The sequence below is a fragment of the Zea mays genome, chromosome 5 (assembly GCF_902167145.1).
Source record: "Zea mays cultivar B73 chromosome 5, Zm-B73-REFERENCE-NAM-5.0, whole genome shotgun sequence".
Lineage (NCBI taxonomy): Eukaryota > Viridiplantae > Streptophyta > Magnoliopsida > Poales > Poaceae > Zea > Zea mays.
This window is the reverse complement of record NC_050100.1, coordinates 108523039-108595127: the sequence shown is the minus strand read 5'-3', so window position 1 is coordinate 108595127 and position 72089 is coordinate 108523039. Positions and strand designations below refer to the sequence as shown.

Sequence of the window (72089 nt, the reverse complement as noted above, 5' to 3'; positions counted from 1 at the left end):
GGGCGCGGGACGAACACGAAGGCTGCGGGATTTCCACCTCTCTCACACCCGTCTCCGGCCACCTCGCTTCCCCCCTTCGCGCTCGCCCACGCGCTCGACCCATCTGGGCTGGGGCACGCGGCACACTCACTCGTCGGCTTAGGGACCCCCCGGTCTCGAAACGCCGACAGGATTGTAATCTTTGTTTTCTAAATAGCTACCCTTGATGCAGTTTAAAATTCCCTTATCGTTAAATCTAAAAGTGCATAAGAATCTTTTTGTTGATATTCATGACATACATATGCACTAACATGGATATGATTTTTAAACTGTAAAAGGTACAATTAGTGATCCATACTCTCTAAAATTTGGAAACCCATATTTTCATATCTTAGAAATCTACTTAAATCGGTATCCATATGCTTCACATTGAATTGGATCACTAAGTTGTAAATTCCATGCATAACTTGTCTTCATGTTATGAATGCTTGTGTGACTAACCTTGATAAGCTAGGTGCACCCAAGGTCAAGCTAGGTTCATCATCGAGAAGGCAACACAACGATGTATCAAGAAAAGGAGAAAAAGGCTCCTATTCTTAACTGTTGCTTTTATCTGTGTGATTAAATATTGACTTGAAACCATGTAAGATGGTTGTCAAGTATATGTGGGTGCCTACACAAAGAGAAAGGCCACAATAAGCATTGTGTGGGTACTCAAGGCTCTTACTACTAATCTCAAAGGACCCAATTCAAATTGGGTACCAAGATATGAAGCTTAAACTTGTTTTGCAGGATCACTCCTTCAATGGATCAAGTTGGGTGTTCGATAATGAATGTATAAATCATATTTGGAGATAGTAGCAACGGTGGTAACAACTGAATCTTAAGTGCATATTTTTTTAAAATCTTATCTCCTTTGTGACTTGTGTAGCCACTAAGGAAGAAGAAGCACCTGAGGACATACATCAGTTGTTGATTATGAAATAAAGGTCCAATTGGAAGAAAAATGAATCTTATCATATGATCAATAATTCAAAACTATGTGATGTATTATCTCTCTCTAATTAATTTGGATTTGATTCTTCCATATTAGACACTCACCATAATATGTCTTAAATTAGACCTTTGGACTTCATTGAAAAACCATGCATATCTAAATCTATGTCATTCAATAATATATTGTGTATAAGGGATTAAGGGAAATTTAGTCCATATTATGAGGTTTCTTTATTTTTAGCAACTCACCTGCCTTCCACATAAAAAAAGGGTTGCTAAATAAGAAACTAGTGCTTGTGCTACTAATGCCATCTCTTGTGTTGAGTTTATCCATAGAAAATCTATGTTAAGAGATGGTGCTTGTTTTAAATTGGATAAATCACAAGCTTAAAGGATACTATTCAACTAAAGTAAGATGAAGTTGACAAGAGACCAAGGTATGAAAACTTCCTATCCTTCAGTTGTTTTAGTATTCTATCCTTAGTGGGATGTACCATAGTATAGGTTAAATTCATTGCATTATAAAATGTTCAATAGTGCATATAACTTTGACATCAACTATATGTGTGCACTAATTTAAAGGAATTTAGTCTATCCTTTTGGGTTTCAAGAATGATGGTTCATTTTCATCCACATATAAGGATCATCATTTGTGAAACCTTCCCATGTGTTTTTAATGCTCTCTTTTCTAAGTGTTTGAATAAGGTCCTTCCAAGTGCTTTCAAGATGGATTCAAAATCTACGGATATAAGAGTCTTGGTTATTTCAATCATTGAGTTTCAATGGGTCTCATATCATGTATGATTGAACCATGCTAAGATGAATGAAGTTCAAGATTGCCTGGTTGGATGAAATCATAAAAGAAAAGAAAGCACAATCATTCAAGAAGGGAGTTACACTTTTTGTCAACCAAATAATGAAGATGTAGTGACATATTTATATGATATCCTTCATTATGAGGTTTGAGGTTCATATTAGCATGCTTTACCCTTTAGGATTTCAATTGATATACTTTCAGTTCTTAAACTTTCAATTGGTTTGATTTTCATCGTCTATGTAAAGCATGTTATGTTAAACCAAGATATAGTGCAAACATCTCCTTTAACCTCATATTGTTGATGTGCATAAGTGTACTTTGTGTACTCTTGCATGCACAAATTGAGGAAGAGTTTAGCCTATATCTTGTGAGGCTAATGATTTCTTCAAGTTCATGTTTTGTAGTCTCACACCTTGGAGAACATCAAATGAGGATGAGTGGTTCCAAGGAAATGATCAAATATTTACCACATGTCACCCCATGGATTAGTTCTATTGGGGAACGATATGTGTTCTCTAGCATAAATTCAATTGTTTCAAATATATTATGCCTTGACCAAGATATATGATGAACTCCTCTAAGAATCTTAATTGAATCAAGTGCATGTTACAAGTAATTCGAGTACTTGATGCATACATTTAGGGGGAGCTCATTCTATATCTTGTGTCCTTAAAGACTAACATTTTCTTTTAGTGAATTTGTGTAGTTCTTTGAAGAGAATGAGTTTCTCTTGATCGTTTAAAGAGGATAAGTTTCTCTTTGAAATGTCAAGCCTATCAAAAGCTAATATAGAAATTCATGATTATAATGAAAACCATATGGCATGGAACAAAGGTGTGTCACTCCATGAACTATTGTATTACATTTGTGTATCTAGGCTCTTACAAGTCAGTGTATGCATGTATATGCAATATCTTAAGTCACATCATAAGGTTGCACTTGAATCTTAGCTTAAAATATTGCATATCATGTCTATTAGTATACCTTTTGATTATGAGTAATTCCTTAAATTGGTGCAATTTCATATTTTTATACTTTATTTTTACCAAGGTTCAAATTGTAGAACTTAATCCCCTGACCTCACAAGTCCAAGTGCATAAGCTAAACAAGTATTCATCACTTGTATGCACACATTTAGGGGGGAGAATGGTCTATAATTTGAATCTTTGAGACTAACTTCATTTTCAAGTCTATTATGTGTGTAGTCTCAAATTAGAAAGGAATCTTCAAGCAAAGACAATCGCTTCCACTGCAAATTTTGATGGGTATCAAAGATTCTTTGCTCCAATAAATGTATCTTCTATACATTTCATAAGAGAATGGGTTTCTCTTGTATATGCTACTCCAACGTCATCTAAAATTGGTAAATATGTATCACATCCTTTTGGATTGCAAATGTCTGAAGTAGCATAGCTTATAATTTCTCTTGTCTAGAACTTAATCGATTAAATAGTGCACATGTTCCTTATGTTGCATGATTTTGTTCAATTGATACTCCTTGTATGCCAATGGTACTTTAAGTTGCAAATAAGTACTCTCAACAGGTATCAATTGAATTCATATATATGTGTGCACTAAAACTTGAGGAGAACTTAGTGTAATATGCAATTAGTGATCTGATTATCTATCAAATTGTATCAATTGGTGGTTTTCAATTGATATTTTTCGTACATGACCACTAGTTGTATAATTCATACTTGTGCAATTTTCATGCTGCCTCTTGTTATGATAAGAAAATGCTAGGTGACATCTAGACTCCAGGTATCAAGATTTATCTTTCAATTAGTATGACAATATTCATTTGATATTTTGGACCTATGTCAAAATTATACCAACAAGAGCTTGCAAATGAATTGTAAATCCAACACAAGTTTGGAACTCCCCTTGAAAAGGTAAAATGCAAAGGTACATCACTTCATGTCACTTATCCATTACCTTTGTGCCATCTAAGGATCCTTTTCATGATAGTGTGTTCAAATCTCGCTTAATCATAATTTCTACCCTTTATATTCTTTGTATCCTTTTTGGAGATTTATGACAAAGGGGGAGAAATTTTGCATTAAAGCTTACCTTCAGTCTTATGTAACTAAGTGTTAGAAGACTTTTAAGAAGGGGAGATATACTTAACAAAACAAAAGGGGGAATCATAAGAAAAACATAAGATATAGAAAGTTGATAAGTGCATCCTATGTCTTGAGCATCACGTTTATTTTATGACACACTGCACTTCATGAATAGTATGATATAAGTTATCTCCATACTTTGACCCAAATATGTGCTTTTGGTATTTGAGTACAAAATTGGTATTTTCTGAAATACACATATTTAGGGGGAGGAAACTATATCATAGGATTCAAAATCTTATTTATCAAATCTTATGTAAGCTTTAAATGTGTTGTCATCAATCACCAAAAAGGGGGAGATTGAAAGTGCATTCATCCCTTATGTGAGTTTTGGTGATTTGGATAACAACACATTTAAAGGTCTAACAAGTTTGCTAGGTGTTGAACAGGAAATTCAGTATGATGAACATACTTGAATAGTGTATAATGATCAGTGAACAAGGTTCAACACAAGGTCAAATAACCAGTGAGACAATGCAAATGGATATAATATGGTCTCTATATTGGTTTGAATATATGGACAAGTCCTGAGAAATCACTATGCATAAATATGATCATAATAGAGGTTGAAGTGATTAAGAGGATTGGTCAAGCCAGAGTGAATGAGATATGAGGAATCATGAATTGGCTTAACCATATTACTATCAGTCCATATATGCTTCTATGAGAATCAAACTAGAGCTTGATTAATCTTAACAGTTATATCTAGATGACATTCAAGCAAGATTCACAATATTGAAGAAATGATTCTCTCAATGGATGCTCAATATGATGTGACTCAAGAATGGCTTGATATGGTGAAGATAGCAAGGAAAGGGCTTCGAGGAACTAAGCGAAGGTGAAGGCCAAGCGACGGCTTGTGGACCGAGGTACCATGGCTAAGGTGAAGAAGAGAGTACTTGCACTAAGTCGATGAACTAATCAGCTATGAAGAGTTATAATATGTTGATGCATCAGTAAAGTGACTTGAAGCCATGATTTGAACTCATATATGGTGAAATGGTACAAGTCACAGGGTTTGCTTTGTGTTTGCTTCAAAAGGTGAGACAAGGATGTTTGTGATCCTTATGAAGCAACACCATGGAGAAATCACACATGAGACACCAATGACTCAAGGAGTTTACTTAATTATATTTTATTTAACTTGAGTATAGGAATCGTCGTACTATCAAGGGGGATCCATAAAGAAGGTTGGTGTTGGTACTAAAGCTCAAAATCCTTGAAAACTTCCATTTTACCCTGGTTTCACTTCGATTTTCTCAAAATCTGTGCAACAGTTCAAAAACCGGTTCAACCGGACCTAAAACCGGTTCAACCGGTTTCTGCACTGTTCCCCTCTGTCACTGCCAGTCTGCCAGTCAGTCCTGTGAGAAAAAGTCGTGTGTAGTTTTTTTGGAAAACCGGTTTAACCGAATTTTGAATCCGGTTCAACCGAATTTGAAACCAGTTGAACCGAATTTGAAACCGGTTCAACCGAATTTGAGTCCGGTTCAGTCTCCGGCTGAGTCCGCCAGTGAACCAAAAACCGACTGGTGGAATCCGGTTCAACCGGTTTTAGAACCGGTTCAACCGAATTTCAGTCAGATTTCCCTAACGGCCACCAGCTTTTGGGGCACCTTTATATACACCTCCCACACTCTTCCCCACAGCAGAGCACGCACAAAACTCCATTTCTAACCTGAGAAACACCTCTCACTCTCTCTCACACACCTCTTGCCTCTCCCATTTCAAATCTTTAGAGAGAAATCTTTGAGTGAGTTTGAGAGCTGCGGTTTTTGTGCTTCATCTCCAAATCTCTCTTGCTCTTCTTGATTCGAGCTTTAGTACTACATCGAGTTCTTTGTTGATTCATTACTCTTGGAGCTTCTAGCTCCTAGACGACTAGGTGTCTCTTGTGAGTCTCCAAATCTTGTGGAAGACCACAAGAAAGTTTGTATTACCCGCTCGTTTGAGCAAAGATTATTGTGTGGGCTTGACCTTTGTGGTCGGCAAAGGGAGGATTAGGGTTGAAAGAGACCCGGCTCTTTGTGGGTGCCTCAACGAGGAAGTAGGGCACCTTGGTGGTGTGACCGAACCTCGGGATAAATCTTGTGTCTCTTGTGTTCTTGCTTATTGTGTGTTTGTGTTCTTCGCTCCCTCACCATTCCGTGGAAGATTTGTTCATATCTTTTTGGTGTGTGGATTTTGAGAAGTGCCCTTCTCAGATCTACTACTTTGAACCCTGTGGATCATTTAGAACATCTCATTTCCAAAGTTAACTGGGTGAATTTCGAGATCAATTCAGTTTTACCCAGTTTGCTTCTAGTTTTTGTTGAAAAAGTTTTAACTTGCCTATTCACCCCCCCCCCCCTCTAGGCAACTTTCAAAAGGTGGGTGCATACCTTGCCAATGACCATTTGAAGCTCCTGGAGCTCGGCGCTGCGCTTCAAGAGTGAGGTCTCCGCCTGAACCTTCGCAGCAATGGCGCTGCCACGGGCGAGCGAGAGCTCGCGGGCCTTACCCTCTATCGCCGCCTTCACCTCTTCTATCGCCTTCTTGGCATTCTAGGCTTGAGAGAACATCTTTTGGAGCTCTATGAAAGAAATGGTCTAAAGCAACTCGGAGCACTAGATAACAAAAACACAAGGCCAAGAGAAGGGTTGACCTTCGGCTGCATTGCGCTCTCTTAAGAAATTTGAGTTCACCTGCCCTAGACGAGTGTTAGCCTCTCTGAGGGTCGACTCGGCCTCATTAGCATGTAGTCTCGTCTCAAGGAGCACACATTAGACTTGGGACCTCTCCCCAAAAGATGATCCAGGTCGCCCCACGTGTCATTGCAATCCGTGTGCAAGTGTGTCGCCTCGCTTTGAAGCTGGCTAGCCTCAGAACGGAGCGCAACAAGCTCGCGCTCCCTATTCTCAATAATGGCGGCCCCCACACACAACAGCTCTACCTCCCGCTGGCTAGCCAATAGTGCTTCCACACAAGGCACCAACCGCATGAAAAGGTGCTACAAGGAGTGATCGGGAAATCAGCTAAACGTTGGTCAAAAATTAACAAGCAAAGATAGACAACTAGTAAGGAGCACTCACCTGACCATAGGGTATAAAATCTTGCATCATCGACACACGGGCAATTGAAACTGCCTCCCCGAAGCTATCGAGCATGCGCTCGATAGTCTCCAAGCTTATGTCGGCTAGGGACGAGGCCGACTTGATGCACTGCCACTCCTCCACCTCTATCCCCTATCGTTCCAAGCCTTTGAAGGTGAAGGGGGGAATCTCCCCATGACCTTCTTCAGGCAGCGCAGGCAGCACGTCCCCCGCAGAGGTAGAAGCAACTATGGTCGATGGTAGCTGTACATGGTACCTAGTGACCGCCATAGGCAACAATGCAGCCCCGGATGATCGCTCGCCGCTGCAATGCCTAGGGGAAGGGGGCCAGGGGCGGCACCGGTGAAGTGACAAACGCCACCTCTTCCAAAACCACCCCAGCCTTCGAGACCTCCTCCGAGGCGAACATAGGTACCGACAGCTCGAGGAGGGCCACGTCAGGGACAGTCGCTCCCATCATCTCTTGAGCGACTAGTGAGGTCAGCGTTCCTGTCATTGGAGGAGCGATCGCCGCATCGACGGGCGGGACATCCACAACGGCCAAGGGAGCCATTCTCGCCAACGCTGGCAGTGCGAGGGTCTGAGAAGCCAAGGCACCCCCTTTGCCGCAAGAGTCGCATCCTTCACCGTCATACGTGACACATACACACTAATGGAGGAAGTCAGAGAAAACATAGAACATAGATGGAAACCAAAAAAAGAAGAAGCAACAAAGCCCAACATGCCGGGAGGAGCACTTCCGGGTGACCACAAAGCCCCTCTTTGGTCGGCCAGACCGACCAAAGGACCAATACGTGATCGAATATGGAAGGACTCAATGAGATGCCCCGACGGGTTGAGCCCCCAATGGGACCACTCGCCTAGACCTAACCTTACTGGAGGATGGTTGGATCTCACTAGGATAACTTGTTTGCAGCTCGACGGCCTCCTTCCCCCCGCCGACTAGGTCGGTTGAAGGCAGCCATCCTCTCAAAAAGGACCTTGAAAGGCCTTCAGAGGGGGGACACATGCATATCATGGATAACTTGGAAGATAGCCAATTTGAAAGACCACCACCCAAGACTGCGCCTGGCTCCAGCACTCAATGGACTCACGCTCAGCGTGTGGCGACCATCGCAGGAAGGGTCCGTCCCTAAATTATACGAATACTAAATAAACCCCCAAGCAATCCACATGGATTGCTTGGGGGGGCTCAAGGGCTATATTGTCACACCTGGGTTTCGGGGGCACTAAGACCTGGTCGCGAACGTAATCACCAAGTGTGCTGGGACCAAGTCTCACACATATGATGACCCATGATACAGAAACGAATGTCACATCTTTACTATATAATAGGAGTTATGTACAAAATAAATAAATAATTACATCATATGAAGACAATGATCCAGCAACCCAAAGTTGTCTGGGAGACGACGGCCTAGACCTCTCACGAACTCATCACAACATTCACCATGCGCCTCATCATGCGGTACTTGTTCTTGACCTATGGGGGTGTGAGACAACAAGGGTGAGCTCACATACGTTCATCGCTCAACAAGTTGTGGGGAATAATGTGCATGAACCCGCCAAAGGTGGGAGCTCATGTGAAGTGTAAGGCTTACCAAAGAGGATGATTGAAGCTAAGCATTGCTTTTAAAGTTGGTCAAAATTTTATTTGCAGTTACTAAGTGTATATAGATACCAAAAAAGTAATAATAGATCAAAATTAATAATAAACCACAATGTGATGCAAATGACAAATTGAATTTAATTCTATAAATTAATCATGTGAGAGTCCTGAGTTGCTCATGACCGCGAGCACGTCTAGTATACCAGTTTTACACTTCGCAGAGGTGGTACCCTTTACCAACAAGTCATGTTACCCATCTGCCACGGGGTTGTATGGGCCCCATACACCTCTACCAAGGAAGTGAGGCAAGGTAACACTACGAGTCCTTTACAAAGTTCCACTAGCTTCAGAAAACATGCTACAGTTTCTAAGAAGAGCAATGCAGGAATCCCCGTTTGAGCGTCATCGCAGCAAAATCAACCCGAGAACCTCCCTGCACGCCTACTCCCCTACTTCCCTTGCCCCTTTCAGGTAAAGTAGTCCTCCACTAGCTTTCCTAATTAGTCAGCCAAGGGCGTCCCATTCCACCCTTGTGGCGGCACGTGCTTCTCAAGTTAAGCTCGATGTTCCAATTAACATAATGCTCTTATCATGAACAGAAATAGAACAATAATAATAAAGAATGAGCATGTGTAGTAGTTATCTCAACACCCAAAACCATATATAGCAATAGCAAAGACTACCCAAAAGTTCAGGGGTAAACAAGGTGTAAAGATGACCAAACTAGGGTGACTATTGGGTCCCATCAAAATTAAGCCTATGCATGATAAAATGATTATATAGAACATTATTGGATAAATAAAAGTGATCAAGGGCACAACTTGCCTGGGACTCGAGATTACAGGTACCAGGATGATCTTCAGATTCTCGAAACCTCACTACTATTTGTAGTAATCCAAACAAACATGGTATAGGCAAAATTAACATCACACCAAACAGAAGCACAAACTAAATAATAATGATCTACGCATCATAACGAGATCGCGGGTTCAGGAATCGCTAAAATCGGAATACGGTTAAGGAGTTGTGTTTTAAGGATGATCCATGTGATTTAAATATTAAACTGTATTATAAATTGATTGGTATACACCATATGAGAGAATATTTTATAAATAATTAACTCAACTTTAATCTCAATTATAACTTGAATAGTAATCATATTATAGTCAAATTATAATTTATAGACCTGTCAATCTTGATTAGTAAAATAAACCTACTACTTAAAGGGTAAACGGATATCTAATTATAATAGCATGTGATATATCGAAATAAGGTTCGCTACTATGTTGAAAATATTATTACAAAGCCAACGCAACTAGAACGGACTAAAACAGAGTTAGATCGCAAAAGTTATGGATTTTCTAAGTTTATTGAATCTCTTTATACCCTAAATCCATTTCTGATTTTTATTTTTGTAATACCCAAAGAGTTTGGACGGCGAAAACAAAATCCAGAGAGCACATGGGCTGTTCTGAAAACGCTAGGACTTAAGTTTAATACCTTAACACTACCCTGCGGGTTCATTTGTATGATCCACAGGGGCTCTTTAGCAAAAAGGCAACGACGAAGAGGTATTGGGGACCTAGAGCTGCCCGATCAAATATGGATGGTCCTGATTAAATGACCCACATACCCGAACCAGTACATGATCACGATCCTTGCTCCCGAGATCAACGGCCCGGATCGCACGTACGAAGGGATATGCCAAGCTCTAATCCCTATCGTCCATTGGGAATCGACGGTCAAGGTTCTCTCCCTCCTCCGGCCAGAGCCTCAGAGACGCACCGGCACCCCATGGCAGCACTGCTCGCCGGCGAGGCCATGGCCGATGCCCCGCTGCCCGATCCGCAAACCAACGAATTCAATCGCCACAAGAAGGACCAAGCGGAGGATGCAGAGAGGGTCTTACCGGTCCTCGGAGTTGCGAAACCTTTCGCCGCGTAGTGCAGCGGCATGGCGACAACGATCAAATTCTGACAAGAAATTGCCCAACCGTGAGTCCATCTCGACGCTCGCAACCCATGCATGGACGTCACGCACACCATGGAGATCCCAGTGGCCAAACAACATGCCCCAAATCCTAAGCGAATCCAGAACGCAGTTTAGGCGGAGGTTTTTTTTCTCTCTGCACCGGTCCGTGGTGGAGGGGCATCCGACCCAGAGCTCTCCGGTTGATGGCTAGGGGGTGGCCTCGTATATGTATTCAAGGAGGGTCAGGGAGGCCGAATTTTTTGTATTTTAGCCCTTAAATAGAAATAAATTCACGTTTAGACCTAAAAAAATTTTAAATGCAGTTTTGGACCCTTAGCTCGGCGCCATAGGCTGTGGCGCCGAGCTAACACAGCTCGGCGCCACAGCCTATGGCGCCGAGCTGTGACGTGGCCGCAACGGCTAGCTGCGTCCAGGGCTGACCTGGCGCTGACGTGGCGGCGGCGCGGCCTCGTAGCTCGGCGCCACAGATCTTGGCGCCGAGCTACGAATTCCTATAAAAACGCCCGCGCGGCTGGCCGAGAGCAGCTCATTTCATCCCATTTCCAAACTTCGTAAAAATTTCCTGGATTCAAAGATTTGAGTTGGTTCACTTCATAGACCAAGGTATGATTTCGAACTGATTCGTTTTGTATATTAGGTTTTTAGTTTAATAATTTGTATACACCTATTATATTATCATTTCGATTATTAGTTTGTGTAAACTTATTATAAAGCATATTAGGTATAAGTGATAATTATAATCGTTTATTAGATGAAAGACATGTACCGAGAGGCGTTGTGGCAGAAGAGAGGTCATCCTCGGGAGTTATATCCGGACGTATCTAGTAAGGATGCTCCTGTTCCTCCTGAACTCCCCGTGCCTAACTGTGACTGTGGCAGACTGGCTTGGGTACATCAATCACAACATCCAGACACGGCTGCTCGCTGCTACTACCTTTGTGGCACTTTGGACGTACGTAGCTTATGACTTATCACTTAATTTTGTTCGCATTCATTTTTTTGTAGATATGTAATAGTGCATCTTTCCATTATTTTAGGGACATCAGAAGTGTTTCTTTTTCCAGTGGATCGATGGTCCTGATAAATTTGACCCTCGATATCTTCTTTTCGTTAATTGGTTGAGTGGAAAGACCAGTCATGAGCGTTTTAAGCGTTGGGTACCTCCTCCCCCGAATCCTCCACCAATGACGGATGAGGAGAAGGAGGTAGCAACAGAAAGACGGATGGACTCACCACCTCGATGCGATTGTGGAGACCGTGCTGTCATCGACGAAGACTATGACAAGCAGTTCTGTTGTCCGAACATTGATTATGTGAGCCCATTGATACGCTAAATGTATAAACTAGTTTTTATTTACAATAAATTACTAATTTTTTCTCTTGCAGCCATACGGGTGGCGTAAGTGTCGTTTCAGAGAGTGGTTGTATGGTCCTTTGTCCCATTGGCCAGAGCCAGAGGTAAAGGAAAAGAGATACATGGGGTGGGCGGCAGAAGAGGTCAAATTTGATCCAGTACTCTGCAAATGTGGTATTGAAGCTAAGTATGGATTAGTTCCTTCGGAGCTTGGTGTTGGATATTTTTGTGGACATATGGTCGATTACGATGAGGTTGGTATTTTTTTTGCACCAGATGTAATGTTATAGCGGTACTTACTATTTTTTTGTAGGAGACGAGGAAATGCAGTTGGGAGAGTTACGACGACAAAGGAGAGGTGATGCGCACAATAGAGTCCAAGAGAATAATGGGACAGAAGATGCGTTGTGGATCTCGACTCGTTGATTCGTACATTAACGATCGCATACGCGACATGCGTAGGGAAGCAAAATATGCCTTTTATGATAGCCCGAAGCGTGCAGAGTATAGGAGGTTGAAGGCGGCAGATGAGAAGAGAGCACAGGATGCAAGGGAATGGGAAGCGGCTCAAGCCGAGAAACAGATGTTGGATAATCTTGCTGATCGCCTCAAGGGAAGTAAGTGAGATAAATGATATTATAATTATGTTAGTACAATTTATTTATCCTGACTTTGCTAACTTAATTTTCTCATTATATTTGCAGAGATTGGAAGCGGTGTAAACTATTTGGCCGATGAGGCGCATGCGAGATATGTTCAGGATAAAATGGCAACGGTTGAGCTGATGGAGGAGGAGGACGACGACACATCTAGATTGAGTGAGCTTATCGCCCTCGCAGAGGCAGGATTACATGAAGAAGAGGAGGATGACACGTCAAGGTTGAGTGAGCTCATCGCACTAGCTGAGGCAGGATTACGTGCTCAAGAGGAAGAGGATGAGTTTATGTCACAGGCCGCCGCAGAGGTAGAGGCAGCTTATTACAAGAAGAAGGCTGATGAGGCTGAGGCTGAGGATGAGCTATTCTCCCAAGCTGCAGATGAAGCAGAAGCCAATTATTACAAAAAAACTGGTGAGAAGTGTGATGCAGGACAATGCAGCAAGTGGAATGAGGTTGTTGTTGAGGATTGCGCGACGGATGACTCCGAAGATGAGTTACTCATAGATTGTGATTCAGACTGAAGAATTGTAGCCTATTATGTAGTATTTACGTATCAAAAATAATTTAGAACTCTAAAGATGCGTTACTTATTGCTTATTATGTTTTTTAAAGTTCACAAAAATTTTTTGCAAGAGTTCCCCTTGTTTTATTAACAACCACAGTTCAAATAATCACATATTATAAGACATATAAGCATTTCAACATATAATACATCACAAAATAACATCGAATATAAAAACATCCACAGAACATAGTTCTTCATACAATGTCCACAAACAAAGTCCAAAATACAAGTTCCACAACACATAGTCCAAAACACATAACATAGTTCATATTACAACGTCTCCAGCATAAGTCCAAATCACACAGTCCATATCACAAAAGTATTCATTTCCTCCTAGTCTTACCCTTGCCCTTGGCCCCAAGAGCGTCGGTGCCTGGAGTGTAAGGGTCTCGTGGACGCCTTCTACGTGGTGTCAGCTGTGATGGCTGAGTTGTAGGAGCATCCTGCAACTGAGACGGTCCAATCTCCACCTGACCTGCGGCGCCAGCGCCAGCGCCAGCGTCGTCGTCGTCGTCGTCGTCATCGTCGTCCTGGGCCACGTTCTCAAACGTGTCCCGCGTCGATCGCGACGAGCTGAGTCCTGCTGTAGATGGTCCAACTGCACAAATGGGAGGCTGAACCTCCTGCTGCATACGAGGCACAGGCAGCTGCACGTCAACGCCCGCTAGAGAACGGTATCCACACCGAGCCGCTGCTCGACGAAGACGACGTGATACCCTCTGTAATCGAAATGTTAGTTAAAGACATATGTTACAACATACAAATAAACAAGTTTTCTGTTAGACATTGATACTCACTGATAGTAACGATAGCGTAGTAGTATCTGAAGTTCTCTGTGAGATACGCTCGAGTTCAACAACAGATACGAGCATAGAGTTTCCCTATCACAAGTTAAGACATTAGGATGCTCAAAACTAGACATATCCCATTGAATTGAAATCTCTAATTTTAGTAAAGAAATAGTTACCACTCTATCAAGGATTGGAGCAGCCTCAATTTGGGACCCGTGCCGAGCAGCTATGTCGAAAGCTGTGTCTTCGTCGTCTGACGATTCTTGCTCGGCGTAGTCTGCAGCTGTCCACTGTCCCTTCAGCTTGCACCTAGTCACACCAGAATACCAAATCAAATACCTCCGGAAGTTGTAGTTTGTGTGCGCCTGGTCATTCTCATAGTTAAGATCCCCCTGCTGTTCCCATTCATCAATGTAATCACGATGGTGCGTCTCGAAGTCTGTGACCTTCTTCTGTCTCTGTCTGTCGAACCTGCAAAAGGTAGAACCATATATTAGCGACTAACTGATATTTCAATTATTAGTTAGAATAAAAAGTGCATGTAGTAACTCACTTATGAAGTTCTATTGAAGTCGAGAATGGCTCCACCGGAAACTCCTGGCGCAATCCGAACTGTCGAGCAACTCTGTGGGGCAAGTGGTACTCAACAGCATAAAAACAGATGAGGGGACACCTCATGAGGTAGATGTCCTCGTCTATTGAGCACATGCTGCTCAACTGTATGCTGGCGAAATATGGATCAAGATACGGTTGCCAAGTCACCTGCAAAAGTTTTAGAAAGCCCATGTAAGCACGCTGGTGTCGTGTGATAAAAGTAGAAAGGACATGTAAAAAGAAAAAAGGAGACAACTCACCATCGAAGGAGTAAGTGCGTCGAGCTCGTTTGAGTACTCCACGTAAGCACGCTGGTGTCGTGCGAATGGCTCCTCGACCTGGTCCCAGCGGTAAGCAGCCATGGGCTTAAGCCGATGTCCGGCTACCACGAACCACTCACGAGGAGGAAACTCTCTGGGTCGCCCGACGGGTATGTGTGCCCACATCCACAGCTGTAGTAGGTAGACACATCCACCTAAGCTGGCGGTCCTCGACGAACGACGACAAGCCTCGCAAAGTTGCCTGTACAGGAAGGCCAACACTGCTGAAGCCCAGCTGTAACCTCCGGTCGTATCCCAGTCAGTCAGGCAGGGCAGAAACATCCATGACGCGCTGTCGCCTGTCGCGTCTGGAAAAAGAACTGAACCAAAGAGATGGAGAATCCAAGCTCGACAATGGTATCCAACCGTCTGCTCATCTGCACCAGGTAGACACTGCCCAAAGCTCTGCCTAAGCCAGGTCAGTGGGACTCCGGTGTTGTGGCTACCTCGTAGCTCATCCGGAAGCAGTCTCCCAAGAAAGGCCTCCACCCTCTGCCTCCAACCGCCTGGTGATGCCTGACCGGTCACTGGACGACCCATAATGCTGAGACCAAGAATCTTCTGGCAATCTTCAAGCGTCACGGTCATCTCACCGCAGGGAAGGTGGAAAGTGTGAGTCTCTGGCCGCCACCTATTGGAAGACAAAAGAATACAAAATCATTAGTATGCAAAGTAGATTTGATAATTGTAAATATTAAACAACTAGAGAAGTCTTTACCTGTCGACCAGAGCCGTCAACGCCGCTGGGTTGAAAGTGGGCAGCCCACGGCGGACCTGGTATGATAAGACGTCCAAGCCAGCCCTCTGTAGGAGAGGAGTGTACCTCTCATCGTACCTCATCTCCTCCAGAAACCGGTCGTGGGTCCGGACCCGCAGAACGGGCAACACCTAGCAATCAAAAGAATTTTCATTAGTCAAATATAGGCCGCATATATTAATTCGAAAATTTAATTTATGTACAAAATATTACCTCTCCCTCTGCGGTGAGACGGCCCCTGTGGTGCTCGTCGTAGTGAGGGTCCAGCAAGTGGAACTGCGCCATCCTGCAAATTAAGATATCAACATATTAGAATATAAGTTGTGTACAAAGTGTAACAAAAATATCGACATATTAGAATAAAATTAGGGTATACAAAAATATATCACACCTGACTAAGTGTCCAAATGCATGTACGTGAGTTGTGGCCAAGTCTACCGCATTTTCCGCATTCATTCTGCTCTGGGTCCACGAGAAAGGGGGACGCTCGTCCTCTCCTACTGCGACCGGAAACCTGATCCATAACCATGTTGCACCGGCTCCTTTTCCTACTACCACGTTTGTCCCATCGATGCGCTGGATCAGCAACGTATACCGGACCGGTGTACGTTGGCCATTGTGACTCATCAAGAAATGGCTCAAAACGAGGGCTCCAGGTACGTACTAAGCTCTCTACACTGAACTCAGAAGGTATTCTGCTCTCAAATGCAAAGTTACGATGACGTGCGGCCGCAACATAATGAGAACATGGAAAATGGTATTGTCTAGGTTTACCACATCCGCACCAGAATGCATCAAGTAACACGACATGTGTCCTCGAAGGTCGCACCTCACCGTCGGAAGTTATGCCGCCTAGTGTTGTTACCTCGTATTTACCCAGCTCCTCATCAAAGCATTGTACCTCATGTCTATGGGCACGTTCCTTTGCATTATTAAGGTGTGATGTTGGTTTAGGTGCCCATCTCTGCCCTCGGGTCTGCATTGCCTTGGCCTGCGCGTGTCTATCATTAAACCAAGCCACAAGCCTATAAAAAGTGAATGTTACTATAGCATTGACTGGCATGCCCCGTATACCCTTGAGCACACTGTTAAATGACTCGGCCATGTTGCTAGTCTAAAACTCGAACCGCCAGCCACCTTCGTCGTAGGCCCTTGTCCATTTCTGCGGTTCCCTCAGCAATCCAGCAATCCAGTTCTTACCTTCAGCATTTGTTGCATCTTTTAGTTCCTTCAACTTATCCTCGAAAAACGAAACCTCCAACTGACGACATACCTCCTCAAAAAGGGGGAAGTTAGCCTTGCTATGATCCTTTCGAAGAAGATTTTCTGCTAGATGTCGAGTGCACCATCTGTGGTGCATGGGTGCGTAGCCAGGAATCTGCTCTTGCACTGCATTAAGAATACCTTGGTGTCTGTCAGATATGACACCAACCTCGCGTCCAGGGCCTACGACATGGATGCGTACAAGCCGCAAGAACCAAGACCAACTATCTCTGTTCTCCCTCTCCACCAAAGCAAATGCCAAAGGAACCAGTGAGTTGTCTGCGTCGCATGATATGGCAACCAACAATGTGCCCTTATACTTCCCAAGCAGAAAAGTACCATCAATAGAGAGCACGGGACGACAATGCCTGAAGGCCTCTACGCACTGCGAGAAACACCAGAAAGCACGAAAAAATATCTCTTTGTCGTTCCTCCATTCATTAGGTTTGGGGATGTACTCGTAATGCATGCCTGGGTTTTTTGCTTTCATTGCATTGAACAATGCTGGTAACTTCTCATAACCCTCCTCCCAATCCCCGTATATCATCTTCCATGCTCGCTGCTTTGCCCTCCATGCTTTCCCATATTTGATCCTGTAACCAAACAGCTCCGAAGTCATGGTCATAATTGACTTCACCTTCAAGTTTGGCTGACCCTTCAATATCCCCAATATCCTTTTCGCAATCAGGGTAGATGTCAACTGACGATGCTTAGAGCTCAGCTCTGTCTGGGCACAAGTGTGTGGACCTACAATTTTGGTGATCTTAAACTTTCCGGTGTCCTTCTGCCTTCGGGCACATACCCTCCAATTACATTCTGGCACCTCGCACACAACAGTGTAACGACGCTGTGCATACGAATGTCTCACCTTGAACGGCCTCTTCCGGTTCACAGAATATTCCTGTAGCCATCGTCTCAGTGTAGGCAGATCCTTGAAAAGTAAGCCAACCTTAATCTCAATGATGTCGGCGTTATCCGGAGCCTCTAGCAGTTCATCGTCACGTCCTTCAGCATACACACGGGTGGAATGACTTAAACTGCTAAATTCATGTACTGCAGGGTCTCGCTCCGGACACAAACGTCTTATGAGTTCAATTTCTTGCTCGGTCATTTCTTGAACCGGACGGTCATCATCAGAATCTAAGGCCCGTGCAGCTTCATATGGCTCCTCCTCATCCTCAATCTGAACATCAACACTATTGGATGCCCTGCATATGTTGTCCATATTATATGACACAGGCACATCAATCTGAACATCAGCATTATCGATATGTGGAGATCCTGCATCGGGTCGTAGCAAGAAAAACCACATTAAAAAGTCTAATCAAACGAAATAACGATGGATACGAACAATGTGTCGAAGACACTTACTAGGATGATCGTGAACTGGATCATACTCTTGGGGGGGTACCACCGCATTAGAAGCCCCACAAACGCCAGGAATAGGACGAGAAATCCCATACTCGTGCGGACCCGATTGAGCATCGGGCACAACAACGACTTCTTCATGAAGCTCTACCAAAGGAGCTTCAATACGAGATGCATTTGGCAATTGTGGAGATAACCCGACTGGACCTTCGCAATGACTAACAGGTAACTTTTGAATAACCACATCCAAACATGGTGGAACCATCGTCTTCACAATTCTTAAATATATCTCCCAATCATCTTCTGAAGTAATGGAGATCAACCGTCGGACAACTGTTCCATGTGTAATATGGGACAACAAACTCTGCATTGATATTCTAGGGTCGTTTATGTCCCACCTAATCTCCTCACAAGCTCGAGCCAAAAGCTTGTCAAAAGATGGTCTTTCAACGAACAACATGGTCACGATCTTCATACCATCAAAAGTAACACTCCCATAAGCATCTATCTCCACCCTTCCTCCATGGTATAGTGTTACTAGGCTGTCCATCTATTGCAAAAATGGATTACTAACTCAATAATGGCTATATACTTAAGCCTACTAACGTACTAAGTAATAAATATATATTAACTAATAACTATACAGTAAATATTAAATGAACACATCAAACGAAATTACATAATCTATAAATAATGTACGAAAACAATGTATACCTGAACGCGTACGAGTCCAGCTAACGGTGGAGAAGGTTAAGTCGGACAAACACCTACGTACAAAAAAACCAATTGTCAGTAAAAAATTTGGCAGCACCTCCCCTGTAAAGTGATGTTTATAGAACCTGCGAATAAACGACAACACGATGGTTGCCAACACAGAAAACATGTAATATCAATGCGCTAACTATTTTAATAAAATCACTACGAATTTACTAAACACTAACAATATGCTAAGCACTAACAAGAAACTAGCTAACTATTTTAATAAACACTAACAACAAAATTACTAACTATTTACTAAACAATAAACAGTTTACTAACTATTTACTAACTTTTTACTAACTATTTACTAACAATTAACATTAACAACAAAATTACTAACTATTTACTAACTATTTACTAAACAATAAACAGTTTACTAACTAAGAAATTAAAAAAAAATTACCGGCGGCAAGGGGCGGGCTGGGGCGGTGGCGAGCAGGGCGGGCGGCGGCGAGCAGGGCGGTGGCGAGCAGGGGCGCGGCGGCCGCCGGTGGCGAGCAGGGCGGGCGGGCAGGCCGGGCGGGCGGCGGGCAGGCCGGGCTGCCGGCGGCGGAGCTCGGAGCTGGGCCCCCTCGCCGGAGCTGGGCGGGCGGGCAGGCCGGGCGGGCGGCGGCGGCGGCGATTTCAGGCGGGGGCGGGCGCGATTTCAGTGAAAAGAAACAGAGAGCGCGAGGAAGGAGAAAGGTGGCCTGCGGCGGTTATTTCCTAGCTCGGCGCCAAGATCTGTGGCGCCGAGCTAGGTGCCACGCAGGCTTCCAGGTCACACAGCTCGGCGCCATAGGCTGTGGCGCCGAGCTGAACAGCCTATGGCGCCGAGCTAAGGGTCCAAAACTGCATTTAAAATTTTTTTAGGTCTAAACGTGAATTTATTTCTGTTTAAGGGCTAAAATATAAAAAATTCGGTCAGGGAGGTATGGCTGCCACGAATCCTGGGCAGATGCGGAAGATCCCAATGAAATCGAGAGGAGTTTGTTCGCATCCCGACTACGACGAAGGAGACGCGGCTGGAATGTGGGTCCCACGCGGCTGGTGATAGGAGTGAAAGGTATGGGTGGGTGAGATCCTGACGGTGGGGTCCCACCAAACAGCGCCAAGCACATCCAGGCGTGAGCTGGGCTGAGGTTCATGCAAAGTGGGCTCGCGCGGGTAATTGCTATGGGCTGGTTAGAGCGTGGGGATAAGGAGCTGGCCCAGGTTCCGTTTTCTTCCCTTTATCTATTTTTTATTTCTATTCCATTTTAGTTTCTAAATTCAAATTTCAAGTTGAATTTAAATTTGTTTTTTATTCATACTCCATTTAAATACACCAACAAAACTCCGGCACGAATAAAAAATTATTTATATTATTTCATTCCTTTTTGCGTTGCTAGTATATGATCCATGAGAAAAAAATAATTCATCCATATGAATGACTACAGATTTTGTAGATTCTAGTTAATTTCAAATTCAACTTCCAATTTTCAATACCTAAGTTTAACTTTGAATAACTGAATTTTAATAATCCATTTAGTTATTTTAAGGAAGTAATTACAAGGTTAATAAAATCCTTATTAAAAGCATTTTAGAAAAAATCTTTTGAAGCACTTTCCGAATCTCCAAGACCATATTTAGGGTGTTACATATATCTAGCAGATGCGCTTGCGTGCACCCGAGATTTTGATGGTCAACAAGAATGGGCTCACGCTCAGTGTGCCGCGACCATCGCAGGGAGGGTCTACCCCTAAACTGCGCGAATACCAAATAAACCGCCAAGCAATCCACATGTATTGCTCGAGGGCTACATCTGGAAGATACGCTTGCACGCTCCTGAGATTTCAGTCCACAACAAAGTCTCCGTGCAACTCCAAAGAGTTGCACAAAGGCTCATGGGCTACTGTCGGATACTCAGGAACTGGGTACCCGAAATACACCCATGGCCTCTTTAAAAACAGCCCACCTGCCAACCAGGTCTTGGCCAAGCAACCCTGTGAAGCGGAGCGATGGACCAGGTCTCTGTCGAGCAACCTTGCGAGGCGTAGCGGCCGACCAAGTCCCCGTCGAGTAACCAAGCGAGGCAAAGCGGCCAACCAGGTCCCCACTAAGCAACTCGGTGAGGCAGAGTGGCTGACCAACCCCTGACCGAGCAACTCGGAGAGCGCGGAGGTCCCAGTCTAGTACTGCAGACCCGCATCAGCAAGGACAAGATGTGTCATCCCTAGGCCACGTCTGGACATACGTGCGGCACACCGAATGTACGCTGGGAGGTCACTATCCACACAACTGTACACCCCCTCGTACGGTCCCAAGTGTATCCCCACTACCTTGAGGGGCCAGTCAACCCCTGTCATGGGGGCCTTAGCACCGGAGTTTCTACAGTGACTCATATACCAGAAAGGACACGACAAATACACCATACCGGGTGTATGCCTACGCACGCCAAGTGATATAGGGCTCATGACGACAAGCAAAGTCGCGCTATGCACGGCCGCACCATGAGACTGACCCACGAACCCATCGCGCACTACTACGAAGACATTAGTTGTACACTCGCTGCAGGGACACGTATGACGAATGAGCGGGACAATACACCATACCGGAAGTACGGCTACACACGACCCTACGGACACATCATGAGCATTACGTCAACCTAGGGCAACATATTGTTCTCTTACCAGTAGAGAACAAGTCTCCTCTGTAAGGTCCTACACCTTGAGCTATAAAACCTTGAGCTATAAAAGGGAAAGTTCTCCTTCTTCCCACACACGCACCGGTTGTAACACGTCCCAAGGTAATACTACGATCAGTACTGCACTGGATAAGGGCTCGAGATCGAACTAGTATAAACCTTCTGTCTCAGTCTCCACGTTCGAGTCCCAACGATTCACCATTCAGAGTGAGTCCACGCTAGCATCCTTCACCGAACACAAATCTTATTGTCCCCCGATTTCCAAAACTATGACAATACTTTAGATCACTTATGAGTTACAATCCAACCGATAAAGTTTATGTCGCTTACACTCTGAGTTCCTCCATCTTTTACCTCGAGAGAACACCTCAAACGACGGCTACTCTCTCTTTGTTGCAAACACAAGATGTGATTTGTTGCATCAAGTTTTAATTTCAGGATCACTTGATCACAGTGTAAAAATATGAGATGTTCTCGTGTAAATGCTTGTCAGGCTGGCTACCAATCTTAAGCAGAACTTAGTTGATGAGCTCACTATAACAACCAACTTTGTTTAGTTTACCTTTATCAGATGAAAGCTGTCATTTATCCTCTAAGCTCTTTCATACTTACTCATTTATCATTCACTAAGGCTGTGGGTTAAACCTTCTGTTGCCTGTGATCAGCAGGGACTTGCTTCATTTAGTCATTGCAGGGCGTCCAAAGGACGCCACCTGTTCAAGTGTATAGAAGACATAAAACAATGTGGCGAACTCGTCTTCTTTCACTAAAATGAAAATTATACAAACGTAGTACCAAAAGACAACGACAAAATTTTGACTGAACATATATATGCATATATGTATATGAAGCTATCAACACGTGTTGTTATTTCACAAATACCCAATGATGATGACTCCTTCAATCTGCAGGAGCCAGCAGCAGTTTCCTGGCAGCAATGTATCTGCTTCAGCCGCTGTTGGCGACCCACACGATGAGCGATCGGAAGTACTTGGCCATGGCGCCCCTCTGCCACCGGAGCCTCTTCCACCTGCTCCTCAGAAGGACAGGGTGCAGCTCCAGAATGTGCTCTGGCATGAAGTCATGCCTCGTCAAGATGCCGACCACCGGCGACCTCTGCAAATGTATATATCGTCAGGAGCGCGTACATGACATATAAAATGAAATGAAAATCTTGCTTGCTACTAATCAGATTGCACTCACATCGCAGGCCTTGGGCACGACGAGGAGGTGGCGCAGGCCGACCTCCCGGAAGAGCACGAGCGCCTTGGCCAGCGACATGGTCTCGACCACCGTGTACGGCGACGTGTTGGTGAAGGGGTGCAGGTCGACGTACATCTCCATCTCCTCCGGCGACAGCACCACGTCGGCGATGGTATCCTGCTTCCCGGACCCGCGCTTGTCGAAGTCCTCCGCCTGGAACCTCTCGGCCACGTACTCCTTTGGGCACCGCTCCGGCGCCACCAGGAACTCCCTCTTCTTGAGCAGCACCAGCAGGTGCGCGCGCAGCACCAGGCCGTAGAGCACCGGCGCCGGCGAAAAGGGCGGCTCGTCCACGACGGGGAACGCGTGGTGCCCCGTGGTGCGGAGCGTGTGCACGACGTTGCCGACCTTCTCCACGCCGCCGAAGCTCCGCAGCGGCCCGGCCACCACGTCGCCGACGGCCAGCTGCCGCATGTACGGCTCAGCGTGGCCATCGAGGTGGGGCAGGCCCTTGAGGCGCAGGATGAGGTCGTAGATGCTGGAGTTGAAGGAGTCGGCGACCGTCTTGGAGATGAGCAGCACGAGCATGACGAGCGGCAGCAGTAGCAGGTTGTTGGTGAGCTCGAGGATGATGACGCACACGGACACCGTCATCCGGAGCGTCCCGCCGAGGAATGACGCGGAGCCGAGGATGGCGACGAGGCCGTGGTCGAGGCCGGAGCGGCCCCCGAGCAGCATTGCCACGAGGCGGCCGTAGGTGGCGCCCGTGAGGATGATGGGGACGAAAAGCCCGGACGGCGCCACAACGCCGTAACTGAGCACGCCGAGCGCGTAGGACGCCACGAAGAAGATGACCATGGAAACCGGGTGGTACACGTCGTTGGTGCCGGTGGAGTAGAGGTTGCGGATCGCGTCGTCGTTGATGTTGAGGAACAGGCTGGCGAGATCGTTGTAGTGGCCCTTTGGGCAGTGGAACCGCCGGAAACGGTTCAGCGCGTGGCAGGTCCCGTCCGGCGACGAAAGTGGACCCGTCGTGGGGCACGGCCGGCACGGCGCCAGCCATGGCAGGCCGAAGACGCAGCACGACGTCACGATGGAGACGGTGGCCGCTAACAGCAGCTTGTGCGCTCCACCTCTCCTGGAAATTAATGATCACTCCTACCTTAGTTAATGGAAATAAAGTCGATCCACCAACAAATTAATTAATCAATGGAATCGGTGATTTTTGCATGCATGCATCCATAGTTCCATACTCGTTGATGGCGTTGTAGAGTCGGAGAACCTTTATCATGAGGAAGTTGTAGAGTCCGCCGAGCAGGGCGCCGGTGACGCCGATGAGGATGACGGTGGGGATGTCCTTGAGGTGGTAGGTCATGAGGTCGTCGAACACGGTGCTGACATCGTACATGATGAGACCGCCCCGGCCGAACATGCCGCAGCGCCCGGTCCCGCACAGCTCGATGAAGAGGCGCAGCACCACCGCCACCACTGCCGTCGTAAAGAACGACCGCCAGATGAGCGCGCTGCGCCACCACGACGACAGCGACTCGAGCGCGAACAGCACGCCGCCGACAGGCGCGCGGAACGCCGCCGCCACCCCCGCGCCGGCGCCGATGGTCACCAGGTCGCGCCGGTCGCGGTCGTTTTTGAAGTAGCGCAGCCAGCGGCAGGTGAGGCCGTACTTGCGGGAGCCTCCCTGCCCGAAGATGGCAGCGATGCACGCGCCGGTGTGGACCATCGGCCCCGCCTTGCCGACGTGCAGCGACGATGATACGGCCGCGATGTTCCCCACTACCTGCACATCATCATGTTTGCACAACATGTTTACCACGATGATTTGATGATGCGTGATAGCTACTTGACTTGCAGTGTACCACGATGGCCAGCACTTCATGATGCAAAGGTCGGATCGATGTGGGAATCATCATGGGCGGTGATGCCGCAAGTGAGGGTGACGTTGTGTTGGCTACAACTCTATTTTCAGGTGATGTTGTTGCAACATGGCAACAGTCTTACGTTCGTTTAGATTTCAGTTATAGACTGGTGAATGGTGCAGCAGTTTGGTGTTGCAGTGAGGCGGTGTGAGTTGAGCTCCCAGTTCAACCAACCGATGTCGCTCTCTAGCTTGTTGATATTGTGGTTGTCCGACACTTTTAGAACTAATTTGGAAGCAGAGGAGACAATCAGACAAAACCAAGGAGTAAAAACCTCTCATTAAAAACTAAATGTCTTATTTAAATTGTATCCATATAGATTGCCCAAACAAGAATCCCAAGGGGATAACTAACCCCCTAGGGGCTTCTTTGGAAGAAAGAGTATTGTAGAGGATTGAGGGGTTATAATCCCTTGCTATTCAAAATTAAATAACAAATGATTATAGCCCCCTCAATCTCCTCCAATACTCTTGTTTCCAAACAAGCATAGGGATTGTTGTATTCTATTGTTTTACCCAACCTGAGTTCCTCCTTTTATAATATGAACACTTGATTTCAATGAAGTTTTAGCCTCCTTGATTCTTTAAAAATGATCAATTTGATTTCAATGAAATGACACAAAACTCTTGTCTGTAGGGATAGCAATGGATACTCGCAACCGGAATCCGATGAAATTTTACACTATTACAATATAGGTATTGACTATTTTTTACTTAACCATGAGTAGTTTAATGGGCAAAAACTATTGGATTCATAGTTATGTGAATGGATGTGCTCTACCCAAACCCATAAAACCATACATATATTTATACCTAATATGCATCTATAATTAGAAGCCATCTCCCAACCTAAAGGACTTTACAACATGGCCTAACTAGCAGACATAGCGTCATATTAGGTGTGGCATAAATATCATTTTTCTATTGCACTTATTACAGATTTTTCGTTCTATTACTTTCATATAGTCAAAGTTTAATACAAGTGTTACATTTTTTTCGGGCATGCCCTTAGACTATCTCTAACAGCCTTACTCATCCATCTCTAACTTCAAACTCCACTTATAAACAGTACACTCTATAATACAAATCAGTATTTTGTATGGTCATATGCACATTTGTTGGCCACAAACTTATCACCATTAGAATGAATATGGGCACAAAATTGTATCTGCACAAGGATATGGGTTTTTTATGGGTGCAAAAAAATATTAAAGGATATGGATATAGGTGGGTGTACCATTAGATACAGATCCATTGCTATTGCTATTCGTGTGTGTGTGTTCAAAAACAGGGTCGAGTTTGATTTTTACCCGTGAATTATGCCATATCCAGTTTATTGAATTTCTCTAATCCATTTCAATAGCCTCTTCCTTAACTAGAGTGCTTCTGGATGACATATCAATTCCAATTAAATTTTAAACAATCCGTTTATGCATGCCATTATAAATGCCTATTAATTTAAACAAGTGACTACTACCTTGTTCTGTTTTCAGGGAGGGGGGACAAAGTGGACATATTTTTGTGAGCATGCGATGATTTTAGAGTTTATCAAACATACCACGGTTCATAGATTAACAGTGATCTTCTTTCTTGTTCTTTATTGCATTGTACATATCGATCAATTCTTACTCTACATCTCTTATCATTTCCCTTCTCTTAAACCCTTGTATTTATTGTTAGCGAAAGCACGTACAATATAAGGAAGAGTATTTAACATATAGTAAGTTAAATAGTTAAACTATGTAAATGTATTTTTAAAATAAAAATATTTGTATTGCTATCGTCTGTGTAAAAAGCATATTTCATCTTAACCCCCGAACAACCTAGGACTATATAATCAGAAAATCCTAGCCTATGTTCCCACTCTCGCCTTCCCTCTCTTTCTCTGATTATCCTGACTACACCTCTCTCCCATAAGTGGTGAACCCATGTCTAGAATGTGGCGGGAAATTTTTTGGAAAAGAAATAAATCAAGATTTAAACTATGAACGGTAACCGGTTAGTTTAAAACACATCATTTAGACCACTACGCTAACTGCTCTCTTGTATTCTTATGAAGTGTCATGGTCCATATGGACCAACCACTAAATTCGCCCCGTCTCCCATCCCCTCATCTCTGGATTCCTTTCACCTCCTCTCTCCTCGCCCTCTCCGGTGGCTTTGTAAAGCTTCGCGCCCTCCAATGATTAGTTTTCTCGTTAGATCCATAGTGGTGAGCATATCTATGGCAAAGGAGGTTGGGTCCACGCGTGCGTTATTTCCCTAGCAAAGGCCACTGTGACCTCAAGCTTTTCCATTGACAGCTACTGCGACCTCAGCCTTTGTGTTCCTTGCTCTAGCGTGCAGTCTAGGCTTGGCAACGGGCGACCTACGAGGATAAAAAATGGGATAGGCCGGCTTGCCCAACGCCATTTTTCCAGACTATATCAATGCTAGTTTGTACAAGAAGTTGATGTTGATAATTGTTGAAATGTATTGTGTGTGTTGTGTAGGGGTTCTATTTTGGCCCCTTGTTGTATGAGTCCTTGGTCCATCTAACTCAAATATTAATACCACTCCCAACCTTGGTTAGGGTTAGGGATTCTATTTCTATCATGATATCTAGCTAGGTCTACATATCTTCCCTCCCACCCTCAGCCATCAACCCCTTGCTCCTCTTATCCCCCATCCGTCGCCACTTGGCTGTCGGCCCCTGCTCTCGCGGTTCCCTCCCATAACGAGTCCCTCTTAAGCGGCTATGGCCACTGGCACCTCCCCCGCCGCTAATGTCGCCGCTCCACCCAGCTTGTTTACCATCGGCGCGGACCCGCTTGCTTCTGCTGGCGCAGTCGCGTCGCCCACAGCCCCTCAGATTCTCCATGGTCGCGCCAGCTTGGCCACTGCCTGTCGCTGCCCCTCCTCCTCTCGATGCAGATGCGCCCACTCTAGCCAGCAACGCCACAATGTCTAGCGCGACCACCTCCCTCCAGCACATGGCCCTCAACAGTAGCCTCATCCCACCGCCCTTGCTCAATGAGCCGGCGGCGCCCCCACGTTCTCCTTACCCAACACCGCTGCCCTCTGTGTCGAGCTTTTAGCTCCTCACTTCCCATATTTGGGCCTAGTGAGTGGAGCTAGTGGGTCCTACCCTCTCGCGAGGGGCTTGGCGTGCTCTGTCCCTTCCCTATCGATCTACACTCACACATTGGCGCTCACTTCCTCTCAACGTCGTGCTCCTAACGATGTCCTCACTACCCTCACCGCCATTCATTAGTGCGTGTAGACTGCCGCCCGTGCCTGGGAGCTGGAGTGTGCGACCTTCGTCACCCTCGAGCGCTAGCTCATCGAAACCACTCGCTAGTTTGTGGGTGTCCCGGGCGACGACCCTCACCCCGTTGATGACTATGCCCTTCCCACACCAACGCATCGGTCATCATCAATCTTCATGATTAGGCGATGGGGCTCCCTAGAATACAGGCCCTTGTCTCCGTAGTCCTTGCCCTAGAATCAACTAAGTACATCCGCTGGTGTGACCAGGTCCTGTTGACTCTCCTCCACTACGCCGTCGACAAACACATCCTCACCGACGCTATCGTGTCGACGCATTCCTAATGTCAGATGGATAGTGTGGTCCTCTCTTGGATCCTTGTTACCCTCATGGTTGAGTTCCATGATGTCGTCTGTGAGTAGGGGCCACCGCTCGCTAAGCCTGTGTTGCTATCGAGGCTCAATTCCTCACCAACCATCAGGTATGGATCCTCCACCTTGACGCCGCTTTCTACCAACTCGTCTAGGGGGTCTCTTTGTTATTGAGTACCACCGATAGATGAAGGCCATGGCGAACACTCTTCATGACCTCGACTCATCGGTCATAGACGAGACCCTCATTCTCAATCTCTTGTGTGGACCTCCTTCTACAAGTTGTGGACCGACACCATCTCCATGTGGCCTAAACCGTTTGTGGGTACTCCTTCACCGCACCCCGCCACACCACCGCTAGCCTTCTTTGTTGTTCCATCCCCTTCGACACTCTAGACTCACTCAGCTCCGCCTCAGCACCAGCCGGGCCTCCTGTCCCTTTCAACCTCCCCTGCTACACCCTCATGGGGCCCCTAGGGTGGGACACATAGTCTCTTGCCAGCTCGTTCGGCATGCTGACACGAGCGCTGCCCACCTCGTTCATTGACTAGGTGGCTGACCCTTGTGCATCGTACCACACTACCCCTAACGTCGGTACTCTATCCTCCACCCTTCCTCCCACCCTTCTCCTTCTTCCTCTCGCAAACACAAGGTTGACTTGTCCCTTGTGGTTCGGTTTGATGATGAGTGATTGTCAACGGGTAGCACTCTAGAGTAGTTAGTGGGCTGACCAGAGTGTGAGATTATGTATTTGCAACCATGTCGGCCGGCTTATGGTGTGCAAGTGTGGAGCATAGTGACGGTGGTTGACACTGAGGTGAAGGTCATGTAGGGTCATGCTGATGGATCGGAAGCAATGAATGACAAGTGCTGGGTCTTGGCTGATGGATCGGAGCAGGCGGGTGACCAGCTATGGTTGCTGACACTTAGGACACTACTCGCGAGAGGGCGTGGCGGAGCGGGCCGTGTTGCCGACATGGTCGAGGACTGGTGGGACACGTGTCTAGGACGTGGGGACACGCACGCGTTGCGATACTCACTGTGGTTTGCTGGTTTGGGCCTCAAAACAACCTAGCGCTACAAATGGCGAGTATTGCTGAGTTTGGGCCTCAAAACTCGACGACGGTGGTTCCGGTGGGAATTAGTGGTGGCACGTGGCATCACAGCTGTAACACACCAGGTGTTTATCCTGTTAAACTGTGCTTATGGACTCAAGCACGGAATATCGGCAATAATAACGGTCTCTATGTTCTAATATTCACATATCATAATTTCGATATCTTTTTCATATCTGTCTATCCTGCCTTTTCCAACTGTTTCGCTAGGTCAGAACGTATTTGTTCTGGAAATTGGCGAGTATAGTGATTATTTAAAATTCATTGATCGCGCACATATGAATTTAGAAATTTAGTTCGGTCCTCTGATTTCGTCGCAAACAAATTAAATAGATTTCGATGACTAAAGTTTTCGTTGCAAAATAAAATGGACACTAAATTATAATCATCTTTGTTAACCACGATTTTGATGTCATATTTGTCTCCGTCTATTTAAATTGTTCAAAGCTTTTCCTAAAGTTGGACTTTAAAAATCTTTCAAGATGTCGAGCCTATGCTATTCGGATAGCATGTGATCTTCGTCCGAACTCAACTAAATTAAATGTTGATTTAAAATATCGAGTCCGATCTTCTTTTGGTTTGCCTCGTTTGTATTTAGCTTGGATCCAGATTCTAGAATTCACTCTTATGTGTACTCACTTGATTAAAAATTGGAGAAAAGAGCAAAATTCTGAATTTCCTTTCTCCTTTCCACCGCCTAAACCATCTCTGCCTTATCCCCTTCGTGAAGCCACCATTCCTGGTGCCGATCTCATCCTCCCCATGCTCAAAATTCTCCACCATAGTTTCCTTCTCCCCTTTTGACGTCTCCCTCACGCGAGCAGCTCCTGGCAGCAGCACTGGCCGCCCTCCATTCCCAGCCGCGCCTGCTTTCTTCCAGGTCGCCATCATCCCTAGCTAAGCTCGCCCTCACCTGCTCGACGCCGGTGATGGCCGCCGTTGGTCCCTGCGTCCTTCCCCGGCCGCCTCACCTCCACTCCATGCCCCTGCTTTTTCCCCGGCTCCGGCGTCCATCGCGTCCTGCCCCTCCCTCAACTTCCGCCCCTGACCATGGACATCGGTAGTCCCCAGCTCCCTTCCATGGCCGCCTACAGCCCTCCCTAGTGGCTGAGCCATTTTCCAGCCGCTCCTTCTCCAGCACAGAGCCCCCTCCACTCGCACTCCCATTCCTGCTGAGGCCGACGCCTCCATCCCCTCCCATCTCCTTCGAGACACCAAGTCCCATGGCTGCTGTCCTCCAGCCCCAAGCTGTGACGCACCCCGTAGGTGTTCAATGGAATGGCTGTAAAATGCTACAGTGTGCAGCCCCGTCCCGCGACATCATTTGCCGTTGGTGAGTCTGCGCGGTTTGTGGTTTGCTCGTTCCCCATCCGACACGTGTATCCTACTAATACTTGTGTGTATTTGTGCATGTGATGTGACGGAGAGAAAATCCTAGATATTGGATGAGAGCAACCAAGGTCTAGGTGATGTTTATTAGGTGTTCGATAGAAAGATTGAATCAGAGATCCTCGCTATTTAGCATTTTTTGGCTCATGTTCGTATTGGTGAGTTACTAGTACCACTCATGTTGTTTGATTTAATGAGTGTAGGGGATAATTATATTAGTTACCAACTCTCTCGTTTTAACATAGGGTATTCTTCGTCTAATTCATATGTGACTATTGGGATTATATTAGATATGGTCAAAAGGTCTTTTCGCTTGTGAGATGTGTTGTTCAATGGTGGTGTTTATAAAAGATATTGCCATTCTTCTTCTCTTTTGATTGTTAATATGTCGCTTGGGAAGTGTTTGTGAAATGGTGTATCATGTTCGGATGGTGCATAATGGAGTTAGAAATATGTTGGGCACTTGTAGAAATGTCTTGACTACTATGTTAAATATGCATGCCTAGTAGTAATTGGATGGAGTCAATGTTTGTGTTGTGATAATTCCTATGTCTAAAGCGGGTATCATGTGCTTGTGTAAGGTGAAGTAAGTCAAGATACTAGTTATGCGAGGTGTATGGGTAGACTAATAGATACTGTTGGGATGCTTTGTTTCATGCACTAAAGTAATTGTATACTTGAGTATGAAATAGACTAGTATATATATGTGATTAAGTAGGTGGTTTTAGCTCTAATCTATTATAAGGTATTAGCATGATTGAAGTATCAAGCACATGAAAATTGTAGAAGTTAACTAGGAGCTAAATCGAATTCTTGTTGTTTGGGACTGCATGACTAGTTTTAGTTATGCAGATAGTTCAATGAAGTAAACCATGTTTTTTGTAGAAATGTTATATAGGAAAGGTGTAGATAATTTTTTATATTACTTGTGTAAAAATTTCATGATCATAGGTCTAGTAATTTGGGTGTTATGATTTTCTCAAATTCAGTCTCAGAATCTGTCCAAATTATGTATAGATTTCGAAGATGACATTGTTTGCCCAAATTAAACTAAGAATTAGCCTTTAGTAATTATAGACGAATTGTAGTACTTTCCTTAAGTTTTCCAAGAAGACTTAGATCACCCTTTTAGGTGGTCTAGAGACCAAGTTACAGCTGTTTGAACTATAGAGTCTGAATTTGTCCAAATCTGGATAGAGAAGTCTGTTTATGTTAACTGACTTTGATATGCATTGAATTAACCTGAGATGTTTATAAATAAATTGTAGACAATTCTATTATCTTTCTAGAAAGTCTAGGATCAAATGTTTTTGATGCTTGAGTATCTAGTTACAGATTTTTGAAGCGAGTAGTCGAATTCTGTCCAAATCTAGACAGAATTTATGTTTAGCACTGTTTGACCTTGCTAAGTGTTGAATCACTTTGTGATGATAATACCTAAGTTGTAGAGGACTTCTTAAGCTTTCTAGAAAGTCTTAGTTCACTATATTTGGATGAATATTTTGTGAGTTGTGAGCAAAACAATTAACCATTGTGCTTCTGTCCAGAAATATACAAGCTTTAAGTTGATTTATTGAATTTACTCTTGTTTGGCTAGGTTGGATTAGTTAATTCTTGATTCTTGATTGATGAAGACGTATTGCATAGAAGTGTTTTAGATAATTAAGTTGAGAAAACTAATTAAAATTCTTCTCTCCTTATTCTAAATCTTAAATGTCTGATTCTAATAAGTCTAAGTCTGGTAATCGGTTAGTGTTATGTTTGAAACAAGACAATATAGAAGCTATGTCTAGTTTCTTAATTCTGGATGTTTGGATTTGATTCGTGTAAGTTAGAGAACGTGATCATTGTGTTTGGTTGTGTATATCTATCTAATTCTTTTTTTTTTCTCGAAAGCGCAGGAGAACTGCGCATCATTATATTAAGTAGAAGGAAAAAAGGGTCCAAAATAGACCATAGTACAAAAGACCTCCCCGGAGGGGATAAAAAACCAAAGAAAAAAGAAGAGAAAAAAAAACAAAACAAAACAAAAACAAGAGCAAACAGATCCTGAAAAACAAAACCAGCCCATCAGCGATAAACCAGGCAGCTTGGTGCCCCTGATGGTTGCGGCAAGAAAGGAGAGACCCTTAGCTTCTGCCATTTCCCACAACTGTTGTTCCTCCCTTGCCTGACGAAGAGCTGCAGAAACACTAGGGGAGATTCCATCAAAGACAATTCGATTCCGATGATTCCAAATAATCCAGGCTCCCAAGGCAATAAGGGAGTTGACACCCTTCATAATCATATCTCCAGAGCCATTGTCTATCATCTCCCACCAACCCGTAAAAGACACCGTACTAGGTGTAGGAGCCAGATTTTGTAGTCTGAAAATGCACATCAGCCGGAACCAGAATTCTCTCGCAAAAACACAAGAAACCAAAATATGATCCAAAGATTCAGACTCTTGGTCACAAAGCGGACACTTCTCCGGATGATCAAGTCCTCTCTTTGCCAACCTATCTGTTGTCCAGCATTTATTTAGCACCGATAACCAGAGGAAGAAGTGGCCTTTAGAGGGGGCCCAAGTTTTCCAAACTCTTTCATAGTGACCGAAATGCACAGCCCCGATGAACAACCCATCATATGCAGCCTTAGCAGAATAAGTCCCATTTGCAGCAATACTAAAAGTATGTTTATCTTCTATATCTGGCAGCAGCTCAAAATCTGAAATTAAATTCCAAAGATGAAGATAATCCAATAATACTCCCACCGAGAGTGATCCTATGATATCAGCAATCCATCTTCTATCTGTCAATGCTTCCTGAACCGTCCTTCTGTTAGTGATTTTTTTCGGAATGATATCAAATAATCTAGGAACCAAATCTGCAATTTTCTGCCCACGAATCCATTTATCAGTCCAGAACAAAGTATTAGCACCATTACCAACCTTTGAAGTCAACACCATCGAGAAGAAAGCCCTTGCTTTATCCGGAACCTGGATAGGAAAGCTGCACCAAGGTCGGTTAGGCTCAGTCTTTTGGAGCCAAAGCCATCTCATGCGCAGGGCCAAGATAAGTTCTTTAAGACTAGAAATGCCAAGACCGCCCAGCTGTAGGGGTCTACAGACTCTGCCCCAGGCCACCAGGCAGTGACCACCTCTGGCCTCCTTGCGCCCTCTCCAAAGGAAACTTTTTCTAATTTTATCAATGGCCTTAATAGCCCAAGAGGGAATATTTACTGCCATAGAAAGATAAATAAGCATTCCGGTAAGCACATGCTGAACTTGCACTTTACGACCTGCTCTTGTCATCAAATCTGCTTTCCAGCCTGGCAGCTGATCAGCAATTCTATCCACAATAGGCTGCACCTGATCCTTGGTGAGATTTTTCAGGGACAGAGGCAGCCCCAGGTATTTACACGGAAAGGTCGAGATGCCACAAGGGAGAAGATCTTGCTTGAAGTATTTACACGGAAAGGTCGAGATGCCACAAGGTCGAGATGCCCCAGCAATTCTATCAAGAATTATGAATGTTTGTGATGTCTTGCTTGAAGTGTTTCCCCTCTTTATTATAGGTGTTTTATCATTTGCTATTCATGTCCTTACTCATATGCATTATTGCATATCATATAGGAACATTAATCGATCACGTGATGTGGAGGACAAGAGTTGGATTAATCTCAAGGTGATGCTGATGAACGAAGCCAAAGTGGATGAATCAAACAAGTGCCAGGATGGATGATACTTGCCAAGAAAATATTATCTAACAACACTAACTTAGTGTTGTCCCTGGAAAGCCCCGATGCATTTGCTACCTCATTGTTGTTATAAAACTTTTATCACTTATATGTTGCATTAGGTGATAGGAGTTGAGTGATGAAATAATTGATGCATTGCCATTCCTTGAAATTTGATTATCTTCCTTGATACCTGTTTTATAAAGAGAACTAATGATGCTTAGACCTGCCTAGAGAATTAAAACTTGTTTCTAGAATGATGTGTAACACTAGGTATGAGTTTGTTTTATGAAAAAGGACTTGCAATGGTGAGATCATCATCTACAATGATGAATTCATCATTCAATTATGGTACCTCTGTCAAGTATATGATTTTGGGAAGGAAATAATAATTCTAGACCAGACGTTGAGCAGGAAAGGTCGTCCGCCTGTGCCGATTAAGGACCGCAACGATTGTTGGCCTGCTGATGTAGGACCCTTTAACTGGCCACATGCCTCATCATGGGTAAGCTTAGCCTCGGTCGGACCAATACCATAACATCTCGCACGCACTGGGAGTGGAGAGATGGTGGGAGTAACGTGTGCCCACCTGGCAAGTGGCTGGATGGTGGGGTACTGTGCTCTCGGGTCGTGTGAACTCGTTCTGGTCTTGAGAAACCCGGGTGCGAGTTGACATATATAAGGGTTAAGTGCTACATATGCTGTGTGGTTGGAGATCCTTAGATGGGTATTAATCGATTCAGATCGTCGTACATCTCGGATATGAAGACTGGATCTTCGACCCTCATCGTAGATAACAAGTGAAACTAAAGTTGTTAAAAGGAAGCTAGTGTAGGACAAGCGAATGCTCTAGATTAGGCAAATCTAGATTTAGGAAAAGTACGTAACTTGTGAAGTAAAATTTTGGCATAAGGATCCACTACTAGTAACCTTTTCTGTAAAAATGAATCTTTAAAACTTGATGAGCCTTACCTTGAATCCTTTTAAAACCAGCATACCCTTGAAAGTCTTTTCTTTAGTCAGGGTTTTATTCCCTGTTGTTTTTCAGGTTATGTGCTAAGTGTTGGTGGGCTTGACCTTCTTATATAAGTACATCCCATCTATAACTTCTTTATTGAGGATTATCACTTAAGCTAGCATGTATTTTAAAACTTACAAATGTTTTATACATTTCAAAGTGTAATTGTTTTGAATCACTTTCTTTTGTAATCACTCCGATATTTGTATAATGTAAACTTATTGTAACATGCAATCATTTTGCAATAAAGAACTTATTTCCGCTACAAATGTTGGTGTGTGATTTGTGTTTACTTAATCCTGCGATCATGGTGGTAAGTGGTTTCTTTGAGGTCCTTGAGACACTCGAACAGATCCTGTTAAGTTGTTTGGTGCACATGCATAGCCGTCTGAGGTCCTTGGGACAAGGACAGGTGCATGTGGGCCCGATAACTTGGGAGGTTCTGCGACAGCAACAAAGAGTGCGTCAAGGCTGTCAATCAAAAACCTAAGAGTTGGTCTATTTTGCCCGTCGTGGATTGGATAGATTCTATGTAAATAGGGGTAGTTTAGGAAACATAATAGCCCTATATAAATAGAGGCATAGAGCTGTTGTTAGAGCCATCTCTTGGCTACCATTTTGTTTGGAGCACTTGTTTAGAACTCCTAGTTTCCCCTCTAGGTAGTCACCAGTTGAGCCAAGGGATCCGCAACGATTATGTAACTGTCGACTGTGTTTGTGATCTACAGGTTTAATCCGAGGAAGGTTTGCCAGTACAGTCCACAGGTTTTGGTCACTTCTCCATCTCAATTTTGCATCCTTGCTGAAATTTGGAGTTGTTTCAATCTTGTGTTCTTCCCTTCCCTTCTCTTATGGATTTGTGGAGAACCTTCGAGTTCTTTGTGTCATGGGTATTGTTGGGGATTGGTTTGTGAGGCGATAAACTCTTTAGATCACTGAGTATGCTCTTACGATGCAGTTCTTGGTCGTGATTCGATTTGAGTTCTCTTTGAGTTCTTTTTGAGAAAACCCCAACAAAACCCCATCACTCTCAGGATTTCTGATATGTGTTTTGATTTTTGCTTTGCTTGGATTCATATTTCACCAGTAAACATCTTCTACCTCGCGCAAACTTACTATGAAGTTTGAGATCATTCTATGCAGTTTGCGGTGCTCGGCTCTGCCGGACGTCTGCACGGCACTGCCGACATAAGCCTGGCACTACTACCCCTATTTTCCTAGGGTTTCTGTCCAATATTTTCTAAGAAGTTAGGTATGTGGTTCTTAAGGTTTTTGGTGCATACAAACAACACCAGATTGTATTGTACTCTAATATGCTACTCTAAGTCCCTAGAGGGTTTCTACGTTGAGTTTTGGGATCAAAGTCCTGTACTCGCAAGTCGAGAATTTTTAGTGGCTCCCATTCACCCCCCTCTGATTATCTTGCCGGTCCTACACCTCCATCACCATCAGTGGATGGGTCGGTTCTCTATGTCACCTCAGTGGGTGACGGGGTCCTCCCTAGCCCCTTCCGCCTCAAGAACGTCCTTATTGCTCCCAACATTATTCAGAGTGTTCTTCCAGTTCATCAATTTACCACTAACAACTCTTGTTCTATGGAATTTGACCCCTTTGGTTTGTTTGTGAAGGATCTTGCTATCAGGACCCTTCTCGCGTGATGTGACAGCTTCGGGCCACTGTACACACTATGTGTGCCTGCCTTCTCATCCATGATCTCCATCATGCATGCCATGACTGCTGCTACTTCATCAACCACTTGGCACAGCCGCCTTGGACACCCTGGGCTTGATGCGATGCCCAAGTTGTCTAGCGGCTTTGTCATCTTTTGTAGTCAGGGCTCTTTTGAGTTTCTGCGTCATGCTTGTCAGCTAGGTCGTCATGTTAGAATTCCTTTTCCTACCTCTTCTTCTAGATCCATAGGCAATTTTGATCTAGTTCACTGTGATGTTTGTACATCCCTTGTTCTCAACATTTCTAGCTATAAATATTACATGCTCATTCCCTGGTGCGAATACATTTCCTACGCTCTTTCACTTATTTGCTTGGGTTTCCACTCAGTTTGGTCGCACCATCCGGAGTGTCCGGTTTGACAATAGACATAAGCTTGATAACTCCGTGTCCCATGACTTCTCCCTTTCTCACGGTGTCCATCTACAGATATCGGGCTCCTACACTTCTTCTTAGAATGGTAGGGCTGAGCGTATGATTCACACCACGAATAATGTCATACACTCTCGGTTGTTTCAGGCCTCCCTTGTTACTTAGTACTAAACTGAGGGGCTGACAAATGCCACCTATCTACTCAATCGCTTCATTACCAAGGCGGTTCATCACCCTACCCCCTTCTTTGCAATCTTTGGTACCTCTCCTTCTTACAACCATCTTCGTGTGTTCAAGTGCGCCTGCTATCATATTATCTCTACCAGTGCCCCCACAAAGCTTCCACCCCACTCCACTTGTTTGTGTCTTTTTTGTACTCCCTGATCACAAGGGATACAAGTGCCTCGACCTCTCCACACATAGAGTCCTTATCTCCTGTCACGTCATCTTCGACGAGTCCGACTTCCCTTTCTCTACCTCTCCTTCCACTGCCTCTCCCTCTTAAGTTGAACACCATTCTCGAGGCTGACTCTATGGTGCCCCCTATTGCACCCATGGTTGGTCCCCCACCACGCTACACACATCCCTGATGCCCCCTATGCTACCCCCACCGACCCTAGAGTCTCATGCGCTACCATACGATAATGTCATTCCCACGCCACCATGCATGGCTTTGTCGTCTCCCGCACAACCATGCACGGCTCTAGCGTCGCACGTGCCCCCTCATGTAGATCCAGCATCCCCTGCGCTGCGATGAGTACTAGAGTCTCTCGTGCTACCAAGTGTGGCTCTGGAGTCTCCCGCACTGCCATGCATGGCTCTGTCGTCTCCTGCAACCATGCATGGCTTCATCGTCTCCCGCACAACCATGCGTGGCTCCAGTGTCGCTTGTGCCACCAAATGCGGAGCCAGCATCCCTCGCGCTGGCATGTGTGGCCCCACCGCTGTTTGCTGAGGGGACCTCCTTGTCACGATTCGTAAATCCCATTCACATCTACTAGCGGTGTGGTTGGGCTGATGCACCGACTCCCTCTCATGACGAGCTGCCAATGTATCACCCTGTTGCCCTCCACTAGGACCCTAGGTATGTCCACCCGATGGTTACTGGCACGGGTCGTCGGTGTCCTCCAGCATGTCAACTGCCAAGTTCTCTTAGCGTCCTCCTCTCCGGTGGTCTCCCCCAAGTTGTCCTTTGTCCGTACTACGCTCACCGATCCTAACTAAAAGCATGCCATGTAGGAGGACTGGAGGAGTATGAGGCCTTTAAGGCGAACCACACCTGGGTCTTGTTGCCACGCCCCTATGGCGCCAATGTGCTCACCAAGAAATAGATCTTCAAGCAGAAGCTAAAGGCATATGGCCTTTAGCCCCATGGTGAAGCCTGCTACCATCTGGACTGTTCTGACTCTAGCTCTCTAATGGGCCTGACCTATGCATCGCTCGACATCAAGAATGCCTTCCTGAAAGGGAATTAGGCTTACACCTAGTTCCTAAATAATTTTGGTGGTTGAATTGCCCAACACAAATATTGGACTGACTAGTTTGCTCTAGTGTATAAGTTATACAGGTGCAAAAGGTTCACATCTAGCCAATAAAAAGACCAAGTGTTGGATTCAACAAAGGAGCAATAAGGCAACCGAGGGCACCTCTGGCTGGAGGCACCGGACTGTCCGGTGTGCACCGGACAGTGTCCGGTGCGCCCGTAGACTTCGTTTTCTACCCTTCGCCAGAGGACTTCGACTTCAACCCTTCGCCCTCGGGAATTCGCGGAGGCCGGCGCGCTATAATTCACCGGACTGTCCGGTGTGCACCGGACATGTCCGGTGCGCCAACGAACCGCGGCCTCCGGAACTCGTCATCCTCGGGTTTTCACGACAGCCGCTCCGCTATAATTCACCGGACTGTCCGGTGTGCACCGGACTGTCCGGTGTGCCAGCGGAGCAACGGCTCTCTGCGGCGCCAACGGCTCCCTGCGGAGCATTAAATGCGCGCGCAGCGCGCGCAGACGTCAGGGCTGCCCATACCGGTGCACCGGACATCAAACAGTGCATGTCCGGTGTGCACCGGACACCTCGGCAGGCCCACAAGTCAGAAGCTTCAACGGTCAGAATCCAACGGCAATGGTGACGTGGCAGAGGCACCGGACTGTCCGGTGTGCACCGGACTGTCCGGTGCGCCATCGAACAGAGGCTGCCAGCAACGGTCACTTTTGGTGGTTGGGGCTATAAATACCCCAACCACCCCACATTCATTGCCATCCAAGTTTTCCACTTCTCAACTACTACAAGAGCTCTAGCATTCAAATCTAGACACACCAAATAGATCAAATCCTCTCCAATTCCACTCAAGCCCTTAGTGACTAGCGAGAGTGATTTGCTTGTGTTCTTTCGAGCTCTTGCGCTTGGATCGCATTCTTTTCTTTCTCATTTATTCTTGTGATCATACTCAATTGTAACCAAGGCAAGAGGCACCAATTGTGTGGTGGCCCTTGCGGGGAAGTTTTGTTCCCGGTTGATTGAGAAGAAGAGAAAGCTCACTCGATCCGTGGGATCGTTTGAGAGAGGGAAAGGGTTGAAAAAGACCCGGCCTTAGTGGCCTCCTCAATGGGGAGTAGGTTTGCGAGAACCGAACCTCGGTAAAACAAATCCGCGTGTCACACTCTTATTTGCTTGCGATTTGTTTTGCGCCCTCTCTCGCGGACTCGTTTATATTTCTAACGCTAACCCGGCTTGTAGTTGTGATTATTTTTGTAAATTTCAGTTTCGCCCTATTCACCCCCCCCTCTAGGCGACTATCAATTGGTATCAGAGCCCGGTGCTTCATTAGAGCCTGACCGCTCGAAGTGATGTCGGGAGATCACGCCAAGAAGGAGATGGAGACCGGCGAAAAGCCCACTACAAGCTACGGGAGCACTTCATCGGAAGAGTCCCGCACCAAAAGGAGGGAGAAGAAGAAGAGCTCCTCCAACAAAGGGAAGGAGAAGAAATCTTCTTCTCACCACAAAGAGAAGAAGGAAAAATCTTCTTCCCACAAGCCGCATCGGAAAGGCGACAAGCACAAGAGGATGAGGAAGGTGGTCTACTACGAGACCGACACTTCATCAACATCGACCTCCGACTCCGATGCGCCCTCCGTCACTTCTAAGCGCCAAGAGCGCAAGAAGTATAGTAAGATCCCTCTACGCTACCCTCGCATTTCCAAACATACACCTTTACTTTCCGTCCCACTAGGCAAACCACCAACTTTTGATGGTGAAGATTACGCTAGGTGGAGCGATTTAATGCGATTTCATCTAATCTCGCTCCACAAAAGCATATGGGATGTTGTTGAGTTTGGTGCGCAGGTACCATCCGTAGGGGATGAAAACTATGATGAGGATGAGGTGGCCCAAATCGAGCACTTCAACTCTCAAGCCACAACCATACTCCTTGCCTCTCTAAGCAAGGAAGAATACAACAAAGTGCAAGGGTTGAAAAATGCAAAGGAGATTTGGGATGTGCTCAAAACTGCGCACGAGGGAGATGAGCTCACCAAGATCACCAAGCGGGAAACGATCGAGGGGGAGCTCGGTCGGTTCCGGCTTCACAAAGGGGAGGAGCCACAACACATGTACAACCGGCTCAAGACTTTGGTGAACCAAGTGCGCAACCTCGGGAGCAAGAAGTGGGACGACCACGAAGTGGTAAATGTTATTTTAAGATCTCTCATTTTTCTAAATCCCACTCAAGTTCAATTGATTCGTGGTAATCCTAGATACACTAAAATGACCCCCGAGGAAGTTATCGGGCATTTTGTAAGTTTTGAGTGCATGATAGAAGGCTCGAGGAAAATCAACGAGCTTGGCGACACATCCGAAGCTCAACCCGTTGCATTCAAGGCGACGGAAGAAAAGAAGGAGGAGTCTACACCAAGTCGACAACCAATAGACGCCTCCAAGCTTGACAATGAGGAGATGGCGCTCGTCATCAAGAGCTTCCGCCAAATCCTCAAACAAAGGAGGGGAAAAGACTACAAGCCCCGCTCCAAGAAGGTTTGCTACAAATGTGGTAAGCCCGGTCATTTTATTGCTAAATGTCCTATGTCTAGTGACAGTGACCGAGGCAACGACAAGAAGGGGAGAAGAAAGGAGAAGAAAAGGTACTACAAGAAGAAGGGCGGCGATGCCCATGTTTGTCGGGAATGGGATTCCGACGAAAGCTCAAGCGACTCCTCCGACGACGAGGACGCCGCAAACATCGCCGTCACCAAGGGACTCCTCTTCCCCAACGTCGGCCACAAGTGCCTCATGGCAAAGGACGGCAAACGGAAAAAGGTTAAATCTAACTCCTCCACTAAATATGAATCTTCTAGTGATGATAATGCTAGTGATGAGGAGGATAATTTGCGTTCCCTTTTTGCCAACCTTAACATAGCTCAAAAGGAAAAATTGAATGAATTGGTTAGTGCTATTCATGAAAAGGATGACCTTTTGGATTCCCAAGAGGATTGTCTAATCAAAGAAAACAAAAAACATGTTAAGGTTAAAAGGGCTTATGCTCTGGAAATTGAGAAATGTGAAAAATTATCTAGTGAGCTAAGCACTTGTCGTGAGATGATTGACAACCTTAGAAATGAAAATGCTATTTTAAGTGCTAAGGTTGATACTCATGTTTGTAATGTTTCAATTCCCAATCTTAGAGATGATAATGTTGACTTGCTTGCTAAGATTGATGAATTGAATGTATCTCTTGCTAGCCTTAGATTAGAGAATGAAAGTTTAATTGCTAAGGCTAAAGATTTTGATGTTTGCAAAATTACAATTGCCGATCTTAGAGATAAGAATGATATACTTCATGCTAAGATTGTTGAACTTAATTCTTGCAAACCATCTACATCTACCATTGAGCATGTCACTATTTGTACTAGATGTAGAAATGTTGATATTGATGCTATTCATGATCATATGGCTTTAATTAAACAACAAAATGATCATATAGCAAAACTAGATGCTAAAATTGCCGAGCATAACTTAGAAAAAGAAAAATTTAAATTTGCTAGAAGTATGCTCTATAATGGGAGACGCCCTGGCATCAAGGATGGCATTGGCTTCCAAAGGGGAGACAATGTCAAACTTAATGCCCCTCCAAAGAACTTATCTAACTTTGTTAAGGGCAAGGCTCCCATGCCTCAGGATAACGAGGGTTACATTTTGTACCCTGCCGGCTATCCTGAGAGCAAAATTAGAAAGATTCATTCTAGGAAGTCTCACTCTGGCCCTAATCATGCTTATATGTATAAGGGTGAGACATCTAGTTCTAGGCAACCAACCCATGCTAAGTTGCCTAAGAAGAAAATTCCTAATGCATCAAATGATCATGCCATTTCATTTAAAACTTTTGATGCATCTTATGTGCTTACTAGCAAATCCGGCAAGGTAGTTGCCAAATTTGTTGGGGGCAAACACAAGGGTTCCAAGACTTGTGTTTGGGTACCCAAAGTTCTTGTGTCTAATGCCAAAGGACCCAAAACCGTTTGGGTACCTAAAGTCAAGAACTAAAATTGTTTTGTAGGTTTATGCATCTGGGGGCTCAAGTTGGATACTCGATAGCGGGTGCACAAACCACATGACAGGGGAGAAAAGGATGTTCTCCTCATATGAGAAAAACCAAGATCCCCAACGAGCTATCACATTCGGGGATGGAAATCAAGGTTTGGTCAAAGGATTGGGTAAAATTGCTATATCTCCTGACCATTCTATTTCCAATGTTTTTCTTGTAGATTCTTTAGATTACAACTTGCTTTCTGTTTCCCAATTATGTCAAATGGGCTACAACTGTCTTTTTACTGATGTAGGTGTCACTGTCTTTAGAAGAAGTGATGATTCAATAGCATTTAAGGGTGTGTTAGAAGGTCAGCTATACTTAGTAGATTTTGATAGAGCTGAGCTCGACACATGCTTAATTGCTAAGACTAACATGGGTTGGCTCTGGCACCGCCGACTAGCCCATGTTGGGATGAAGAATCTTCATAAGCTTCTAAAGGGAGAACACATTTTAGGACTAACCAATGTTCATTTTGAGAAAGACAGGATTTGTAGCGCATGTCAAGCCGGGAAGCAAGTTGGCATCCATCATCCACACAAAAATATTATGACTACCGACAGGCCACTGGAGCTCCTACACATGGACTTATTCGGCCCGATCGCTTACATAAGCATCGACGGTAGCAAGTATTGTCTTGTAATTGTGGATGACTATTCTCGCTTCACTTGGGTGTTCTTTTTACAGGATAAATCTTATACCCAAGAGACCTTAAAAGGATTCTTGAGACGGGCTCAAAATGAGTTCGGCTTGAGGATCAAGAAGATTAGAAGCGACAACGGGACGGAGTTCAAGAACTCTCAAATTGAAGGCTTTCTTGAGGAGGAGGGCATCAAGCATGAGTTCTCTTCTCCCTACACTCCACAACAAAATGGTGTAGTGGAGAGGAAGAATCGAACTCTATTGGACATGGCAAGAACCATGCTTGATGAGTACAAGACACCGGATCGGTTTTGGGCCGAGGCGGTCAACACCGCCTGCTACGCCATCAACCGGTTATATCTTCATCGAATCCTCAAGAAGACATCTTATGAACTCCTAACCGGTAAAAAGCCAAACATTTCATATTTTAGAGTTTTTGGTAGCAAATGCTTTATTCTTGTTAAAAGAGGTAGAAAATCTAAATTTGCTCCTAAAACTGTAGAAGGCTTTTTACTAGGATATGACTCAAACACAAGGGCATATAGAGTCTTTAACAAGTCCTCAGGACTTGTTGAAGTTTCTTGTGACGTTGTGTTTGATGAAACTAACGGCTCTCAAGTAGAGCAAGTTGATCTTGATGAGATAGGTGAAGAACAGGCTCCATGCATAGCGCTAAGGAACATGTCCATCGGGGATGTGTGTCCTAAGGAATCCGAAGAGCCTCCAAATGCACAAGATCAACCATCCTCCTCAATGCAAGCATCTCCACCAACTCAAGGTGAGGATGAGGCTCAAGATGTTGAACAAGAAGATCAAGAAGATGAGCCACCTCAAAATGACGGCAACGATCGAGGGGGAGATGCAAATGATGAAGAAAAGGAGGATGATCAACCAAGGCCGCCACACCCAAGAGTCCACCAAGCAATACAACGAGATCACCCCGTCGACACCATCCTCGGCGACATTCATAAGGGGGTAACTACTCGATCTCGGGTTGCACATTTTTGTGAACATTACTCGTTTGTTTCCTCTATTGAGCCACACAGGGTAGAGGAAGCACTTCAAGATTCGGATTGGGTGATGGCGATGCAAGAGGAGCTCAACAATTTCACAAGGAATGAGGTATGGCATTTAGTTCCACGTCCTAATCAAAATGTTGTAGGAACCAAGTGGGTCTTCCGCAACAAGCAAGATGAGCATGGTGTGGTGACAAGGAACAAAGCTCGACTCGTGGCCAAGGGGTATTCACAAGTCGAAGGTTTGGATTTCGGTGAAACCTATGCACCCGTAGCTAGGCTTGAGTCAATTCGCATATTATTAGCCTATGCTACTTACCATGGCTTCAAGCTTTATCAAATGGACGTGAAGAGTGCCTTCCTCAATGGACCAATCAAGGAAGAGGTCTATGTTGAGCAACCTCCCGGCTTTGAAGACAGTGAGTATCCCAACCATGTTTATAGGCTCTCTAAGGCGCTTTATGGGCTCAAGCAAGCCCCAAGAGCATGGTATGAATGCCTTAGAGATTTCCTTATTGCAAATGGCTTCAAAGTCGGCAAGGCCGATCCTACTTTATTCACTAAGACTCTTGACAATGATTTGTTTGTATGCCAAATTTATGTTGACGATATCATATTTGGGTCTACTAACAAATCTACATGTGAAGAATTTAGTAGGATCATGACACAAAAATTCGAGATGTCGATGATGGGGGAGTTGAAATATTTCCTAGGATTTCAAGTCAAGCAACTCCAAGAGGGCACCTTCATCAGCCAAACGAAGTATACTCAAGATATTCTAAGCAAGTTTGGAATGAAGGACGCCAAGCCCATCAAGACACCCATGGGAACAAATGGGCATCTCGACCTCGACACGGGAGGTAAGTCCGTGGATCAAAAGGTATACCGGTCGATGATTGGTTCATTGCTTTATTTATGTGCATCTCGACCGGACATTATGCTTTCCGTTTGCATGTGTGCAAGATTTCAAGCCGACCCTAAGGAATCACACCTTACGGCCGTAAAACGAATCTTGAGATATTTGGCTTATACTCCTAAGTTTGGGCTTTGGTACCCTCGGGGATCCACTTTTGATTTGATTGGTTATTCGGATGCCGATTGGGCGGGGTGTAAGATCAATAGGAAGAGCACATCGGGGACTTGCCAGTTCTTGGGAAGATCCTTGGTGTCATGGGCTTCAAAGAAGCAAAATTCGGTCGCTCTTTCCACCGCCGAAGCTGAGTATATTGCCGCAGGTCATTGTTGCGCACAATTACTTTGGATGAGGCAAACCCTGCGGGACTACGGTTACAAATTAACCAAAGTCCCTTTGCTATGTGACAATGAGAGTGCAATCAAAATGGCCGACAATCCCGTCGAGCACAGCCGCACTAAGCACATAGCCATTCGGTATCATTTTCTTCGGGATCACCAACAAAAGGGGGATATCGAGATTTCTTACATTAACACTAAAGATCAATTAGCCGATATCTTTACCAAGCCACTTGATGAGCAATCTTTTACCCGACTTAGGCATGAGCTTAATATTCTTGATTCTAGGAATTTCTTTTGCTAGTCTTGCACACATAGCTCATAAATATACCTTTGATCATGTCTCTTTAATATGCTATGACTAATGTGTTTTCAAGAGAATTTCAAATCAAGTCATAGGTATATTGAAAGGGAATTGGAGTCTTCGGCGAAGACAAAGGCTTCCACTCCACTCTACTACTCATCCTTCGCTGTTGCTCCGCATCACTCTCCAACGTTGGTATAATCTTCACTTATTCATTTTATGACCAAAAGGGGAGAAAGTACATAAAGGGCTTATATCTCACTCAAAGTATCCGTTTTTGGCGATTCATGCCAAAGGGGGAGAAAGTATGAGCCCAAAGCAAAAGGACCGCACCACCCTAATCTTAAAAATTTGATGATTTTTCAATTGATAAATTTCAAAATTGGTATCTCTTTGTGTTCTAAAGGGGGAGCAAGTAGTATTTTCAAACTTGATATCTTAAAACCCTCTTGAACACTAAGAGGAGACTTTATTTGAAGGGGAGTTTTGTTTAGTCAAAGGAAAAGCATTTGGACAAAGGGAGAAAATTTCAAAACTTGAAAATGCTTTGCAAATCTCATTCATTTACCTTTGACTATCTTGCAAAATGACTTTGAAAAGAATTTGCAAAAACAAAACCCTTGGTGCAAATGTGGTCCAATATGTCAAAAACAAAGAAAACAATCCATGCGCATCATATGAGTATTTATATTGGCTCAATTCCAAGTAACCTTTGCACTTACATTATGTAAACTAGTTCAATTATGCACTTCTATATTTGCTTTGGTTTGTGTTGGCATCAATCACCAAAAAGGGGGAGATTGAAAGGGAATTAGGCTTACACCTAGTTCCTAAATAATTTTGGTGGTTGAATTGCCCAACACAAATATTGGACTGACTAGTTTGCTCTAGTGTATAAGTTATACAGGTGCAAAAGGTTCACATCTAGCCAATAAAAAGACCAAGTGTTGGATTCAACAAAGGAGCAATAAGGCAACCGAGGGCACCTCTGGCTGGAGGCACCGGACTGTCCGGTGTGCACCGGACAGTGTCCGGTGCGCCCGTAGACTTCGTTTTCTACCCTTCGCCAGAGGACTTCGACTTCAACCCTTCGCCCTCGGGAATTCGCGGAGGCCGGCGCGCTATAATTCACCGGACTGTCCGGTGTGCACCGGACATGTCCGGTGCGCCAACGAACCGCGGCCTCCGGAACTCGTCATCCTCGGGTTTTCACGACAGCCGCTCCGCTATAATTCACCGGACTGTCCGGTGTGCACCGGACTGTCCGGTGTGCCAGCGGAGCAACGGCTCTCTGCGGCGCCAACGGCTCCCTGCGGAGCATTAAATGCGCGCGCAGCGCGCGCAGACGTCAGGGCTGCCCATACCGGTGCACCGGACATCAAACAGTGCATGTCCGGTGTGCACCGGACACCTCGGCAGGCCCACAAGTCAGAAGCTTCAACGGTCAGAATCCAACGGCAATGGTGACGTGGCAGAGGCACCGGACTGTCCGGTGTGCACCGGACTGTCCGGTGCGCCATCGAACAGAGGCTGCCAGCAACGGTCACTTTTGGTGGTTGGGGCTATAAATACCCCAACCACCCCACATTCATTGCCATCCAAGTTTTCCACTTCTCAACTACTACAAGAGCTCTAGCATTCAAATCTAGACACACCAAATAGATCAAATCCTCTCCAATTCCACTCAAGCCCTTAGTGACTAGCGAGAGTGATTTGCTTGTGTTCTTTCGAGCTCTTGCGCTTGGATCGCATTCTTTTCTTTCTCATTTATTCTTGTGATCATACTCAATTGTAACCAAGGCAAGAGGCACCAATTGTGTGGTGGCCCTTGCGGGGAAGTTTTGTTCCCGGTTGATTGAGAAGAAGAGAAAGCTCACTCGATCCGTGGGATCGTTTGAGAGAGGGAAAGGGTTGAAAAAGACCCGGCCTTAGTGGCCTCCTCAACGGGGAGTAGGTTTGCGAGAACCGAACCTCGGTAAAACAAATCCGCGTGTCACACTCTTATTTGCTTGCGATTTGTTTTGCGCCCTCTCTCGCGGACTCGTTTATATTTCTAACGCTAACCCGGCTTGTAGTTGTGATTATTTTTGTAAATTTCAGTTTCGCCCTATTCACCCCCCCTCTAGGCGACTATCACTTCCTTCATGGCACTTTGATGGAGACGGTGTATTGCACTCAGCTGGTCGGTTTTGTGGATCCAACTAACCCTAACATAGTCTGCAAGCTCAAGCGGTCCCTCTACAGCCTCAAGCGTACGTCACAACATCTCCTCCATCTAGCAGCAGTTCACGATGAAGGACCTGGATGAGCTACACCACTTCCTGGGGATCACCGTGGAGCGCCGGTCTAGGGCCTGTTTCTCCACCAGCACTAGTACATCGTCGCCATCCTTGAGTGCGCTGGCATGGCCAATTGTAAGCCTTGTACGACTTCGATGGACACTCATGGCAAGGACTCCTCCGATGACGGCTCCCGGTGAATGATCCCACCGGTTATCGGAGTCTTGCCGGGGGCCCTACAGTACCTTGTCTTAACCCGGTACGATTTCGCCTACGTTGTTCAACAGGTGTGCCTCCATATGCACGACCCATAGGAGTCGCATCTCACCGCTATAAAGGAAATCCTACGGTATCTTCGAGGCACCATCGACTTCGGCCTCCTTCATCGACGATCTGGAACCACCGACCTTGTCATCTACACCGATGCCAACTGGGTCGGCTATCCTGACACACACTAGTCTACCTCGGGCTATGACATATTCCTTGATGATAGCCTTGTCTCGTGGTCCTCGAAGCGGTAGTGGGTCTTTTCCTTCTCTAGTGCCGAGGCCCAGTACTGTGTCATGCCTAACGGCGTGGATCTGTCACCTGCCTTAGGAGCTCCACAGCCCGCTGACGAGGAGCACTCTTGTCTATTGCGACAACGTCAGCGCCGTGTACCTCTCCACCAACCCCATCCAACACCATCACACGAAGCATGTCGAGATCGGCATCCACTTCGCCCGTGAGTGTGTCGCCATTGGAGATGTGCGAGTTCTTCATGTCCCGACTACTTCTCAGTTTGCCGACGTCTTCACCAAGGGACTCCCTACGATGGTGTTTGAGGAATTTCAGTCCAATCTCAACATGGCTACAGTTTTGACTGCAGGGGCTGTTGAAATGTACTGTGTGTGTTGTGTGGGGATTCTATTTAGGTCTATGTTGTATTGGGCCTTGGCCCATCTGACTCTATTATTAATGCCACTCTCAACCTAACTAGGGTTAGGCTTTCCACTTCTATCAATAACCATTTTCGCTGCTTGTTTGGGGTAAGCCACCTCATCACCACGCATTTCGAATCTGACATTGATAAGGTTTGTGTGACATGTGTGATATGTCTGCTATAGTATTGGATGATCATTCGATATATTACAATTATTTTCTATAAATTTGATCAAACATAGGATTAAACTCCATATATTTCAGAACTGCGCTGGCAGATCCTTAAGTCTAGGAATATGTCCATTCTCCTATGATTTTATGTGCTATATTGGGGACCAGATGCAATTCCAATTCCGCAGTTATTTATGACCCATTGGAGCTTGGAAACCGTCTCTAATTGTATTATGCAAATCATCAACAAATTCTGTAATATTATATTCTAAGGTCCCATTTGGTTTGAGAGAGTAAAGATTAGTCCCACCATTTTAGTCTCATTTTGTCTCTAAATTGCCAAACGGTAGGACTAAAATAGAGACGAAACTGATTTAGTTCTTAGTCCCTCAAAGGGTGACTAAAAGTGACTAAACCATATTAATCCACCTTTTGCCCCTCATTTATCTCAGTTGCAGTAATTGCGAGAAAATGGTAAGAGATATTTTAGTTTTCTTACGAGTCATTTAATGTGTTCTAAATGTTTTTAGTTCCTGAAACCAAACAGGCTAGAGACTAAACTTTAGTTCTCCAATCAAACTTTAATCTATAGACTAAACAAACCAAACAGACCCTAAGTGACTCCTACGGAATATAATTGAGTATTGAGTCGACGCTCTGTTAATAATATTTAAAAAATAGAAATATATAATGAGTATTTTTCTGCGGGGAATATAATTGAGCAAAAAAATTTGCCAGGGTTATAGCGAGTGTTTGCGTAGAAGCAAGTATATCTTATGAAGTCAAAATCTATGCTCTTATTAAATATTTAAATATGTACACGCGAGTGGGGCGAGTGGCGTGATGAAAGAAAATGGTGAGCCCGACATTATTGGTGGCGTCTGTGACAACAAAAAAAATCATAGATTAACATGCAGACATGCTCACCCAGATTTATAATCCGGGGAACTGCAGTAGGAGTAGTAAACTCTGGCCAGAAAAGTCTAATTATGATTGTTTATTTACTTGCTGGTTGCTTTCCTTTCTCGTAGATCATGCAGTTGGATGGAGGAATGAATGCCCTTGTTACATTATATTAGTGTGGATGGTAATCCATTTGCGCAGCTGGCACCAGGAAATGGTGAGGGGAGCATGTGCACTGCAGCAAGCGAAAGCGACGGCGAGGGCAGGAGGATGGGAACGGAACACACACGGCGCACCTTGACAGCGAGGGTCCGCAGCGAGAAGATGTTGGGCGCGTCGACGCCGTTGAGGTAGGCCTTGACCTCCGGGATTCCCGACCCGCCGGCCGCCGGCGACAAGAACGCCGTGATGGACGACGCCAGCAGCAGGAGCGCCAGGTTGCAGCCGGCGAACACCCAGAACGCCGTCCAGTAGCTGCATATGCGGCGGGGGCAAATGCAACGAATGAAACGCGAGAAAAGGTAGAGCAGCGACGCACGATCGGATAGATCTGAAACAGCTATAAATGCCTATGTCTATGTCTGCGTGGACAAAGCACGTAGAGACAAGCAAGCTCAACGACGGCCATTTGTCGCCTTGTAAATCTAAGCGAATGATGAAACCCCTTTTTGGTAGGAGAAATTAAAGAAAGGAAAGGAAAAGGGCAAGGCAATGCAATGCTGCACCCACACCTGGCGGAGTCCATGAGGGCGGAAACGGCCTGGTGCTTGAAGCCCGCGACGTTCTCGACGGCGAGGTTGATGAAGAAGCCGACGATCCCGGTGAGGATGCCGATGGCGAAGCAGAAGGTCCACTTGAGCACCACGTACCGCACCTGGTCCGCCTTGCGCCTCGTCCTCCAGTTCTGGTCGAACAGCTCGTTCTCTATCATCCTGTACTCACACACCAAGGGAGGGACCCACCGATTGATCGGACAAATATTGCAGAAGTACTGGTATATAGAAACATGAGTTCTGTTCAAGTGACAACTCGATCAAGAAAAGAAAGCAGGTCAATCGGCATGTCTGTTTCAGCAGCAAGCCTACGATACAATGCCGAATTGCTATGCAAGGTTGGACCGCAGCAACAGGCTCATGACCAGAGGACCTCACAACCAGGCCGTGGATGGAAGAAGGATACGGACGACCGGTGACAGGACCGATGGAACGGGGAGGGAGTAGATAGAGGCGTTTGCTTACTCGTAGTCGAGGCTCTCGATAGGGCAGGGATTGGAGCCGACCATGGCCACCTGGGAGGCGTTGGTGGTGGCGCTCCGGTGGAGCAGGGCCCGGTTCAGGGGCCGCTGATCCTCCTCCTCCATGCCCACGCTGACATCCTCCAGCGGCGACGACATGGCCGGGACTCGGGACCGGGAGGAGGCACCGCAGAGGCCAGAGGAGCAGGAGGAGGTGGACCAACCGTGGGGAGATGACAGCAGAGGGGGTGGTTATTATGTTCTCTTCTCAAGTGGACACTGGACACACATGTTCTGAGGTTCGCTAGGTCAGGTCTACATACACCGACACAAGGAATTTTTAAGCATGACACGAACTCACAATAAGCGCGCACACACTCGTGTGCGTCCTTTACACACACTAGAAGTAGATTAAGAGATTTAGACTTCCAACTGCTAAACACACATTCATGTGTATACTCTGGGTGGAAGCACTTTCCACCAGTGGCCAGCCTTTGTCACTTCGTAGGAGCCCCTTCGTGTCACAAGAAATTTTTGCTATTATGATACAATGTATACTGTATACTCCTCCTAAAATTACTTTTTGAAAATTCATTCAATTTTAACTTAAACTATATTTAATAGAAAATAATATCATTATATGTATCTTTATTTACTATGAAAAACATTGGTATTATATAATTAATATAATAATACTTATCCAACATCATAAACTTTATACTGATTGATTTTTAGAGAAGTCGGATGTGCACTCTTAAAATGAGGGGTAAGGCTATCTCATCTTATATCTAATCTCTCTATTTTAACAGTCACACTATAAAAAATGTTATCGATCATATACAAGATCCGCTAAATACATCTTAACAAGAATACTGGTCACCAACATTTCATAGTTTACTCTATGATGAAAAATTTATAGGTTAATCCATGATAATACCAGCATAAACATTAGTAGCATATGTTAAAATTTGTCATAGAAGTCTTCGTAACGAATATGCGCCTTCGGTGTGCTACCCACATCCTCTTCGTTTAGACCGCTGAAATTTAGAGTAAAAAAGCTGTCTTCCAGCGATTGATCGGTGAAGCGGATGAACAGAGCACACAAGTGAAGCGTCTAACATAAGAGTAGTGTCACGCTGGTGTATGGACCCAGTCTACGAAATATGGGAACACGGGCGTGGATAGATAAAGAGCCGTTTGGCTTTTCGGTGGCGCGAGAGGCATAGACAGTAGAAGATATGATTGAAGAATTGTATGGCTTATGTGCAATAATTGCATGCTAAGCAAAACGCAGGGAAAAATTTCTGAAAAATGACAGGAGAGATTACCTTCTTTCTGTATATATATTTAGCCTTCCTTAGATGGTTGAGAAATATCGATTTATCATAACTGGTCTGAACTATCAAAGGAAGTTTCTAAGCGCAAAAAAAAAAATCAATTCCAACCAAAACAATTTCTTCTTGATATTTCATAATGGAGGCCATTTTTTTTGTCGGTCAATCCAGCTATGCTTGAGTTTGTCCATATAAGGGCCTGTTCCAATCCCACAAGATAAACTTTAGCTTCTGGCTAAACTTTAGCCATATCAATTGAAATACTAAAGTTTAGCTCCTTGAAGGTGTTTGGATCACTCTGATAAAGTTTAGCACATTGAAATAAAAAGACACTCATACCCCTAATGTTATATCATCATATTATTGAATGCACAGCGCAATACACAGTGCCACTGCCGAGTGCAAGCTCTCAGTTTTTTTTCAGATATAATTGTCTTACAATATAAAGGTCTTACAATATTTTTTCTCAAATACAACCATACAATTAAAGATACTTAAACAGTGCCTTACAATAAACTTGTCGTAGTTCATACACATAATCTATGATCTATTGAATAAACCATTTGCAATTTCATCACGAAATGCGTTCATATTGATGTCTTCATCCACTGCATTTGTATTCTGTGTACCTGTCCTTAGCATGGTGGGCATTGGTACAACATTTTCATGTCTATCACAAAAATCAAAATCACTATCTTCTAGGGCACTTTCCCTAATGAAGTTGTGAATTGCCATGCATGCTATAATGATTTTGCTTTGCTTATGCATTGGATAACTTGGCAAATCCAATAGAATCCTCCACTTCATTTTCAATACTCCAAAAGCCCTCTCAATGACATTTCTAAGTGACGAATGTGCATAATTAAAGGTTTCTTTTATACCTTGTGGCATTGGGCCGCTTTGAAACTCCGGCAGGTGGTACTTTGTTCCCTTGTATGGTGCAAGGTAACCCGGACGGTTAGGGTAACCCGAGTCAACTAGGTAAAACTTCCCTACAAAAAATGCATTTATGTCAAATAGGAGTACAAGTAATCAAATTTGGTAATACTTTTGTCCGAGATAGGTTTACCTGGAGGTGGATGTGGAAACTTGTCTCCATATTTGGTGATGGCAGAGTTGAACACTCTCATATCATGCACAGAACCAGGCCAGCCCGTTACAACAAAGGTAAATCTCATGTCGAAGTCACAAATTGCCAGAACATTCTGTGTACTATATCCATGTCTTCCTGTATGTTGTATCACCTTACTTGTTGGCACCACAACAGGTACATGGGTACCATCTATTGCTCCAATACAATTGTTGAAAAATGGAGCAAACCGACGCTGGGCCAATCTAGGATGTACTGTTTGAAATTCAGGATCCAATGGCTTAATATTATCTGTTGCTAGCTTAACAAGACAATTCAAGACTTTATGAAATGTGCGGCTTATTGTCGCTGTTGATCTCATGAAACGATTCTCAGCTTGCCTAACTGACTGTGGTGCACCCACCATCCATAGGAAAATCCCTAAAGTCTCTACAGATGACAAATTACATGTTGACTTCAATCCGTAGGAATCCACCAATGAATCATGAAGACGATAAAATAATGTGGCACTCATCCTAAACATGTTGAAACAGGCTATGCCATTTTCTAGTGTTTCTTGAACCCATTGAAAACCAGTAATAGTGGCTGTCCTCCTTGGAGCTTTACACATGTAATTGGCAGAGTACATACCAATAAAGGAGACCATCATCATCATCTGTCGGTTTCTCTTTCGACTCTGAAGTAACAAGGTTTCAATTAAACCATCACTTGAGCTGTCAGTTGATGAACTCTCAGACGAAGATTCAATTAATGAACTCCCATTAGAATCACCATCCTATTTTAGAAGATACAAAAATAATCATTAGTAATATCATAGTAACAACCACAATAATCATAGTAATCACAGTAACAGGTTAAGACTGCCACATTATTCAACTAGCACCATCTCTTCAACAAAACAGACCACCAAATTATTGAACTAAAGAGACAAAACAAAACAGCCTACCACATTATCACAGATACAACAAAACAAACAGGTTCCCAAACAAAAACAGGTTCACAAATAACAATAATAAGTCTACCACATGCATTACATAGTCTCAGACTGCCACGTTATTCAACTAGCACCATCTCTTGAACAAATATGTTGAAAATGCACTAATACATATTATTCATCTGGCACCATCTCTTCAAGAAAACCAGCCTTGCTTCTGGAGTTGGTATATTGCAAAAGAACTCACGATTGTATTCATCCCTAACTATTGTAGCACATGCAAAAAACTCTATGCTGTCAGGAGATGCCCCGCACTCTAAGGCCATATCCTGGCACATCTTAATTTTAGCAGCCAGAGCTTGCTCCTTAGCTTGCTTCATCTCTTCCATAGCTTGCTTCATCGCTTCCTTTGCTTGTCTCTTGTCTTCCTTAGCTTGTTTCTTCTCTTCTAGAGCTAGTTTCTTCTCTTCCAGAACTTGCCTCAAGACCTTGGAATTTTCTGCTTCAACATTGGACCATCTGTCCACCCATTCCTTCATCATCTTTACCATGGGGGTCTTTGCTTTCTTACCAGGACTTGAAGCAGTCGATCTAGTGCTACTTGACCGCTTACGAGTGCTAGTACTCATGGGACTGAGCTCATCCTCCATGCCTTGTGTTGCCTCATCTTCGACTTCATCAACTTCTGTTGTGCCTTGTTCGTCAAATTCTTGCCCTGGAATGTAGGAGCTGGACCCATCTACAACAATATCCTGGAACATTTCCTCTAGCTCATCTATGTAGCCTGGTGAACCATATTTTAGCTTCTTCCATTCTGGAGTCTGAAAAAGGACAATAAGAAATATGAAGTGAGGATTCCATATACACAAACCAAATGGCAGGAAACTGAATCGGTACTATACCTTTGCGTTTTGCTTCCACCACCAGTCAGGTGCATCAACAGTGCCATCGGGATTTTTCCCCAACCCAGATCGCTTATTCAATTGCAACCAGAAGCCATAGAGACCCTTTAGTTGGTCTCTTCTATTCTTGAGCTGAGTCTTGTCATGCTTAAGACCAGTACTAATGTAATACTTATCTGCCAATATGTTATAACCTCTTCTTGACATTGTCCCTTTGCAACAATTTCCAGCTCTAATTTGTTCTACCCACAACTCACAAAAAACCTTGGTATTGGGTTCTGACCAATTTGCCTTGGAATTTTTCATCTAGTGTTGGAAACACAATAATATGCATCTAATTTCAGTACTAAATACCATGCAACATCATTTAGCAAATATGAAAACATACTCATCCTTGCATGATTACCTTGGGGTCTGGTGCAAAACCTTCGTCACCGCCTTCTTGTTCGCCATCAAGGTTGATGGTTTCTTCTCCCACAACATCTTGAGCCCCGCCACTCATCGCTACCTGTCGACCACCACGACCCACGCCTCCAACGCTTGCAGCACCAACAGACATGGATCTGCTGCCACGGCCTACAACATCGGAGACCATAGATCCACACGAACTAGTGCCGCCAGCAGCACCCACGACCATGGTTCCTGCACGAGCTCCCCCGCTGTCAGCCCTAGCGGACATGGATCGACCACGGCCTCCTCCTCGGGTGCTGTTGCGAGGCGCGCGCAACCCGATGGCACTCACGGTTCGCCCTCCTCCACGGGTGCCCTGGCGTGGAGCGCGCAATCTGGCAGCACTAAAGGCCCGCCCTCCTCCAGTGACTCGAGCGCCACTGCCTTCGATGATACCTGTATACATCGATAGATCTGGGAACTCTTGCACCTGTGAATTGAGATCCAGTGCCTGAAAGCCATGGGGATCACCATGGGGGACGCTTGACTCGCTCTGGGAGAAGAAGTCGTATCCACCGAGGCGGACAGTCCGATCCGACCGTGGGAACAAATCCCTCAAGCCATCATCACCAAACCCATCATCACCAAAGCCATCCATGGGGAACAGAGGGCGCTCACTCAGATCTGAAGGCTGATGCGCTGGAACGTTGGCGGCTGGAATGGTAGCTCAAATCTGAAAGTCGTCCATGGGGAGATGAGGAACGGCTGCAGATATGAGAGATGCTGCGGATGCGGAATGGCGGCAGATGAGGAACGACGGTGGAGGATGCGTGTGGATGCGGAGAGAGAGGGAGACGGTGGAGAGATTTGATCCTACTCGATTGCGCGTGTGGCAAAAGCGGTGGAGGTAGGCAGCTGCAATAGGTGGCCACGGTGTTGAAAAAATGGTGGCCGCTGGACAGAAATGAAATGCAGAGAGAGAAGGGGTTGGAGGGTAAGGGGTGGAAAATGGTCTCTCTAGCTCACATTTAGCTCATTTTAGCACCCTTTAAGCAGCTAATGAGATAATAGGAGCTAAACTTTATCACATCACTATTAGCTATACTGTTTAGATCATCAAATAGCTAAAAGTAGCTAAAAATAAGCTGCTAAAATTTATTTTATAGGATTGGAACAGGGCCTAACTCTTAAAATACCAAAACACTTTGACCACCGGACTATCAATGCGAGACAAATTTTGCCACAGTCGGTATCAAATATGACTATTTTATTAAATAATAAAGTTGCTTTATATTTTAGAAAAAATCACAACTAATACATTTAAATGGGAAAAAAAGAAAACAAATATCATTTCTAAAGAACATACCCGGTACATATGAGACTTTGATGCACATATAATGCACATAAACTAACAAAGTTCACAAAAAAATCTAAAAAAATCATACATATTCTTACCATCCCACTCCTATTATATACAAAATTTTAGGTTCAGATTTGTTATATTTTAGCTGTAACAAAAAAGAGAACATTTTAACCTATTTTCTAATTTAAACATGTCAGAAATTTTTATCTTTTTTATTACAGCTAAAGTATAATGAATTTATAATAAATTTGAACTTGAAATTTTGTATATAATTGAAATAAGATGGAAAGAATATGTATGGTTTTTTTCAAAAATTTTCGTAAACTTTATTAGTTAATGTGCACCAAAGAATTATGTACACCGGATATATTTCCCATTTATATTGATGCTAGTTTTTTTAAGCGATTATATACATTCTTGTTTTAGTGATTTATTGCCCATATTCATGCCTATTATTTATTTAAATACTTATTCTATGATATATTAAGTTTAGATCTCAGCCAAGAGAATTTATAATCCAATTGGTGCCGAGTTAAAAAAATGTAGGGTGTCACACCCGGTTTTGGGGGCAAAACCGAATACATACATATGTGTGCCAGGATCTATTTTCCACACATATGTTGACGTCGCAAGTGTAATATATCAAAAGACAATGCAATAAAGGCGTAAAGGGAGTAGAGTAACTTTATTACATCATCCAGACAATATTGTCATAAAAAGTATCATCATCAAAGTACAGCGGAATTAAACATGGACACTCTTACAAAGGAAGGTGACTGGCGCATCGTTAGACTTAGTACTCGTCGACATCATCTGCAAAGTCTTCTTCATCACCCTCTAATCAAAACATTAGAAAGGGGTGAGCTCACTTATGGTCGGGGCTCAGCAAGTGGGAGGAAATAATGCAAGTTTAACAAAGTAGGCTATGGTTAAATGGTAAGCATTTTAGTTGGTCAATATTTTATTAACAACGCCTGACTTACTACTTGTAAGTTTATCCTAAAATTCCCAATTAAACATAAGTAGAAAATTATATCTCAAAAACACTTAAGTGAAACCACTTAAGCAAACTATTTATGAATCATCAGATCACAATTTATTTACCATTGTCGGGGACCATAATTAGGGGTACCCTCAAGACGCCTAATTCTCAGCTGGTAACCCCCATCAGCATAAAGCTGCAAAGGCCTGATGGGTACGATTAAGTCAGGGATCAGTCCACACGAGTGACTCGATCACGCTTCACCCGAGCCTAGCCTCGGCCAAGGACAGCCGACCTCGAGAGACTTCCGTCTCGCCCGAGGCCCCCCTTTTTACGGCGGACACATCACCGGCTCGCCCGAGGCCTTGGCTTCGCTCAGAAGCAACCCTGACTAAATCGCCACACCGACTGACCAAATTGCAGGAGCATTTAACGCAAAGGTGGCCTGTCACCTTTATCCTGACACGCGCCCCCCCGGCAGAGCCGAAGTGACCGCCGTCACTCCACCGCTCCACTGACCAGTCTGACAGAAGGACAGCGCCGCCTGCGCCACTCCGACTGCGGTGCCACTCGACAGAGTGAATCTGACAAGCAGTCAGGCCTTGCCAAAGGCGCCACGGCGAACTCCGCTCCGCCCGACCCCAGGGCTCGGACTCGGGCTAAGACCCGGAAGACGGCGAACTCCGCTCCGCCCGACCCCAGGGCTCGGACTCGGGCTAAGACCCGGAAGACGGCGAACTCCGCTCCGCCCGACCCCAGGGCTCGGACTCGGGCTAAGACCCGGAAGACGGCGAACTCCGCTTCGCCCGACCCCAGGGCTCGGACTCGGGCTAAGACCCGGAAGACGGCGAACTCCGCTCCGCCCGACCCCAGGGCTCGGACTCGGGCTAAGACCCGGAAGACGGCGAACTCCGCTCCGCCCGACCCCAGGGCTCGGACTCGGGTTAAGACCCGGAAGACGGCGAACTCCGCTCCGCCCGACCCCAGGGCTCGGACTCGGGCTAAGACCCGGAAGACGACGAAACTCCGCCTCGCCCGACCCCAGGGCTCGGACTCCGCCCTGGCCTCGGCCGAACGACCTCCGCCTCGCCCGACCCCATGGCTCGGACTCGGCCTCGGCAACAGAAGACAGACTCAACCTCGGCTTCGGAGGAGCCCCCACGTCACCCTGCCTAGGGCACAGACCCGCCACGTCAACAGGGAGCGCCATCATCGTCCTACCCCGAATCGACTCGGGTCACGGAGAACAAGACCGGCGTCCCATCCGGCCAGCTCCGCCGGATGGGCAATGATGGCGCTCCACAAGCTCTGTGACGACGGCGACCCCCAGCTCTCTTACGGAAGCAGGGCGACGTCAGCAAGGACTCGACCGTTCCAACAGCTGTCCCTCCGCCAGGCTCCGTCGCACCTCCGACAGCCGCGACATCACACCAGCAAGGTGCCAAGACCTCTCCGGCTGCCACATTGGCATGTACCTAGGGCGCTAGCTCTCGCTCCGCTAGACACGTAGCACTCTGCTACACCCCCCATTGTACACCTGGATCCTCTCCTTACGACTATAAAAGGGAGGACCAGGGCCTTCTGAGAGAAGGTTGGCCGCGCGGGACCGAGGACGGGACAGGCGCTCTCTTGGGGCCGCTCGCTTCCCTCACCCGCGTGGACGCTTGTAACCCCCCTACTGCAAGCGCACCCGACCTGGGCGCGGGACGAACACGAAGGCCGCGGGACTTCCACCTCTCCCACGCTCGACTCCGGCCACCTCGCCTCTCCCCCCTTCGCGCTCGCCCACGCGCTCGACCCATCTGGGCTGGGGCACGCAGCACACTCACTCGTCGGCTTAGGGACCCCCCTGTCTCGAAACGCCGACAGTTGGCGCGCCAGGTAGGGGCCTGCTGCGTGCTGACGAACAGCTCCCCGTCAAGCTCCAGATGGGCAGTCTCCAGCAACCTCTCCGGCCCGGGGCGGTGCTTCGTTTCGGGACTCTTGAGTTCATGTCCTTCGACGGCAGCTACGACATGATACTCCTTCCACCGCCGCGCGACAACGACAATGGCGGCCGACAACCCGCCCGCCGGCGGCGAAATCGACGACATCTTCCCCGCGTGGTGGAAGAACAACACTCGAGCTCGCTCCGTTCTCTCCCCCGCCAACGGAGGAGGAGGCGGGGCCATCAAGGCCAAGCAGGAGGCCGCGCTTCTTTGGCCGTCGAACGAATCGACGCCCCCGGCGCCCCGACGGAAGGCACGCCGGACGTCGACCTCGCGTTCAAGACGGAGGCAAGCGCCGTCCCCCCGCGACACGCTGACTCCGAGCAAGAAGACGACGCCGGTGCGCTCGCGGAAAGCCTGCAGGACGTCGCCCTCGTACCTGGGATGACGGTGCAACCAGTCCCCGATGTGACTACGTCGCTCCTCGTCGACCAAAAGGTACCGACTAACTCCCATCTTACGTCATTTCGACTCGGCCTCAACCCGCCAAACGACCTCGCTTTGGCGGGCGCTCTCATTGAGGCGAGTGCAACCCCACTGGGGTTTCGTATGCGGTCGCCTTGGGACCGACTGACGGACGTCTCGACCTACGGGCCCTCTGGGTCCGAGGAAGATGACGATCCCAGCATCTGTTGGGATTTCTCCGGACTTGGCAACCCCAGTGCCATGCGGGACTTCATGACCGCATGTGACTACTGCCTATCCGACTGTTCCGACGGAAGCCGCAGCCTTGGCGACGAGAGCTGCGGCCCAAGCCGCGAATGTTTCCACATCGAGCTAGGGGATCCCTTCGAAGGCAACCATCTCGGCATGCCGGAGGACGGTGATCTTCCTAGGCCGGTGCCTCGCGCCGACATCCCACGGGAGCTAGCTGTGGTCCCCGCTCCGGCGGGGGTTACGACCCACAACTCGAGCAAGTCCGCGAGGCACAGGCCAGGCTCAACGAGGGAACAGGAGCGCTTGGGCCGATCCGTCGGGACGTCGGGCAGGCATGGGCGGGCCAACCCCTGGCCGGAGAAATACGTCACCTGCCCCAAGGTCTCCAGCACCGCGTCGCCAACGATGTCAGGGTCAGGCCGCCGCCCGCATCCAGCGGGGTTGGTCAGAACCTGGCAGCCGCAGCGATGCTCCTCCGCGCGATGCTGGAGCCATCAACCACCGAGGGTCGGCGAATCCAGGGAGAGCTCAAGAATCTCCTGGAAGGCGCTGCAGCCCGACGGGCCGAGAGCACTGCCTCCCGAAGGCAGGGATATCCCTCGGAACCTCATGCCGCGACTTCCCGATTCATGCGGGAAGCCTCGGTCTACACCGGGCGCACGCGCAACACCGCGCCTGCGGCCCCGGGCCACCTCGGCAACGAGCACCATCGACGCGCCCGTCGGGCCCACCTCGACGAAAAGGTGCGCCGAGGCTACCACCCCAGGCGTGGGGGGCGCTACGACAGCGGGGAGGATCGGAGTCCCTCGCCCGAACCACCCGGTCCGCAGGCCTTCAGTCGGGCCATCCGACGGGCGCCGTTCCCGACCAGGTTCCGACCCCCGACTACTATCACAAAGTACTCGGGGGAAACGAGACCGGAACTGTGGCTCGCGGACTACCGCCTTGCCTGCCAACTGGGTGGGACGGACGACGACAACCTCATCATCCGTAACCTCCCCCTGTTCCTCTCCGACACTGCTCGCGCCTGGTTGGAGCACCTGCCTCCGGGGCAGATCTCCAACTGGGACGACTTGGTCCAGGCCTTCGCTGGCAATTTCCAGGGCACATACGTGCGCCCCGGGAATTCCTGGGACCTTCGAAGCTGCCGGCAACAGCCGGGAGAGTCACTCCGGGACTACATCCGGCGATTCTCGAAGCAGCGCACCGAGCTGCCCAACATCACCGACTCGGATGTCATCGGCGCGTTCCTCGCCGGCACCACTTGCCGCGACCTGGTGAGCAAGCTGGGTCGCAAGACCCCCACCAGGGCGAGCGAGCTGATGGACATCGCCACCAAGTTCGCCTCTGGCCAGGAGGCGGTCGAGGCTATCTTCCGAAAGGACAAGCAGCCCCAGGGCCGCCCATCGGAAGAGGCTCCCGAGGCGTCTGCTCCGCGCGGCGCCAAGAAGAAGGGCAAGAAGAAGTCGCAACCGAAACGCGACGCCGCTGACGCGGACCTTGTCACCGCCGCCGAGTACAAGAACCCTCGGAAGCCCCCCGGAGGTGCAAACCTCTTCGACAAGATGCTCAAGGAGCCGTGCCCCTACCATCAGGGGCCCGTCAAGCACACCCTCGAGGAGTGCGTTATGCTTCGGCGTCACTTCCACAGGGCCGGGCCACCCGCCGAGGGTGGCAGGGCCCGCGACGACGACAAGAACGAAGATCACCAAGCAGGAGAGTTCCCCGAGGTCCGCGACTGCTTCATGATCTATGGAGGGCATGCGGCGAATGCCTCGGCTCGGCATCGCAAGCAAGAGCGCCGGGAGGTCTGCTCGGTGAAGGTGGCGGCGCCAGTCTACCTAGACTGGTCCGACAAGCCCATCACCTTCGACCAGGCCGACCACCCCGACCATGTGCCGAGCCCGGGGAAATACCCGCTCGTCGTCGACCCCGTTGTCGGCAATGTCAGGCTCACCAAGGTCCTGATGGATGGGGGCAGCTGCCTCAACATCATCTACGCCGAGACCCTCAAGCTCCTGCGCGTCGATCTGTCCTCCGTCCGAGCAGGCGCTGCGCCCTTCCACGGGATCATCCCTGGGAAGCGCGTCCAGCCCCTCGGGCGACTCGACCTCCCCGTCTGCTTCGGGACGCCCTCCAATTTCCGAAGGGAGACCCTGACGTTCGAGGTGGTCGGGTTCCGAGGAACCTACCACGCCGTACTAGGGAGGCCATGCTACGCGAAGTTCATGGCCGTCCCCAACTACACCTACCTGAAGCTCAAGATGCCGGGCCCCAACGGGGTCATCACCGTCGGCCCCACGTACAAACACGCGTTCGAATGCGACGTGGAGTGCGTGGAGTACGCCGAGGCCCTCGCCGAGTCCGAGGCCCTCATCGCCGACCTGGAGAACCTCTCCAAGGAGGTGCCAGACGTGAAGCGCCATGCCGGCAACTTCGAGCCAGCGGAGACGGTTAAGGCCGTCCCTCTTGACCCCAGTGGCGACACCACCAAGCAGATCCGGATCGGTTCCGGGCTCGACCCCAAATAGGAAGCAGTGCTCGTCGACTTTCTCCGCGCGAACGCCGACGTCTTTGCGCGGAGTCCCTCGGACATGCCCGGCATACCGAGGGATGTCGCCAAACACTCGCTGGATATCCGGGCCGGAGCCCGATCCGTCAGGCAGCCTCTACGCCTCGGTCATCAAGGAAGGGTCAGCCTCGCCTTGGCAGAGCCCGACCCTCCCTCGGGGGCTAAAAAGGGGGAACCCCTCTGCGTCAAGATCGGGCATACTTCTCCGTGTCAAAAATTTTCAATCAAAAAAGGGGCCTCTTGCGTTCCCCCGGCTATGTCAGAAGCAGGGTCTCGAGGAGCGAACGCGGGTACATGTAAATGGCAAGGCCGACTGAGCCGAGGAACTCCCATGCCTCCGGGTTAGGGATACCTCACTCATCACCTGCCACGAAGAATGGCCCAACTCGAGAAGCCACCCTATTATTGACGAGCCAGGACGAACATGCAGATGGAAAGAAAGGAGAGTACGACTCCATGCAAGAAAGACAAAGTGTTCAGGCTTCAGCAGCCGCGGTGAGAAGCACATCCAACAAGAAACTGTTCAAACGGGAATTAGGCGCCGCCTTGGCAAGGAGCCGCGCCCTCAGCTCCATCCCCGCCGTCGGTGGGGTCCATCTCGGCCTCCGGTGACGTCGCAGGGGGAAGGATCTCCGCCTCAAAGGTGGTTGCCAGCACCGCGCTCGGACCCGCGGCGACCGCGTCAAGCCGCTGGACCTCCGCTAGGGCAGCATCGTCTTCGTCGGGAAGACAGTACCCCTCACTAACCCGCTCCAGGTCCACAACGTAGTGGGAAGCAAGCACAGCGAAGGCCCGCCTAACGCCGTGGTGTAGCGCTTCGCGGACTCTGCCGCGCGCGTGATCACCCAAGGCTCGAAGGCGGCTCTAAGGGGAGCTTCCTGAAGGGACGTCGCCAGAGCCGAGGACACGATAAAAGTCCGAGACGGCCTCGGACATGGCCGCGAGGTCCGCCTCCCTCTGCTCGGCGGCTCCGGCAAGCGCCTCAGCAAGCGCCTTGGCGGACTCGTCAAGGGCGGACTCAAGCTCTGCAAGCAACCAGGGGAAATACCTCAAGCACAAGCAGAGGAAACGGACAAGAAAAAGAACCAGGGAGGACCAAGACGTACCTCCGACTCGGGCACGATGCTCCGAGGCCGCGACCTGGGCCGCGGCTAAGTCAGCCGCAAGGGTCTCGGCACGGCTTTCGGCCTCGGCAGCCCGGCCCTGAGATCGGTCCCGTTCCTCGACGACCTGGGCGAGCTCCGATCGCTGTCGTTGCGCCTCCGCACGCGCTGCTGCCGCCTCGGCTCTCAGGTCGGCGCAGAGCAGCTGGAGGTCCGCCACCTTGGCATCCTGCTGAGAAAGGCGCGCGGTAGCCCCGGCGAGCGAGGACCTCAGGGATCGCAGCGAGCCCCAGACATCAACCTCGCGGCGGATGAACGACGACTTGGCGGCGCTCCGATCCGTCAGATCCTGGGGAAAGGAAACGGGGCGTCACGACGAGTGTCTCGCCCACAGAAGGAAAAAAGGTATGCCCGAAACCGCTACCTGGAGGATTTTGGGGACGTCTCTGCAGAAAACCTCAAGCGACGACCGGAGCGACCCCACCGTTGCCTCTACACACTCGCGGAGCTCACCCCAGGACTGGTCCTCCTGCTCATCATCAAGAACGAAGACGGGGTCCGAGGCCTCGCGGGTCCGGAATCGGAGCAACGGGCGCCGGGCCTCGGGGCTCCGCCGCACAGCGATGAGGCTGTCACCCGGCTGGACGGATTGCGCGACCACGCCCACCTCTTTTGAGGTCTTGGGCGCCGACGCATCAGCCATCCCGGCGCTGGCGGCAGCTGGACGCCCTTCGACAGGGACGGCGGCAACCTCGGCGGTGGCGGGCGCCGGCATGACCGGCACGACAGGCGAACTCAGGGCCGCGTGGGCATCAGCCGCCTCCTCAACCACGATAGCCGCCTCGGCTGAAGAGCCAGCCTCGGGAGCCCGCTCCTCAGAGATTGGCGACGCCCGAGCCCCCGGTGGTGAAGTACCCCGCGAAAGGGTCGGTGGAATGGCGCTGGCCGCACAGTTCGGCGCCGTCTTGAGGGCCTTCCGGGGTGCCAGGTCGGTCTGGCCATGACTTCGCTTGCTGGATATAAAAAAGAAAAAAGAGATCACGACCGAGACATATGAATGGGAAGCCAAGACGAAGACATTCCGAGATACTCACCCACTTCGGGCCATGATCCACCGCGCCTGGGGGGAGCCTTCTTGGATCCTGGCTCCCGAAACAGCCGCCGAGGTCCGCTTCGCCGGCGCCTTCGGCACCACCCTTGCTTGGGGCGCCGGGGAAGCAGATTCCCCGGGCACGGCCGCGACGACTTGAGGGTCACCCCCATGCGCCACCGACACGAGCGGCGGCCCCTGGGGAACAGACGCCTTGGCCTGGACCTCCGGAGCTGCCTCAGCTCCTCCGGCTGAGGGGTCGGGTGACCTCTCGGTTCGCCCCCGTGCCTCGGGTCGGGAGCCCGACGCCCCGACTTCGGGGGCTGACGGAGTCGGCCCGCTCGGGGGCTGGCACGACGGCTCCTGGCCACACCCCAAGCCGGGGCTGAGGCCGAGACGGGCGGCCATGTCATCCTCTTCATCATCATCATCGTCATCATCGTCGTCAGGCGTCTCCGGCGACGGCTCCCTCGGGAGTCCGTCCCTCTCCTGCTGGCGACGGCGCTTCTCCAAGGCGTCCCGAGCCCGCCTCCGCTCGCGGGCCCGGGCCTTCTCCGCGTCCTTCTTTTTCTTCTTCTCCTCCGCGGCGACCCGCCGCGCCGCACGGTCCACCGCGTCCTCCGGGACCCGTGGCCGAGAGGGTTTGTGCCACCCCACATCCTAAAAGGAGGGGAGAAAGGAACCCGATCATAAGGACCCGGAGCGACCCGATATACGAAGAAGGAAGGAGCGAACACTCACCAAAGTCACGCACCCCTGGTCGGGGCGCATCTGAAGCTGGGAGTATGCGTGGGGGTCCGGCTTCCCCATCGCAGCCGACACCCGCCATTGGAGGGCGTTGAAGGGGAGAGGATCAGGGGACATTCGCGAGCCCTCCCAGTCAGCTTCCGGGGTCATCTCCCAGAGCGGCAGCCGCCGCTCCGCCAATGGAAGCACCCTCCGACGGTGGATAGCGGCGATCACTCCCGCAGCGGTAAGTCCCCCCTCCCGCAACTCCTTCATGGCCTGGAGAAGGGGTTCGAGATTCTTCTGCCTCTCGTGCGGGGTCCCGTGGCGCCAGGCGTCGGTGGCAGCCGTAACTACTCGCTAGGAGAACGGTGGGAGCAACTCACCGTCATTCCGGAGGTAGAACCACCGGCGCTGCCACCCCTTGTTCGAAGACGCAAGAATGGCAGGAATGTACTGCAACGCCCGCGACTGCCTCAACAAGAGAATGCAGCCGCCGGCCCGTACCGCTGCACGGATCCTCCTCTCCCCCGTCGACAAGGCGAAAGGCTCGGCGAGGAAGAGATGAGTCCACAAATCCCAATGAGGAGCGATCCCCAAGTACCCTTCGCATACCGCTACGAAGATAGCGGTCTGCGAGATGGAGTTGGGGGAGAGGTTGTGCAACTCCACCCCGTAGTGGAATAGGATGGCCCGCATAAAGCGGCCCGTCGGCACACCAAATCCCCGCTCATGGAAGGAGACGAAGCTCACGACATACCCCGGCGGTGGGGACGGAGCGGCTCCGCCCACGGGAGGAATCCACTCTGGCCGCTGCTTGTCGGTGAGGGGGCGGAGCAAACCCTCGCCGACCAGCTCCTCCAGATCACTCGCCGTCACCGTGGAGAAGGGCCACGGATCGCGCGGGGGGATTATGGTCACTCGATCCGCCATCACTAAAATGGAGAAGATGGCGGCGCAGGGGGCAGGGAGAGCGGTTTCTCTCTTCTCCGACTAAAGTTTCCCGGGTTGCGAAAACCTAAAGGGAAAAGAAGGGAGCAGAGCGAAGAACCGTCACCGGACCCCCTCTCAAGTATATGAAGGCCAGGGCGAAACCGTTTCCAGCACACCGCCTGGACCGGACGCGGGATTCAAAAAGCGCGAAGCGGTACAGCCGTTCCTCGAACGGCTCGCGCACGCGTAACGGCCGCCCCGCCAAACACTCGCCCCGTCGCATTAACTCCGCGGCGGGACACGCGGCGCCTCTGGCGGGAGAAGCGCGCGACGCTTCGCCTTCGCCGTAATAACCGCGTCAAAAAGAGGTACGCCACGTCGTTCGATTTCGTATCCCTTTCCTTTTTTTCTCTTTCTCTATCTCTTGCAACAGGGACCGGGAAAGGGGGATACCCCGAAAAGGATCCTTCTCCGTGAAGGAACCGGGCTCCGAGCCCCCCTACTGATCAGGGGTTCGAAGACTAGCCCTCAGAAGGGTTCAACAGTCGCCTCAGATCGCGTGGGCCCGACACCCACTACTGGTCAGGGGTTCGAAGGCCAGCCCCCCGAAGGGTTCCATGGCCGCCTCAAGCTACTCGGGCTCCGTGCCCATTACTGATCAGGGGTTCGAAGGCTGGCCCCCGAAGGGTTCACAGTCGCCTCAGACACCGAGCGAGGGATGACCAGGGGTACGTTCGATACATAACCAAGGCTCGGGCTGCGCTCTCGAGGTACCCTAGGACATTTCCGAGACCAGCGGGAACGATCTTGTAATGGAATCCCATCGGAGGGAGGCATCGAGCCCTCGGACCCCGTCGCCAGGGGACTGGGTCCGGCAAATCACCCGCAGGTACTTTTGGGTGTGCCTCCGGGCCCCTAGCCGACCCCCAACGAACGGGGCACGGACGTCCACTCGGATTACCCGCTTGCAGCTCACCGGAGACACCATGTTCGGTGCCCATCGAGGGTAACATGGCGCACTCCCCCCTCCTCCTTGCGGAAAGGCGACGTAGGGGCGTATGTAAAAAGTCGAGTCTGTCCCTGATCGTCCTCTCGCCCTGTGCAGAGGCTCGGGGGCTGCTCTCACAAAAACCGGCTCCGGCCAAACCGTTGACAGCGTCAACATACCAGCCCGAGAGCTTGGGCCCCGACCGTGCACCCGGGCTACGGCCAGTTCGCATGAGGGAACGACCAGACCAGCCGAAGCATTACGCAAAGTATTAAGACCTCGAAGGAGTGTAACCACTCCTCCGAGGCCTCGGGGGCTACACCCGGCGGGTGCGCTCGCGCGCACCCACCGGAACAAAATGCAACCGAGAAAGGCTGGTCCCCTTGCAAAAAAGTGCTACGAAAGCCTCCAAGCGAGTGCTAACACTCCCTTCGAGGCTCGGGGGCTACTGTCGGGGACCATAATTAGGGGTACCCTCAAGACGCCTAATTCTCAGCTGGTAACCCCCATCAGCATAAAGCTGCAAAGGCCTGATGGGTACGATTAAGTCAGGGATCAGTCCACACGAGTGACTCGATCACGCTTCACCCGAGCCTAGCCTCGACCAAGGGCAGCCGACCTCGAGAGACTTCCGTCTCGCCCGAGGCCCCCTTTTTACGGCGGACACATCACCGGCTCGCCCGAGGCCTTGGCTTCGCTCAGAAGCAACCCTGACTAAATCGCCACACCGACTGACCAAATTGCAGGAGCATTTAACGCAAAGGTGGCCTGACACCTTTATCCTGACACGCGCCCCCCCGGCAGAGCCGAAGTGACCGCCGTCACTCCACCGCTCCACTGACCAGTCTGACAGAAGGACAGCGCCGCCTGCGCCACTCCGACTGCGGTGCCACTCGACAGAGTGAATCTGACAAGCAGTCAGGCCTTGCCAAAGGCGCCACGGCGAACTCCGCTCCGCCCGACCCTAGGGCTCGGACTCGGGCTAAGACCCGGAAGACGGCGAACTCCGCTCCGCCCGACCCCAGGGCTCGGACTCGGGCTAAGACCCGGAAGACGGCGAACTCCGCTTCGCCCGACCCCAGGGCTCGGACTCGGGCTAAGACCCGGAAGACGGCGAACTCCGCTCCGCCCGACCCCAGGGCTCGGACTCGGGCTAAGACCCGGAAGACGGCGAACTCCGCTCTGCCCGACCCCAGGGCTCGGACTCGGGCTAAGACCCGGAAGACGGCGAACTCCGCTCCGCCCGACCCCAGGGCTCGGACTCGGGTTAAGACCCGGAAGACGGCGAACTCCGCTCCGCCCGACCCCAGGGCTCGGACTCGGGCTAAGACCCGGAAGACGACGAAACTCTGCCTCGCCCGACCCCAGGGCTCGGACTCCGCCCTGGCCTCGGCCGAACGACCTCCGCCTCGCCCGACCCCATGGCTCGGACTCGGCCTCGGCAACAGAAGACAGACTCAACCTCGGCTTCGGAGGAGCCCCCACGTCACCCTGCCTAGGGCACAGACCCGCCACGTCAACAGGGAGCGCCATCATCGTCCTACCCCGAATCGACTCGGGTCACGGAGAACAAGACCGGCGTCCCATCCGGCCAGCTCCGCCGGATGGGCAATGATGGCGCTCCACAAGCTCTGTGACGACGGCGACCCCCAGCTCTCTTACGGAAGCAGGGCGACGTCAGCAAGGACTCGACCGTTCCAACAGCTGTCCCTCCGCCAGGCTCCGTCGCACCTCCGACAGCCGCGACATCACACCAGCAAGGTGCCAAGACCTCTCCGGCTGCCACATTGGCATGTACCTAGGGCGCTAGCTCTCGCTCCGCTAGACACGTAGCACTCTGCTACACCCCCCATTGTACACCTGGATCCTCTCCTTACGACTATAAAAGGGAGGACCAGGGCCTTCTGAGAGAAGGTTGGCCGCGCGGGACCGAGGACGGGACAGGCGCTCTCTTGGGGCCGCTCGCTTCCCTCACCCGCGTGGACGCTTGTAACCCCCCTACTGCAAGCGCACCCGACCTGGGCGCGGGACGAACACGAAGGCCGCGGGACTTCCACCTCTCCCACGCTCGACTCCGGCCACCTCGCCTCTCCCCCCTTCGCGCTCGCCCACGCGCTCGACCCATCTGGGCTGGGGCACGCAGCACACTCACTCGTCGGCTTAGGGACCCCCCTGTCTCGAAACGCCGACAACCATCTTGAAGTTCAATTATCATGTGAGGGTATAGGTTGCTCTTAACCGTGAGCACGACTGCCATATCAGTTTCACACTCTGCAGAGGTGGTACAACTTTACCCACAAGCCATGTATCTCATCTAGCCTCGGTTGTACATACCCTTAAACACTGCCGAGGTGAATGGCTAGGGATCCATTATGAGGCTTTTACAAAATACGCTCAGTACAAAACAACATGCTAAGGTTTCCAAGTCGGTGTGGAGGCCCTTTGGGCGAGGCAGCTTAGCCAAGACTACGTCCCCATGTTGACGCTACCATCAACTGGTCCCCTTCTTGCCCATATTTCAGGAAAGGTTGCTAAGTACTCAACAAATTAAGCTAATTACCAAAGCCAGAGCCATGATAGCACTCGTGGTTGCACTGTATCCTGGGTGGTCACTCCATGTTCCATTTAATACAAAATGATCTTGTTTAACCATCGGGTTAACATCATAATAAAAACTTCATTTCCATAACATTAGTATTATTAACGAGTGACATCATAATTATGAAGTTGAGTGGTAGCACAAATTGCTAAGCATAGTATTTATCTCAAGTTATCAAGGAATATGGTTGATAATTCTAGGAAATTCTATTTAGGCAAATCCCATCAAATTATGCAAATATCAGAAAAGTATACATCATTTTATGCATTACGTGGGTACAATTAGAAATGTAGAGGGAGAAACCACTTACCTTGCTCAAACGTGTCATGTGGGTCGTCTTCG

At 48.0% G+C, this 72089-nt stretch overlaps 1 protein-coding gene across 1 annotated transcript; it reads right to left on the bottom strand.

The window, feature by feature from the left end:
• Positions 1-22362: 22362 nt before the first annotated feature.
• Positions 22363-52323, bottom strand: LOC100383583 (uncharacterized). Its single transcript, NM_001362092.1, has 6 exons — positions 52101-52323; positions 51594-51794; positions 51159-51336; positions 24160-24701; positions 22907-24044; positions 22363-22819 (listed from the first exon to the last, which is right to left on the bottom strand). The coding sequence occupies exons 1-6, from the start codon at positions 52253-52255 to the stop codon at positions 22652-22654; spliced, it is 2382 nt and encodes a 793-aa protein (NP_001349021.1). The 5' UTR covers positions 52256-52323; the 3' UTR covers positions 22363-22651.
• Positions 52324-72089: the final 19766 nt, after the last annotated feature.

What these genes read in the sequence shown, in the direction of transcription:
- LOC100383583 (NM_001362092.1), bottom strand. Translation starts at nt 52,255, where the DNA reads ATGTCGTCGCCGCTGGAGGATGTCAGCGTGGGCATGGAGGAGGAGGAT. An exon ending in ATCGAGAGCCTCGACTACGA is followed by an intron (nt 51,795 to 52,100) that starts GTAAGCAAACGC and finishes GTGTGAGTACAG; the next exon opens with GATGATAGAGAACGAGCTGT. An exon ending in CTCTACAACGCCATCAACGA is followed by an intron (nt 24,045 to 24,159) that starts GTATGGAACTAT and finishes ATTAATTTCCAG; the next exon opens with GAGAGGTGGAGCGCACAAGC.